General features: G+C 37.4%; 5 protein-coding genes, 1 long non-coding RNA gene and 2 pseudogenes across 7 annotated transcripts; all 8 read right to left on the bottom strand.

Moving 5' to 3' along the window:
• Positions 1-597: 597 nt before the first annotated feature.
• Positions 598-1,254, bottom strand: LOC136220804 (uncharacterized). The gene is made up of 2 exons (XM_066008610.1): positions 1,078-1,254; positions 598-979 (listed from the first exon to the last, which is right to left on the bottom strand). The coding sequence occupies exons 1-2, from the start codon at positions 1,181-1,183 to the stop codon at positions 792-794; spliced, it is 294 nt and encodes a 97-aa protein (XP_065864682.1). The 5' UTR covers positions 1,184-1,254; the 3' UTR covers positions 598-791.
• A 5,366-nt stretch (positions 1,255-6,620) lies between these two features.
• LOC136220802 (probable serine/threonine-protein kinase PIX13) lies at positions 6,621-7,782 on the bottom strand (annotated as a pseudogene).
• A 2,501-nt stretch (positions 7,783-10,283) lies between these two features.
• On the bottom strand, positions 10,284-11,150 carry LOC136220801 (uncharacterized). Its single transcript, XM_066008609.1, has 2 exons — positions 10,893-11,150; positions 10,284-10,717 (listed from the first exon to the last, which is right to left on the bottom strand). Exons 1-2 carry the CDS (start codon positions 10,990-10,992, stop codon positions 10,398-10,400), a joined length of 420 nt encoding a protein of 139 aa, XP_065864681.1. The 5' UTR covers positions 10,993-11,150; the 3' UTR covers positions 10,284-10,397.
• A 2,636-nt stretch (positions 11,151-13,786) lies between these two features.
• LOC136217309 (mitogen-activated protein kinase 9-like) lies at positions 13,787-18,139 on the bottom strand (annotated as a pseudogene).
• A 4,366-nt stretch (positions 18,140-22,505) lies between these two features.
• Positions 22,506-23,223, bottom strand: LOC136220799 (uncharacterized). Its single transcript, XM_066008605.1, has 2 exons — positions 22,996-23,223; positions 22,506-22,832 (listed from the first exon to the last, which is right to left on the bottom strand). Exons 1-2 carry the CDS (start codon positions 23,093-23,095, stop codon positions 22,558-22,560), a joined length of 375 nt encoding a protein of 124 aa, XP_065864677.1. The 5' UTR covers positions 23,096-23,223; the 3' UTR covers positions 22,506-22,557.
• Positions 23,224-34,334: 11,111 nt separating this feature from the next.
• On the bottom strand, positions 34,335-35,053 carry LOC136220798 (uncharacterized). The gene is made up of 2 exons (XM_066008604.1): positions 34,826-35,053; positions 34,335-34,662 (listed from the first exon to the last, which is right to left on the bottom strand). The coding sequence occupies exons 1-2, from the start codon at positions 34,923-34,925 to the stop codon at positions 34,388-34,390; spliced, it is 375 nt and encodes a 124-aa protein (XP_065864676.1). The 5' UTR covers positions 34,926-35,053; the 3' UTR covers positions 34,335-34,387.
• Positions 35,054-37,818: 2,765 nt separating this feature from the next.
• Positions 37,819-64,464, bottom strand: LOC136220797 (uncharacterized). Of its 2 annotated transcripts, XR_010684717.1 has the most exons (4): positions 64,255-64,464; positions 50,759-50,856; positions 38,556-38,688; positions 37,819-38,310 (listed from the first exon to the last, which is right to left on the bottom strand). It is a non-coding gene; the product is annotated as an uncharacterized lncRNA (long non-coding RNA). The 2 variants fall into 2 exon arrangements; XR_010684718.1 differs by lacking the exon at positions 50,759-50,856.
• A 6,094-nt stretch (positions 64,465-70,558) lies between these two features.
• LOC136220795 (uncharacterized) lies at positions 70,559-71,396 on the bottom strand. Its single transcript, XM_066008603.1, has 2 exons — positions 71,143-71,396; positions 70,559-70,979 (listed from the first exon to the last, which is right to left on the bottom strand). Exons 1-2 carry the CDS (start codon positions 71,240-71,242, stop codon positions 70,705-70,707), a joined length of 375 nt encoding a protein of 124 aa, XP_065864675.1. The 5' UTR covers positions 71,243-71,396; the 3' UTR covers positions 70,559-70,704.
• Positions 71,397-72,089: the final 693 nt, after the last annotated feature.

Genomic DNA, 72,089 nt, shown 5'->3' with positions numbered 1-72,089 from the left:
AAAAAAATTAATTCCCCACTTACTGAAATATATTTTGCACCGAATTTGTAATTTCTCCATAATATAAGCAATAATACTTATAAAAAGTTGTAATTATATAAACAATTTCAAATAATAATAATAATAATAAGAAGTTTGTTTAGGGATGGAAAAAAGTATGTGAATGAGTCAATTCCGTCGCTAATGCTTACCCAGCATGTATCTAGATTATAGGTTTGGGACAAATATAGCTGCAACATCGTTAGGTATGTTGCAACGAACTTGTTGGGATTTCTACTGGTCACTAACCCAAAATATTCTGTCTCTACCACGATTTGGGGACAAAATAGCGACCAGAACTTGCAGTCTCTAACTGTTTTTTCTTTACTTTTCTTTTCTTTTTTTTATTTTATTTTATGGCAAGGTTCAAATTATTATCTATGAAACACATCATGTACTTCAATTCTCTCTTGACTTAAAGCGTATGTAACAAAAATGTCTTTGAGGTTTATGATTGTGATACTCGATAAAATTATCTTTAAGAGTTGGTAACATTAAGATTCTCTTAAATTTGACAGACAACACTCATTAAAAAGAGAAAACTTATACAAGCAAATGTTAATTAATAACCACCATTAAACTGTAACCGTATTATTCTTTCTTTTTTGTTTGTTGTTTTTTTTTTTCTATAATTTCAATTGGTGAAATTACAGTCTCTTATTTTCCATAAGTAGTTACAGATAGTATGCAGAAAATATTTATTCGTACATATGATATGTAAGAAAAAGGGTAATTAATTAAGTTCTGTTGATCTAATAATTCTTTCCATGGCCACCATAGCCATATCCTTTGTTACCATATGATCCTCCATAGCCATACCCTTTGTAACCATACGATCCACCATAGCTATGCCCCTTTTTCCCATATGATCCTCCATAGCTATAGCCATATCCTCCATGCCCTTTCCCCTTTCCATATCCATATCCATATTCATATCCATCTGACAAATTAAAGTTATAATTTTCAATAGGATGCGAATGTATGAATAGTGTTATAGAAAAATAATTTTAGAAAACAAATCATTCATATAATGCTCACCTGTTTTAGATGTAGTCTCACCAAGTTCACGAGCTGCTGTGAATGAGATCTCTGAGCAGATAAGAACAGCAACAATGAGAAGAATAAAAACCTTTGAGATACCCATTTGAATTTTTACGTCAAACAAAACAAAATCAACTAGTAATTTGCTCAAATGCAGCTGGATGATCAAGTTGAGATTTCAGCCCATCTATTTATAACATTTTAGTCTACCAACCATTCTTTTTTTTTTTTTTTTTTGGTTTTGGGTTTCTTACATATTTGTTTTTGTGAGCTGCAGATAGCGCCCAAGTAATAATAAGAGCTAACTTTTTTTTTATTTTTTCAATGTGATTGAATGTTCGGATGTATTGATTAAATTTCAACACATTGTACTATGAGTTTGTGTTGTGCATACTTGAAGGTTAGAGAGCAGTCACATAAAATGTTTGTCAAAAATAGAGAAATTCTACTATAATACGGGTGCAATACAGTCTTCCAATCAAATGATGCTAATTATACATGTTTATTTCTTAACACCAATCATCTCCTGTTAATGTGTAACAATCCTTCTTGTTCTTGTTATATAATAAAAAATTAATTGAGAAGTGAAAATTTAGTTTCACATGAAAATTTTATAAAGTACGTAAATAAGTTCAAGATTTTTTAAAAAGTGTCAATTTATTTCCAATATATAAAATATCAGCATCTTAATCTTATGTTTTGTAAAATGGAACCAACTTAGTAATGAGGTACCGAATTTGGCACCTCAATGTTTGTGAAACGATATCAATTTATCCTAAATAGTACCTTTTTTTTATCAGTTCTTAGATCATACATGCATATTTCTTATGTCAGCTTAATTTGGACTGATAGAGAAAGTGGATCCTCCTCATTTTGTAATTTTATTTGGAAATTGGAATATGGAAAATCTTACAAATGTAAAATAACTATATATTACTACCATTTAGTATAAAAAAAGGAAATTATTTATAAGTTCAGGCACATTTTTTTTATAGTTAATTAGCACCAAATATATATTTTCCACTTTCAAAAACCAAAAAGTCAAGTTCTTGGAAGTTTGTGAAGAATTTGTAGCTAATATAGCTTGAATTTAACTGATTTTGTACTTTATACAAATTAATATGTTTCTTTCTGGCTTTTCCTACTTCTATTTAAAAGCTGAACGTTTATGCATTGATAAAACTAATTTATAACAAGTGTTTGTTTATGTGAAATAAACAAATAAAAACTTGATACATTCAACTCAACTCAGCTTGTCCCCGTCAGATTCAACAATTGCTTACTATGATGATCACCAAAATAGTCACCTTTAATAAAAGGAAAAATGGACATCATCAATTCAATTTTTATTGATTACACTTTGATATTTTAAATTGACAGGTTAAATCTTTCGAGTAAGCAAAGAAGGGTAAAGTTGGTTAAGATTACTTATTTGTTAGTATTTTCTAGTCTGCGCATCTCGTTTGTGTTAAATGTCCACAACATTGGTTACTAGTTGATTATTGCGTACTTTGAGAGAAGAATAATCCATATAGTGTAAGATCTGAGTTGTTTAAAATGAAGTTGAATAGTGATATTATTTTGAAATGCTAATAGATAATAGATTTGACAAGAGATTATGAATCTGTTATTCACTGATAGAGAAACTTGGATATTGTTGTTGATTATGATGCATAAAAATATGGTCTTAATTATATGATTTAAGTTCATTGACTATAGATATTATGACATGCTAGATTCCGTCAAGTCTCACCAATCCTATAGAGAAATTGCAATTGGATGATGGTGAACAATTTTCACACACAACAATACATCGTAATATCATGGGTAGCCTCATAAACTTGACTTTTACTGGTCCGAACATTGCCTTTCAAGTTAATAAGGTGTCACAATTTATCCATACAACAGAAGTGAAGCGTATCCTCCAATATATATATATATAGATTATGATTGTGCAATCAAAATTGAAAATTATTCAGTAATATTAATATTATTATTATTGTAAGATATACATTTGGCTACATAAAACCCATTAAGTCCCAAATGTAACAACATCTCGCACCTAAAATATATCCTATAAATTGCAACGCTTGCATATTATTATGTTTTTTTTGTTTTATTAAAGGCTGGTTAACGAGAAAGCGCAAAAATCAGACATACCAACTATGCTGGCGCACCTCTGAAAATCACAGCAAACCCGAACCAATATTATTAAAAAAGGAAAGAAAAGTTACAAAGAACCAAATACAAAAGCTCAAAACAAAACCATGTCAAGAGAAGCAGTAAAAACCACGCCTCTCAAGATCATGCAAAAAAGTCCAACAACAAAAATCTGGAATCAAATCCCACCAATGTAAACTATCAATCATACGACCAAAAGATGCAAGAGAATCAGCAACCGCATTTCCTTCACGATAAATGTCAGAAATCATTGAATCATTTTTTGACAAACAATCATTCCAACTCTGTCGAACCACCCAAGGAACACTATACGACTTACTACACAATAACAAAAGCTGTATGAATGGCATGAATGACACCTTTCAACTCAGCTAAAAATGCAAAAGAAACATCAAACGTAAAAGCAAAACCATCAAGAAACGTACCATTTGAGGATCGATAATTAACATCTTGAAGAGACCACATGCTCGCGACGTAAATGATTCGCTTTCAGTAAATTTTCTATCAGATTTTCTGATTGTGGTAAATTATTGAAAATAATTAAAAAAAGAATTGAATGAACCTCTATAATTAGCACAAACAAAAATTGAAATATTATTAATAATTACAAATCAAAATATATATTAATAATTACAAAAATAACTTAATCAAAAAATATATCAATAATTACAGAATGCAAAAATAATATGTGATTATCACCTTCTTTCCTTAACGGAATAGCTTAGCTACTCACTTCTCATCATTTGTGTTGGAAAATGAATGAGATGATTTGATAACAACACAATTTGCTGTGGAAAGTATGTTTACTATTGATCTGATACTCAGTTTAAATACAGAAGAAACACAGTTACAGAATAACTGTGCAATAACTACTTCCTACAAATCAGTGATTTAATAACCAGTGCAACTGACTAAAATCATACAGATAAAAAATACAGGATAAGATAGCAGTTACTAAAGCATAAATTCAACACTTTGACTCAAATTCTTCTTCCACTACAAGAGAACTGCTAGTTAGCTACCACAATTTTGGTAGCTGATGCGGTAGCTAAAGTAGTTTACCGACTGAAATTAGCGGTTTACCGACCAAAATCATTCGATCGGTAAGTCACTAGAGAAACGCCGACTATTTCTGGCAATAGTCGCCGACTTTACTGACTGTTCGATTTAGTCGCTGAGTGGTCGCAACTTTTACCGACTACATTTGCGACTAAAAAGCAGTCGCTAATTGGCTAGATCGACCCATTATCTGATCGGTTTACCGACGGAACATTTGTCGGTAATTTAGAAACATTTTGCTACTGATTTTATTGGTTGGATGGCAAATCTCGTCGTAATGTGCTAGACAATTTATTTATTTAATTGTAATTTATAAATTTTATATATGATAGTAATTATAATTACAATTAGGATTATTAAATACAATTATAAATATATTTTAACCTTCACAATAAATTAACAGCAACATACAACAATAAACCATATTCATGAAAACTAGAAATATATTTACAAAGAATTAATATATGATGCTTAAATGTATCAAAATATATAATATAACTTACAAGATATCATAATCTAGATTAACCTAATATGTGAGGTCAAAATTCTATATCATAAAAAGGTTAACCTATAAAGTTATGTCAAAATATATCGAAGAGCTACATTAACTTGTCTGTATAATCACTCTTGTATCTCCAACTTCTGTCAATCGCTCGTCCTTCACTTTCTAGGATACCAGTCATCATAATTCTGACAGCAGCTAATAAATTGGTTCTGTCCGCATTGAACTGATCGCAATAAGAGAAACAAGCAGCAACAATGACAACAGCCCTAATAAACAACAAGGAACCACATAATTATGAGCTTATAAAGCTTTATAAAGCCACAGTTGAACACACAAAAATTCATAATAATAATTCACACAGTTGAAATCGTCAATTTTTCTAAAGCACGGACAATCTGTTATCTGATCTCCGAATAAAAACAATAAGCAACCAAAATTGGAACATGATAAATGACTATGAATCCCAGTATCAACATAACACAAAAAGCGTGAAAACTGACCAGAATGTGTTGAAATAGAAGCTTTTAAGACCAATTAACGAGTATAAAATTCAAAGAAACAGAGCAATGCTTAAATAGCAACCTCAACTACATTTGACAACTCCGATAATGTTTGAACTTAGATGTAAAGGTAAACTAACCCACATAAATAACTCCCCTACTCACTAGAAGTTAAACATATCTTTCTACTGAAAGAACACCAGAAAGCATACGAAATTTTGTAAAGATTTGCATACGAAATTTATGATATGTTATAGGCATCATTGGATTGATAAAGGGAGTGAACATGTTGAAATCTACAACACGGTGGAGTTTGTCTTAAAGGAAATCATGCAAGGTAAAAGCCCTAGCAGATAGATCAAATTGTTTCCTGAAAGGACAGATTGCTCTTTCTAAAGCACTTTTCAAAGCATATCTCAAGTAGAAAACTAGTAACTTACAATTATCCCGCAGGTTCGGAATGATATTTGAGACTCTTCGAGAGATTCCATCAGCTACATCTACAGATCCAGCAACATTTTTTTCAAACCAGTCCTCCATAAATTATCCCCACTTAACAAAGAGTTCGTGCGACTCATTGAAGTTCCATGAGTAGTAAGCCAATTAAAGCTACCAACAGGACCCCACTCATCATCAACAAACTTCAATAGGGCCATTTCTTTGTCAACATCATACTTGTATTTCCTGCGTTCTTCTGCAGGATTATTCAGATATGCACTAGGACTGCCATATATTTACCTGTCGCCACATACTCCGGGGCAGCATAGCCGTATGTTCCCATCGCCCTTGTTGTTACATGAGATAGACTCTCTGAAGGCCCCAATTTTGCCAAACCAAAATCAGAAACTTTTGCTGTGTATGACTGCAACAAGTCACAAATTACAGGTTAAAATGACATTTTTGTGTCAATTGCCATCATCCAAAACACAAGCATAGACTCACATTATATGTTGCACCAGAATGGAAACTGAAAACGGGAACGGCCACAGGGAAACATGTTTGTAAAGCATAGCTAGGAAATGGATATGAAACATGGAAACATTACGGAAGAGGAGTTTCCGTGCAACATACATCAAATAGGATAAAAGAGAAAGAAGAATGTAAGAAAATTTAGAAAATAATAAGTTAAATTAGTGTAGGCAGCCACCCCATGAAGCCGTAGGTTTGAGGCCTTAAAATCTCTATAAATAACTTGCTTGTCTGATGTGTGTAAGAAAGCCAGGCCTCGGGCTGCTCCTATAGCAACTTTGATCCGTGTTTCCAATGGAAGTGGCTGAACGGTTGAACCCCCTGAATCGATTGAAATGCGTAGTAATGCATAATCAGAATGTATATCTATAGGAAGTTGCAGAAGAGAATATATTAATCGGGTTCTTACTTCCAAATAGATGGTTTTCCAAACTTCCCTTTTGCATGAATTCATAAACAAGGAGAAGCTCCTTTTCCTCGCAACAGTATCCTATCAGCCTTACAAGGTTCGGATGAGAAAGCCTTCCCAGGAAATTGATCTCCGACTGCAATAAACCACCAGATTTGAAATTAAAGATGTATAAAATAATCTCAAATGTGATTATGATAACCCAAAAGTCCTGACCTGATTGAAGATACACACATTTCAATGACTTGCTATTCTAATTTCCCTATTTTCCTAACAAATGTAGCCAATAATGAAAGTCCTTTGGAGTTAGAGTTACCTGCCATTCTTCAAAGCCTTGCAAGCTCTCAAAATTTAACTTCTTAACAGCAATTACAGTTCCAGTTCCAGTTCCAGGCCTTCCAGTGGTCTTGTCATCGAGCCAACCCTTGAAGACTTTACCGAAACCTCCCTCGCCAAGCATAGTATCGGACCTGAAATTCCTGGTGGCAGCTCTGAGTTCTACAAAGGAGAAAATTCTCAAGTTGGGAGTGGGTAAGATCTAGCCATTTGAAAAGGGAGAGTGATCATCCCCACTTCCCCCGGAAAAAAAGGCTGTTTCCAGAGATGTTGCTACCCTGAGAAGTTCCTGTTTTGCTGCTTCTTGAAGATGTTGTTGTTTGAGATATTCCTGCATATAGTTTACATCATTCAGAGTTTGATTACTAGTAGAGAGAGAGAGAGGCACTCATCAAGGTTGTTTGATAGCAACATTCTTCTCAGTGTAAAGATCCCCATACCAGCCATATATTTCACATAATGTAATTTCACAAAGCTGTCCTTGATAAATAATAAATCCACACCTCTAAGGCTGGCGAGGCAGAGGCTGAGGCTAGAGAGAAGACAAATCAGCAGACAACACACTCTGGTCAACATTTTTCTCTGCTTTTTTACTTCTCTTGAAACCTCTAGTGGGTCTCATTGAAAACAAGTATAAGAAATCTAACAAGGATGATTATGGTTTTTGCAAGCAATCCAATGAGAGAGAGTTTAAAGGAGGAAACCAGACAAGTAGAAAGAAATTGAATTCGGAGTAACACACACAGAAAGTTACACTTTAGAGGCGGCGATTATCTGGTTTGTGTCAAACGAGTCAACATTAACTCAATTTAAAAAAAATTACTGTCATAATAAAGTCAATCTAATTGGATTAGTGACTATTTTGTGTCATATTTTCCGGATAACTCCAATTTTTCTCTTCTCTACTTCTGTCCATCAGATAGCTAAATTCAATGTCACCAACCATGGTATCTAGTCCCTGCATACAAATTTCTTAAGGTCAAAATGAACAAAATAATATCTCTTATGCCTTATGTTAAGGCATATTGGCAACAATAACTTTAGGAATTTAGAAAAGGCTAATTCGAACCAGACGCAGTTTATCAATGAAATTAGCAGCATTAGTTTTATCAATGAAATTAGCGGCATTAGTGAATATAATTAAGTACCTATTTCATGGGTAAAGGAAAGGATTAACATAACAACGTCAAGTTCAAAAGTTCAATATTCCCAAGATAAAACCACAATTACGTTGAAACTAGGAAATCATTTCAGAGACAAAAGGCACACACAAATACAATTAATTAGCAAATCATTAAAATCCACAATGATTAACATCCTAATAAGTATCTGTAATCATACAAAATGAAGACTAAAATTTCTAGGACACTAGTGCCTAAGGCTTTGATTGGATGGGAGGTTTGAGAGGGTAAATAAAGGAATGGAAGGGAACGGAGAGGAAGGGGGAGGAAGGGGAAGTGAAGCACTAACCTTACCCTTGTTTGGTTGGATGGTAAGGGTTTATAAAGGTTTGTACCTTTACCTTGTTTGGAATGAAGGGTTTGTAAGGAAATGAAATATTATAAAAGGACTAAAATGTCCCACTCAATTAATTATGTATATTAGGTACTTTCCATGTAATTAAATCATATTACTTACAATTGTTTTTAATTACATATCTAAATCAATTATCCATGGGTTTATTACTTTTATTATCTCGGGTTATGGTGGTTTTTTAATCTTGTAGCAACTGTAACTCAAATTAGCTAAGAGGATGCTTCAATAATCGAACTTCGAAATCTCATGTTTTTTGTTATATAAACATGCCCAAATCTGCAACAAAATTTGAGACTTTAATCTTGAACATGAGATAGAAGCAGAATAATGATATGCAGCAGATGATCTAATGGATGCTACTGATTAAACCATTTAATATAACACAAATTGAACATAATTCTTCTCATCTCGATACAAATAATGCATTTAGACACAGTAATAAGAATTTTATGAAGTATTAGTTTCTTGAGACATTGACTTCACTTCACTAAATAAAGCAAATGTTTAATTTGGTATTAGTTAACTTTAACAAGGGTAATAATGGAAATAAAAATTGTAACCCTTCTAAACCCTCCAAATTGGTGGGTTTGAAAATTGAAACAAAACTACACAAATCAAACCCTTCCAAACCCTTGCCAAACCCTTCAAAACCCTTACCCTCCTAAATTTATTTCCTCCAAACAAGGGTTTCCACAAACCCTCCCAAACCCTTCCCTTACTAACCCTCCCAAACCCCTCATCCAATCAAGGCCTAAAGGATTGCTACCTTAATAAAAAGAAGGCTAGAGCTAATAGCCTTCTGCTTCTCGTTCTTCCTTCCTCTGGTATCTTTTCAAACTCCTCCAATTTCAGCCCTTCAATTTTAGGTACAAACTCCAGCATACAGAAAAAAATGCCGCATGCTCCACGATGCTCAGTTAGAGTTAATCGGAGAAGGAAGCCGTAAAGAAGGGAGATGGATCAGGTCAGTTGTCTGAAAGGAGAAATATTAGGTCGAACAAGAAGAAAGGAGAGTGGCTTAGGTTGGAGAGCAGAGCAGAGAGAAGAGGGGGCTTAGGTCGAGTTCAGAGCGCAAAGAAGAGAGGAGAGGGGCTAGGTCGAGAATAGAAAGAATTTAGGGTTTTCTTTTTTTTAATGTCTTATTTATATTTATTTTTTCTTTTTTAGTTTTTCTTTAATTTATATTTTAGTTTTTTTTTAATTAATTTATATCTTAGGTCGAGTGCAGTGCTAAATGAAAATACACGTGGTAACATGGGCATTAAGTGATCCGCTACTTTTTGCGACTATATAAAGAAACTAGCGACTACCGCAGTCGCAATTTAGCGACTGAATTTCATGTGGTCGCTAAGTAGCTGTTTTCTTGTAGTGTTCAGTCACTTGCTTTCCTTCTTTTTTTTTTTTTTTTTGGGATCTAATAGTCTGACCAATCCTATAAAAAAATTGCAATTGATAATGGTGAACCATTTTCGGACACAACAATATATCATATTATGGTTGGTGGCCACCAATACCTGACTTTTACTGGTTTAAACATTGGCTTTCTAGTTAATAAGGAGTCACAATTTTTCCACGCAACTACAGATATCCAGTAGTAGAAGTGAAGTCTATCCTCCAAAATATATAAAAATATATATAGAGATAGAGATTATGATTGTGAAATTCAAATTGAAAATTAATCAGTAATATTATTATTATTGTAAGATAAATACTGTTTTTATTGGGTATAATTTCAAAAGGTGAAATTACAGTTGATATGTTATTTTGCAGTATCTATCTAGTACATAACAATTGTCACCGAAAAGTGAATTAAATCATTGATCTAATTCTTCTTTCCATCATGCCCATAACCATACCCCTTGTGGTCATATCGTCCATAGTCATGCCCTTTGTTGCCATATGAATCTCCATAGCTATGACCTTTTTTCCCATAGGAATCTCCATATGAATCTCCATAACCATGCCCTTTTTTCCCATATGAATCTCCATATGAATCTCCATAATCATGCCCTTTTTTCCCATATGAATCTCCATAGCATGACCCTTTTTTCTTCCCATATGAATCTCCATAACCATGCCCCTTATATCCATAATCACCATCGCCTTTCCCCTTTCCATATCCATCTCCATATGCATATCCATCTGCAACAGTATTAACTACATAAGTACTTTTCCTCTAAAATAATACTAAAATAAACCTAAATTACACTGAAAAATTTATACAGTAACATAGTTTAAAAAACTCTCCAACTGATTTAGTTGATTTCGTTTAACTCATTAAATTATAACAAAAATTTAAACTCTATGTAATACTCACCTGTCATACCAGTAGTCTCACCAAGTTCACGAGATGCTGAGATCTCCGAACAGATAACAACAAAAACAGCAAGCACAACACAAATCTTTGAGATAGCCATTTCAGAATTTCTTTTTTTCTACCAACACAAAATTTAATGAAGTTATACGAATTTGCTGGATGATGAAGTTGAGATATGGGATCTTCTATTTATAAGGTTTTCGACAGAGAGATAGAGATCAGGGATTGACATACACATATTTCTTGTGCCAGCTTAATTAATTTGGGATTGATAGAGAAAAATGCATCCTCCATATTTTGTAATTTGGTTTAGAAATAGGAATATGGAAAATCTTATTAATGTAAAATAACTCTAATACTATTTAATAAAAAAAAGTAATTATTTGTCAGTTCAGACACATTTCTTATAAAGTTAATTAGTACCAATATTTTCCACCTTCAAAAACAAAAATGTCATGTTGTTGGAAGTTTGTGGAGAATTTGTAACTAATATAGCATGAATTTAAATGGTTTTGTACTTTATACAAATTAATATGTTTCTTTTTCGATTTTCATACTTCCATTTAAAAGCTGAATCTTGATGCCTGGATAAATCTAATTGTCAAGTCTATTTCATCCTAAACAACATCTTCAAGTTATAAATTCACTATCAAACTCCTAAAATTATCAACTAGGTCCCTATAACCTCTAAGAAAATCCCAAATTAGCACACCTTGGAACTAACAATCAATGGGAATGCATCATCTATGGGTCCCGCAATAAAATAAGTGGCGTCTTTATTACTAAAATGTGTTTTGGGATGCACACGACCACGACCCACAAATAGTAAATCCACATTAGTTTTTAGTTTCAAGTAGGATGCCTACTTAAAACAATGAAAGCGCTCTATATTTTCTCAGTTCGTTCTCCTCTACTCCTTAAGTCCATGTGCTAATTTTTTGTTGCGTGATGCACACACTTGTTATTGTATTCTGCATATTGTTAAGAACCCTAGTCCTAGAAAGTTAACTATAAGTTCATCACATGAATAATTTGGAACACTAAGAGAAACAAGAATAAATATATAAACCACAAGTTTACCATTTTTTAATTTTATTAACAAGTGTTTAATTAATGAAAAGTAACTAAAGTAATTTCTCACCTAATTAATTAAATTTAATGAATTAATTAATTTTAATTAATTGAATGATTATGGTTGATTAAGTTGGTTAATACCTGCCGACATTCAAAACCGTATTGAGCTTGTCCATCGGGTACTCAACATGGACGATGTCTGTGTTTGGGAGCCGAGCAAGAAAGGCCGCCTCACTGTGAAAGAGTTATATTCTTCTATTATCGGCTCGGTTCAGGTGATAGTTTGGACGCGGTTTATTTGGGGGCAAAAAATTCCGCCGTCCCGTTCAGTGACTTGTTGGCGGGTTTTACAGGGCGGTATCTCTACCCTTGACTGTATTCAGCGTCGCGGGGTTCATCTCACTTCGCGATGTGTTTTGTGCAACTCGGCTTCGGAAAACGTTAATCACCTATTCGTGTGCTGTCCATTTACAGCCGAGCTTTGGCATAAGCTGTGCGGCTTGTTCCGGAAACCGGTGCCTAACAGTGTGGATATTCATAATGTTTTCTCTAACCTCTGTGATTACAAATTTTGGTTCGCAGGGTAAAAGTCTTTGGCGTGCTGCTTTGGTCAACTGTATTTGGCTTGTCTGGCGTACAAGACACATGGCCATTTTCGATTCGGAGCTCCCTTCAATCCATAGTTCCTTATTTCGCTTCGGATATCCATTCGGGAATCCAACAGCGGCATCTCCGGGTTCTGCAGCCATGGGACGGACCAGCTCATCCTAGATCAGCTCCACGTCGCCCCCAGGCATCCGCCAGCGCCAAATATTGTGGTTGTTCGCTGGAGATCCCCGCCTTACGATTGGTTAAAAGTAAATGCGGATGGCTCAGCGTTAGGAAATCCAAGACCTGCCGGTGCACGGGGCATCTTTCGCATGCACAGGGGATTCGCCAGAGGATGTTTTGCCTTCTCTATCCCGAATTCTTTTGCTTACTTGGCGGAGCTAAGGGCAATCATTTTTGCCGTCAACGTTGCGTGGGAGAAGGGGTGGTACTGCCTATGGATTGAATCTGACTCAACATACGCTGTCAGCCTACTGAGGTCCCGTTCAATCTGTCCCATGGAACATCTGCCAAGATTGGCTAGAGTGCATGTCTCAATGCTCGGGAATGACAATTTCAGTGACTCACATCTTTAGAGAACGTAAGCGGGTGGCAGACGCCTTGGCTAAGTTTGGTATCACTGCAACTGGCATCTCCTGGTGGCCCGTGGCGCCGAGTTTTTGAAAATCTTTCATTCTTGATGACATTCGCAATGTTTGTCAGTTTCGTGTTTCTTAGATCAGCTTTTATTCTTTATTTCCTTTTTCTTGTATACACTCTCTATTTTTTATTTTTTTTTCATTCGGGTTTGCTTGGTTAGAGGCTGGGGTGCCAACCTAGTTGGGATGTCAGCCTTAACCAGATATCGTCCCTACCTTTATTAAAAAAAAGTTGGTTAATACTAATTAATTAACTAATTAAAGGTAGTGCTCAGTTACATGAAATTGGAGAAAGAGAAGTTATTTCATGAAAACATGAAGTCTCAGTGATAAAATTAATTAATTCCTCTACCGGTGATGGGTACCTTAGATGAATCTCCAAATACAACATTACCACTAATAGATTTATCGAGCTCCAAGAACATCTTCTTATCACCACACATATGTCAAAGTACCATATGTTATTCTCATAACTTTCTTCTCGTTCATAGGTAACTAACATCGTGCCTCATACTTCTTCATCATGAATATTATTGGCTATCTCCAGTATTTCCTTGGGAGAATTCCAACATTCTAATGCGTACTGACAGTACTTTGAGCAATTATAACATTGAACATTGGACTTGTCACGCGGTTCATTCGGCCTCCAGTTTCATCTTTCGCGTCCACGTCCACATCCTTGGCCTCTGCCTTTTGTGGACTGAGTGCTTTCATTGTTGTTGTAACTATTGTCACCTCTTCGTGGTTTCTTCCACTTCTTGTTCCATTTCCTCCTCGACCTCTGCCACCACCTCTTCCAGATTGGATTCTGTCTCGACTGCTTTCATTTTCTTTAAACGAAATCTTTGTTGCCAAGACTTGTTCTATTGATTCTTCTCTACGCTTCTCAAACTGTTCTTCACGTGCTTGTAATGACCCTATAAGTCAATGTGCTGATGTCTCTAGATTCTTCCATTTCCACCACTACATAATCAAATGTTGGTAGTTCTGATGCAAAATTTTCTCAACAATTCTGGACTCTTCAATTTTATCACCATATTGTCGCATTTGATTCACAAAAAATTTCCTCGAGATGAGTAATCCAATAACACTCTCCGTCTACTTCATCCTCATCGTCTCAAATTCTCCTCTCAGCATTTGCAAATGAACCTTTTAAACTTTTTATTCACCTTGAAGAAACACTCATAGAATTTCCCATGCTTGTTTGGAGGTGGAAGCTTCGGCTACCTTCTCGAACATGATTTCATCCAAACCTTGATGAATGAGAGTAAGCGCCTTTTGATCTGTTCTACGATTTTTCTGTAGACTATCTTTTTCAGCATGAGATAGTCGTGGCTCGTCTTCTGGAACTATGTAGCCTTTTTTTTTACGATGTCCCAAACATCTTGAGACCCGAGTAATACCTTCCTTTAAATATACCAACTTGCATAATTAATTTTTGTAAACTTAGGGTACGTAGTGGGAGGAGATGTTGTTGGAATTGCGTGCCATTTTTATAAGGTCTCTCAAACATTCAATTAAGAAAAATATATTTTTTTTGTTGAAGAATAAACTCTTTCAACCACGTCTCTTATACCACTTTGTTGAAAAGAAAAAGACCCAAAAATATAATACAAAACTTTATTTTACTAAAAGAAATTACAACAATTATAACTCAAAAAAAAAAAAGACACAAGAGCAACAGTAGCCTTTTGATTTTTTTCGTTGGCTTTCTTTGGACTCACTTCATACACAATTGATTAAGCCCTCACTCTTCTTGATATAATGCAAAATTCCAACCTGCATTTTTCTCCTTCTCTTTCTCAAAATTGCAACCTGCATTTACCTCTCTCGGTTCATGCTACTAGGAGCTTACCCAAAAATTGTAGTAGCTGAAATCTGTAATCAGCCGAGTCATGTTTCCGCATGTACTTTTAAGCCAACTAAAATTTAATGTTTAACGACGCTTTTTGGTGTCTCTAAATGCTTACTCATGTATGCGTGGTCACAAGAATTATTAAATTACGTGTCATTAATTTTAACGACGCATAAAGCGTTGTGGGGAAAATTAGCCTCACGACATACTGCATACACCGTCTGTCATCACTCCAAGAAAAAACGCTATCTCCGACGGAAATTTCTGTTGGTGATCGTCTAAATTGTGTCGGTGATCATCATCACCGACGGAAGTCCGACAGATTCTTGTGTGTCGGCGATAGCCTCCTAGGTAAGCACCTGCGACAAATTTTTACCGACACAAAATATCACCGACACAATTTTCAGTAGGTCAATTGTGTCGGAAATACCGACTACTTTGTAGTCGGGAAATTCCATCGGACATTCGGACAACATCACCGACCCATATGTGTCGGTGATCTATTTATCAAAATATGTATTTAAATAATTTACCGATAAAAATTGCGTCTGAAATTGCGTCGGTTTTTGTAAATTATTTCCCGAATTATTTTTGTATTTTAATTTTATTCAATATTTGGATTGAAGGGAACTCATATCAATAATTTTTTAGCTTTGTTTAAACAATTATCATTTAATTGAAAAATAATAATGGTTAAACAAAGCTAAAAAAAATACTTAATAAAAAACATTAAGATAAACATACTAACTAGTAAATTATCTCCAAACGAGAACTCAAATGAGCTAACAACAATATTTAATACATAATTAATTGAAGAAAATAAACAAATATAGTTTACTTGGCAAAAAAACAAAATAACTCATGTTTATTAATTAAACCAATATGCAAGTCTCTCGGTTTGATCCTTACTTAATTGGCCATTTCAGGTCTTCCAACACGAGACTTATGGTTTTGATTGCAAAAACATACAAAATTACAAATATTGAATCAAATTGCCACTTAAAATATTCAAGCCATGGAAAGAGTATCTGCATGGAAAGAGAACTCAAATATATAGTCTAACTAGCAGATTGCATAACATAAATAAAAGTTGAAGGCAATAGGCACTTACATTAAAGAAATTATCAAATGAAGAATCTTCAGGACCATCAGTGGCAGCATAGGCAGTTGAGGGCTCCAACAATGGGCATTCAATTATGGACATGCTTCAAGTTCCTCAAACTCACTACAATATAATACACTTGATAACATATTAATGGAGATTCACCGAGTCTGTCCCCATAAGTATTGGGGGCGAAATGAGAATGTATCCCCGCATCCCGCCCCATTGTCACCCCTAGTGTCGAGAGACCCAACAAGCCTAGGCATTATCAGTGAACAATTGTGTCAATAAGACTTTAACACAATTAACGTCCCTTAAAATTTCAACCTCAAATACTAAATGGAAGTTAAAATAAATAAAAATTAACATAAAAGGATGTTAATATAATATTGGCATTATCTGGATACTAAGTGGAAGTTAAAATATGGAAACTTATTTCTTTTCTGAAGCTAAATAGACTCACTAAGGGTTTCAACATATTGGTTAGCAGTAAATACAGGGTATACATGTTGATGACAGCATACAAAGAAAAGAACAGCACTGATCCTTGTAAGGAACTCGGGTGGAATAGTTCTAAATAAATCAATCGTGAGATCTATACTCCTAGGAAACAATGGTTTTCCTGTAAGCCTTTCAGCAAATATGCATCCTATACTCCATATATTAATTGCAGAAGTATACTGCAAAAGATGAAAAATAAAAAATTGTAATTTACATACCAATTAACCAGATAAGTTAACAGTCTAATATCGTCATGTCAGAAGAGTCAGTGAGAGCATCAAATGATCAAGAATGAAGAATATGTATATTTGAACTGAGAACTATAAAAAGAATCATGCTTCCTATAATCAAGTGACTGTTTAGGAAAGACATTATCTATATAAAAATAGGCTCTCAAACAATGTTACAATATCATATAAAAACCGGCTCTCAAACAATTTTATCTTTAATAACTTAAGCCACCTCAAACACTGAAAACATAAAATACGAGATAAAAAAAAGGCAATAGTATCAAATCTAAAAAGTAACTTACTTCAGAGAAAAAAGAGCCACGGAGTTCAGGTGCACGATACTACCTAGTCGCTACATAGTCCATAAAATCGAAAATCTGAAAATAGGCAAGTGATTTTAGTTAGAATTTTATGCTTACAAGTGTTGCCTCAAACTAGTAAGGAATTATAATAAAGAAAAAAACTGAGAAATGGAAGGCAACAAGTGCCATGGCTTTCATGACAAGATAACATACAGTTCGTAAAATAGATGATGATGCAGCATCATTAAAAGATACGCGAGCAAGACCAAAATCACATATCTCCAATTTGCAATCAGAATATTTTTCGGCTTCAAATCTCAATGGAATACACTGGCTGCAAGAAGTGAAGAAAACTGAATCAACCATCATTTGGCTTGAAAAAGCTAAAAGACACTAAACAACCAATATGTATGAATATATTTCAGACCATAAAGAAGCTGATACAAGAAAAAATGATAATGTTCATGAGTAACATCATCATTTGCCTTAATTACTTGACCAATATCAGATTCCATCAACTAAAAAACAACATAGATATCCATGAATCCTCTATGGGAAGGAGGAAGCATGATATGCTTGATTTCTACAATGCAGGGATGACACGGAAGAAGCTTAATTTTTCTCAAAATGTGTGTGGCATCAGAAACATGCTCAAGTACATCATTCATCTTCTTAACTGGAACTCTTTCTCCAGTGTGAGAGTCAATTGTAGAGGCAACATCATCGTGACTGCCTTCCTAATGACTTCTAGTTAGAAAAAGGTAAAGCTACGTCCTTTATTCAGAATCTGATGCATTATGAGAAAGTGAATCCCCAAATATGTATCATATATTTTAAAAATGGTGAGAATGTGAAAGAGATCATTAATTGTTCTACCCATAAACAAAATGGGTAAAAAAACATTAGGAATGAGCTACCCTGTAACTCTGATTTCATTCACACGCCATCCCTTTTAAGTCAACAAATAAAATTGGCACCCACTAGTGCCCCATTAATTGATGATAAATAAAAATTGACCCTCTATTTTTTGTGTGTTAAGAATGACACTAATTAAAGAAAATGTTAAAGAATAACTAGCTCATATCCAAATAGAATTGAGGCTTTGAAGTTTGAACTAGTATTACAACAAGATTTTGCATTCATTCCAATATCGTAGTTTTTATAGAACATAAAAGAAACTCATGACACATGTGAAAAACTTCTTCAACCATGGAAACAACTACAATTCTAGACTATTAACAATAGCAGAACATTTTGCTATCACAATTCTTCTCAAAAGATGCTTAAACATGCCTTCTGACCCCAGAACCAAAATTACTCTGTATTAAAGACCAAAAACAGAATAGTAATAAGAGAAAACAACAGTCTACTTGAGACCGATTCTCCTAATCACATTCTAAACAATGTTTGCTCTCTTCAACCCAAGCTGAACCCTCAACAATAAAAATTCATAAATGGATACCAAATAACAATTAATACCAACAGAAACAATTAATTTACGAATTAAGTCATTTAATTAAGTAAATATGACAGACAACCCAAAAGAAAGAGGAGATTAGCATAATAAGGTTAAAGGATTACCTGAACAGAGGAGATTAAGGAGAGCAGAGCCGCTTAGAAGCAGAGAAAGAGTATGAACTGAAAATACAAAGAAAACACATAAAATGGGGGGAAATAGTCATAAAAGGACATATGTGTTGAGAAAATTAACTATTAATTTAAAACAATTAAACGAAAAAGGAATTGTTGTGATATTCCAATTAATGAGGGATTATTTTTGTAATTTGTATTATTGAGGGATGATTTTTGTAATTTGTAATAAAAAAAAAAGATGGTCAAACAAGTTGTGCCATGATTTATGGGCACAAATCATGGCACATATGAAACCTTGACTTTCTCAACTAATTAGTTGAAAAAGTCTTCAAGAATATGGCTATATAAGGCCATAGATTTAGGGTGCCAATATAGAATTGTGGGAAAAAAATAAAAGAGAGATTGGAGAGTTGAGGAAGATGTAGTGAGAGGAGGCACAATTGTGCCTTATGAATTTTGAGGGTTTATTTTAGAGGGTAGTCTAATTATTTTGGGGAGAGATAAAAATAGTAAAGATAATTATTTTGGGTATTTTTGGGAAACACCCGATTGCTACTATTTTTGTTTTATCTCATTGTAACTTTAGAAAGTTTCTAGAGAACACCCTATTCTAAACCTCAAAAATTCAATAAAATTGTATTATCGCTTTCGCTAAATTGTCGCAATCTAGAAAAATTCCCAACAGTGGTATCAGAGCTATGGTTCAATGTAGCGTCACCCACCAAATCAATTGGGCGTGAGAAAATGGAGAAAATGAGCAAGCAGTTGAGGGAAGGACTGCTGACATGGGGAAGCCCAAATGTTTCATGTAAGAAGTTTGGGCGCGTGCAATGGAATTGCAGAAACAAGAGAAAAGAAAGTGTCAATGTGACAGACCATGTTGACGAAGAAGAATTTGCTTAATTTGGAGAGAAGTGCTCCAATAGTTGAAGGTTGATGAGAAGTGCATCAACAAATCGATTCGGTGAGAAGTGCACCGAGAAGTTGTTTGCGGAGAGAAGTGTTCCGGTGATGATTGGAAAGTACATCATTGATTCGGTGAGAAGTGCACCGAGAAGTTGTTTGCGGAGAGAAGTGCTCCGTTTACAAGGTGATGATGGGAAAGTACATCATATATATCAAAAAAAAAAAGGGGAAGATTGTTGAGAAAATTAACTATTAATTTAAAACAATTAAACGAAAAAGGAATTGTTGTGATATTCCAATTAATGAGGGATTATTTTTGTAATTTGTATTATTGAAGGATGGTTTTTGTAATTTGTAATTAAAAAAAAAAAGATGGTCAAACAAGTTGTGCCATGATTTATGGGCACAAATCATGGCACATATGAAACCTTGACTTTCTCAACTAATTAGTTGAAAAAGTCTTCAAGAATATGGCTATATAAGGCCATAGATTTAGGGTGCCAATATAGAATTGTGAGAAAAAAATAAAAGAGAGATTGGAGAGTTGAGGAAGATGTAGTGAGAGGAGGCACAATTGTGCCTTATGAATTTTGAGGGTTTATTTTAGAGGGTAGTCTAATTATTTTGGGGAGAGATAAAAATAGTAAAGATAATTATTTTGGGTATTTTTGGGAAACACCCGATTGCTACTATTTTTGTTTTATCTCATTGTAACTTTAGAAAGTTTCTAGAGAACACCCTCTTCTAAACCTCAAAAATTCAATAAAATTGTATTATCGCTTCCGCTAAATTGTTGCAATCTAGAAAAATTCCCAACAATATGATCCCTCTCCGCCATTGCAGTAGTAGCCCAAAGGAGAGAAACTTAAAACTTACCTAGAGAGTAGATCGAGACTGGTAGGGGTGAAATAATAGTCGGAATCATGAAGGTAAGAGTGAGCGAAGCAGAATATAGCAACGAGGAGGAGATTTGGGTGTGGGGGGTGATAACTGTGGTAAAAGGGAGATGAGATTAGGGTTGAGAAGTAATAAATATAAACAACTATATATACTCTCTTTTTTTCATTTTCTATTTTGTTAAAAAAGTTATTTTTTTAATATAATTTTGCCTCCTACATTTTAATTTGTAGGTGATTAATTCCACATGTTGGTGACATCACCGACAATACAAATCACCTACTAAATGTGTTGGTAATTGGGGCAAAAATAATTCCACCAAATATGTCCTACACATTTCAAAAATGCGTAGGTGGATGTGTAGGTGAATTCCGACATTTATTTTCCGTCGGGATTCCGTCGTTCAATCGGTCCATTCCGTTGGTTATAGCCTTTTTTCTTGTAGTGCATGTTTCCAATGTTTACACTTTTAATGTCATGATTTTTTTATATTATTTATTTTTAATTTCAGAAATTGCCACTACATTTTAGTAAAAGCGTCGGAAATTGAACAACATATAATATTTGTTATGTTGTTGTTTCGCTTCAGAAAATATTAATAACGACCTTTTATAGCATCTCCAAATTAACGACGTTTAAAAACATCTACATTTGGCTACATAAAAATTCATTACGTCCCAAATACAACGACATCTCGCAACTAAAATATCTCCTCTAAATTGTGGCGCTTGCATATTATTATGGCTTTACTATAATAATATTTTCATAAATAAACATCTTGAAGAGACCACATGCGGGCGACGGAAATGATTCACCTTCGGTAAATTCTTTGTCTGATTTTCTGACAGTCGTAAATTATTTAAAATAATTAAAAAAAAATTGAATGGACCTTTATAAATTTTTTTTTTTTGAAGAGGGACCTTTATAATTAGTATAAACAAAAATTGAAATATTATCAGTAATTACAAATCTAAAAATATATCAATAATTACAAAATAACTTAATTAATATTTATCATGTAGCCCATTACAAAATGCAAAAATAATATGTGATTATCACCTTCTTTGCTTAACTGAATAGCAACTAGTAACGAATATAGGATTACTCGGTTGGGGACCGATTTTACACGTGCCTTGGTAAAAAAAAATTTCCTAAATCGAACTTGCTCAATTTTTTTTGTATATATATGCGTGTTATAATTTGAATGATCAAGAACCAATTTTTAAGTATTAATGTACAATTTCTCTAAATTAAGCTAGATTTCGTTTAAGAGCCTTAACATGTAAAAAAATTTGGATTTAGGGAGGGCCGAACAGGTAAAAAATTTAATTTTTTGGATTTGAGAGGGTCTAACAACCCAAAAAGAATTAGATATTTGAATTTAGGTAGACCTAACAAGCAAAAACAAATTAGAAATTTTGATTTAGAGATACCTTACAGACCCCCTTTTTTTTAGACAGGGGCCGAAACTACCCGAGCAAGTGTTAGCTACTTGCTTCTCGTCTTTTATGATTCAAATTCTTCTTCAGTCACTTGCTTTCCTTCTCTTTTTTGGGATCTAATAGTCTGACCTATCCTATACAAAAATTGCAATTGATAATGGTGAACCATTTTCGGACACAACAATATATCATATTATGATGGGCAGCCCCCAATGCCTGACTTTTACTGGTTCAAACATTGGCTTTCTAGTTAATAAGGTGTCACAATATCCAGTAGTAGAAGTGAATTGTATCCTCCAAAATATATAAAAATATATATATATTGAGAGAGATTATGATTGTGAAATTCAAATTGAAAATTAATCAGTAATATTATTATTATTGTAAGATAAATACTGTTTTTATTGGGTATAATTTCAAAAGGTGAAATTACAGTTGATATGTTATTTTGCAGTATCTATCTAGTACATAACAATTGTGACCCATATATAAGCAAAAGTGAATTAAATCATTGATCTAATTCTTCTTTCCATCATGCCCATAGCCATACCCCTTGTGGTCATATCCTCCATAGCCATGCCCTTTGTTGCCATATGAATCTCCATAGCTATGCCCTTTTTTCCCATAGGAATCTCCATATGAATCTCCATAACCATGCCCTTTTTTCCCATATGAATCTCCATAGCATGACCCTTTTTTCTTCCCATATGAATCTCCATAACCATGCCCCTTATATCCATAATCGCCATCGCCTTTCCCCTTTCCATATCCATCTCCATATGCATATCCATCTGCAACAGTATTAACTACATAAGTACTTTTCCTCTAAAATAAACCTAAATTAGCCTGACAAATTTATATAGTAACATATTTTAAAAACTCTCCAAGTGATTTAGTTGATTTCGTTTAACTCATTAAATTATAACAAAAATTTAAACTCTGTGTAATACTCACCTGTCATACCAGTAGTCTCACCAAGTTCACGAGATGCTGAGATCTCCGAACAGATAACAACAAAAACAGCAAGCACAACACAAATCTTTGAGATAGCCATTTCAGAATTTCTTTTTTTCTACCAACACAAAATTTAATTAAGTTATACGAATTTGCTGGATGATGAAGTTGAGATATGGGCTCTTCTATTTATAAGGTTTTCGACAGAGAGATAGAGATCGGGATTGGCTCACCTTTCTGTCGTTTTTTTGATCATAGATACACATATTTCTTGTGCCAGCTTAATTTGGATTGATAGAGAAAAATGCATCCTCCATATTTTGTAATTTCGTTTAGAAATAGGAATATGGAAAATCTTATTAATGTAAAATAACTCTAATACTATTTAATAAAAAAAAGTAATTATTTGTCAGTTCAAACACATTTCTTATAAAGTTAATTAGTACCAATATTTTCCACCTTCAAAAACAAAAATGTCATGTTGTTGGAAGTTTGTGGAGAATTTGTAACTAATATGTCATGAATTTAAATGGTTTTGTACTTTGTACAAATTAATATGTTTCCTTTTCGATTTTCATACTTCCATTTAAAAGCTGAATCTTGATGCCTGGATAAATCTAATTGTCAAGTCTATTTCATCTTAAAAAACATCTTCAAGTTATAAATTCACTATCAAACTCCTAAAATTATCAACTAGGTCCCTATAGCCTCTAAGAAAATCCCAAATTAGCACACCTTGGAACTAACAATCAATGGGAATGCATCATCTATGGGTCCATCAAAAATAAGTGGGGTCTTTATTACTAAAATGTTTTTTGGGATGCACACTACCACGACCCACAAATAGTAAATCCACATTAGTTTTTAGTTTCAAATAGGATGCCTACTTAAAACAATGAAAGCACTCTATATTTTCTCAGTTCGGGTAGGATGCCTAGTTAACCTAAACTTTTCCTCTTCTCCTTAAGTACATATGCTAATTTGTTGTTGCGTGATGCACACACTTGTTATTGTGTTCTGCATATTGTTAAGAACCCTAGTCCTAGAAAGTTAACTATAAGTTCATCACATGAATAATACCATTTTTTAATTTTATTAACAAGTGTTTAATTAATGAAAAGTAACTAAAGTAATTTCTCACCTAATTAATTGAATTTCATGAATTAATTAATTTTAATTAATTGAATAATTATGGTTAATTAAGTTGGTTAATACCTGCCGACATTCAAAACCGTATTGAGCTTGTCCATCGGGGACTCGACGTGGACGATGTCTGTGTTTGGGAGCCGAGCAAGAAAGGGCGCCTCACTGTGAAAGAGTTATATTCTTCTATTATCGGCTCGGTTCAGGTGATAGTTTGGACGCGGATTATTTGGGGGAAAAAAATTCTGCTGTCCCGTTCAGTGACTTGTTGGCGGGTTTTACAGGGCCGTATCTCTACCCTTAACTGTATTCAGCGTCGCGTGGTTCATCTCAATTCACGATGTGTTTTGTGCAACTCGGCTTCGGAAACCCTGATCACCTATTCGTGTGCTGTCCATTTACAGCTAAGCTTTGGCATAAGCTGTGCTACTTGTTCCGAAAACCGGTGCCTAACAGTGTGGATATTCATAATGTTTTCTCTAACCTATGTGATTACAATTTTGGTTCGCAGCTTAAAAGTCTTTGGCGTGCTGCTTTGGTCAGCTGTATTTGGCTTGTCTAGCGTACAAGACACATGGCCATTTTCGATTCGGAGCTCCCTTCAATCAATAGTTCCTTATTTCGCTTCGGATATCCATTCGGGAATCCAACAGCGGCATCTTCGGGTACTGCAGCCATGGGATGGACCAGCTCATCCTAGATCAGCTCCACGTCGCCCCCAGGCATCCGCCAGCGCCAAATATTGTGGTTGTTCGTTGGAGATCCCTGCCTTACGACTGGTTAAAAGTAAATACGGATGGCTCAGTGCTAGGAAATCTAAGACCTGCCGGCGCACGGGGCATCTTTCGCACGCACAGGGGATTCGCTAGAGGATGTTGTTGTTAGGAATAATTGAAATTACGATAAACGAAAATAAGCAAACACACAAGAATTGTTTACCCGGTTCGCCACTCAATATGAATGACTACGTCTGGGGGCACTACCAAGCCAGGATATTTACTATAATGAATAAGATACGGATTACAGAGAAAGAGGTTACATTTATACTCCTGAAACCCTAACCGTCTGAAACCCTAATCGCCCAACAAAAGTTGGATCGCTGCAGTTGGGCCCATCGCTTCAGTTGGGCCTATATATATTAGTCTCCATAAGCCCAACAATCTCCCACCTGGAGACTAAATCCGTCCTCTGATGGTAGTGCCATGCCTTTAACTTAATTACCAAGGCCAGCTGAAGCCATACATAGCTTCAGCTTCTCTAAGGTTACAACCTTAGTCAACATGTTTGCAGGATTCTCTGTGCCTGGAATCTTCATCAACTGCAATATCTTCCTGTCCAAGAGATGTCGTATGTAGTGATACTTCAACTCTATCAGAGCGAGGGTAATTACGATGGGAGACGGAAAAACCCTAATATGACAATCACTCAATTAAGTTATGTAGATATATATTAATTTCGACGAAGAGGTATTAGCCTTAATTATGTTATCTTCTTTACCAGAGAGTTGGAGCGGCACGGTTACTGCCCTAAGTGCTTCAGCAGGGAAAGAAAAACTTAGGTTTGATGATGTCAGAGACTTGATTATAAGCGAGGAGATTCGCAGGAAAGAGTCAGGTTCCACATCAGGATCAGCCTTGAATGCAGAGAATCGGGGCAGGTCAGATCGCAGGTCAAAGCAGAATCGTGGCAGGTCTAAGTCCAAAAGGAGAGGGAAACCTGTGAAGGACAAGAGCCACATCAAGTGCTGGAATTGTAATGAGAATGGTCATTACAAGAGTGAATGTAAGGCACCGCAGAAGGAGAAGTCAGTGAATTCAACCAGCGAGGATTTTGGTGATGCGTTGATTCTGAGTAATTCAACTGCAGAAACAGCAGCAGAAGCCCTGGTATTGAGTGTAAGAAGTCCTCTGGAGTCTTGGGTATTAGACTCAGGAGCTTCGTTTCATTCATGTAGTAGTGCAGATTTGATGGAAAACTATACCCCTGGGAAATTCGGAAAGGTTTATCTTGCTGATGATGAGCCTTTGGAGATTGTAGGGAAGGGAGATGTTTCGATCAAATCCTCGAATGGATCTGTGATAAAGCTGTCTGGAGTAAAGCATGTTCCTGGCCTAAAGAGAAATCTGTTGTCAATCGGGCAAATGGATGATGAAGGTTATTGTGTAATCTTTGCAGGTGGTGCTTGGAAAATGACCAAAGGAGCCATGGTGGTTGCCCGTGGTGAGAAGGTTGGATCGTTGTACTTAACAGACAACGTTTTCAATAGCATTGATGTCGTGAGGGAGAATGTCAATGCAGATTTGTGGCACTGTCGTCTTGGTCACATGAGTGAAAAGGGGATGAAAGTGCTGTATTCAAAGGGTCTGTTGCCGGGTCTGAAATCTGTTGATCTTGGGCTGTGTGAGGATTGCATCTTTGGGAAGCAGAAAAGGGTCAGTTTCTCTAAGGGTGGCAGAACTTTGAAGAAAGAGAAGTTGGAGTTAGTTCACAGCGATCTATGGGGTCCTGCACCTGTGAAATCTCTTGGTGGAGCTTTGTATTACATGACCCTCATTGACGACTCCACCAGGAAAGTGTGGATCTATTTTCTGAGAAAGAAATCTGATGCTTTTGATTCCTTTCGAAAATGGAAGGCCATGGTTGAGAATGAGACATGTTTGAAGGCAAAGTGCTTGAGGTCTGACAATGGTGGAGAGTATGAGCTTAGGGAATTCAAGGAATTTTGTGCTGAGAATGGAATTCGCATGGAGAAGACTCTAAAAGGAACTCCTCAGGAGAAAAGAGTTGCAGAACGAATGAACAGAACTCTGTGTGAGCGTGCTAGAAGCATGAGGCTGAAGTGCAGACTTCTGAAGACGTTCTGGGCAGAAGCAGTTAACACTGCATCATTCTTGATCAACAGAGGGCCTTCGAGTCCCTTGGAGAGTGGCATTCCTGAAGAGGCTTGGAGTGGCAAACAGGTAAATCTATCCTTTCTACGAGTATTTGGATGTGATTCATATGTTCATATTGCTCCCCTTGAGAGAAGTAAGTTAGATGCAAAGTCTATTAAGTGCACGTTTATTGGATACGGTGGTGATGATTTCGGATATCGGTTCTGGGACAGTTAGAACAGGAAGATTATTCGCAGTCGGGATGTTGTTTTCAACGAGCAGATAATGTACAAGGATAGTCTGGGCGCATCTGATACTGGTGATGCAGGACCAGAGGTCGTGGAACTAGACATCACGAATTCTGGTGGGAGCAAGGAGGTAGTTGTGGAGGAGACAGTTGTGGAGGAGGTAGAAGAACCCCAAACTCCATCGGTTACACTGCGCAGATCCACTAGAGAGCGTAGAGCACATGACAGGTACACGCCTACAAGCAACTACATCCTGTTGACAGATAGTGGTGAACCAGAAAGCTACTTGGAAGCATCTCGTGGAGAGGATGCGAGCAAGTGGAGGCTTGCAATAGATGATGAGATGGATTCCTTGATGACCAATGGCACCTGGGAACTTGTTGAGCTTCCAAAGGGTAAGAAGGCTCTACAAAACAGGTGGATTTTCATAATCAAAGAAGAGGCTGATGGTAGCAAACGCTACAAGGCAAGGCTGGTCGTGAAAGGCTTTCAGCAAAGGTATGGCATAGATTATACTGACGTTTTTACTCCATTGGTAAAGCTGACTACTATTCATTTAGTGTTGAGTATGGTAGCTGCAGAAGATTTGGAGCTGCAACAAATGGATGTAAAAACGGCATTTCTTCATGGGGACTTAGATGAAGACATCTTTATGAAGCAACCTCAGGGCTATGAGTCTGATAACGCTGAGCTTGTGTGCAAGTTGAACAAGAGCTTGTATGGTCTGAAACAAGCTCCAAGACAGTGGTACAAGAAATTTGATGGATTCATGCACGAAATTGAGTTCGTGAGGAGTGAAGCTGATCATTGTTGTTACTTCAGGAAATTGAATGAAGGCTACATAATTTTACTGTTATATGTTGATGATATGCTGATTGCAGGGTCGAGTGCTCGAGAAGTGAGAAAACTGAAGAAGCAGTTATCTGAGCGGTTTGCTATGAAAGATCTCGGAGAAGCTAAGCAGATTCTGGGCATGAGGATTGAAAGAGATAGGACGGCTGGAAAGTTGTATCTCTCACAAGCTGAGTATATCAAGAAGGTATTGGTTAGATTCGGCATGCAAGATGCCAAGCCAGCTACGGTTCCTTTGGGTAGCCATTTCAAGCTATCTAAACATGACTCGCCCAAGAGCAGAGAAGAGCGAGTCCAGATGGAGAGAACTCCATATGCCTCAGCAATTGGCAGCTTGATGTATGCAATAGTGTGCACAAGGTCGGATATTGCACATGCTGTGGGAGTTGTTAGTCGTTTCATGGGAGACCCTGGTAAGAAGCATTGGGAAGCAGTAAAGTGGATTTTGAGATACCTGAAGGGAACCACTGAACAGGCCCTATGTTTTGAGGGCAAGAAAGTTATGTTGACAAGATATGTGGATGCAGATTTGGCATCTAGTGACCTTGACAAGAGAAGAAGTACAACCGGATATGTCTTCACATTGGGTGGTATTGCTGTCTCTTGGGCTTCAAAGCTGCATAAGGTGGTGGCTTTGTCTACTGCAGAAGCTGAGTACGTTGCAGTGACTGAGGCTAGTAAGGAGATGGTATGGTTGCAGAATTTCTTGCGTGAGTTGGGAATGGAGCAGAAGGATCCTATTCTGTACAGCGACAGTCAGAGTGCCATTCATTTGGCAAAGAATCCCGCCTTTCACTCAAGAACAAAGCACATAGAGTTGAAGTATCACTACATACGGCATCTCTTGGACAGGAAGATATTGCAGTTGATGAAGATTCCAGGCACAGAGAATCATGCAGACATGTTGACTAAGGTTGTAACCTTAGAGAAGCTGAAGCTATGTATGGCTTCAGCTGGCCTTGGTAATTAAGTTAAAGGCATGACACTACCATCAGAGGACGGATTTAGTCTCCAGGTGGGAGATTGTTGGGCTTATGGAGACTAATATATATAGGCCCAACTGAAGCGATGGGCCCAACTGCAGCGATCCAACTTTTGTTGGGCGATTAGGGTTTCAGACGGTTAGGGTTTCAGGAGTATAAATGTAACCTCTTTCTCTGTAATCCATATCTTATTCATTATAGTAAATATCCTGGCTTGGTAGTGCCCCCAGACATAGTCATTCATATTGAGTGGCGAACTGGGTAAACAATTCTTGTGTGTTTGCTTATTTTCGTTTATCATAATTTCAATTATTCCTAACAACTGGTATCAGAGCGAGGGTAATTACGATGGGAGATGGAAAAACCCCTGTGGAGAAATTCGATGGTTCGGATTTCGGTTTTTGGAAGATGCAGATCGAGGATTACCTGTACGGTAAAGATCTATACCAGCCTTTGGGTGAGCAGCCGGAGGATATGTATGATGAAGAGTGGAAGTTGTTGGACAGAAAAGCGATGAGCGTTATTCGTCTGTCGCTGTCCAGAAACGTGGCGCATCACACGGTGAAGGCAAAGATCACGAAGGAGATGTTGGAGATCTTGAGTTCGTTGTACGAGAAGCCTTCCGCGGTAAACAAAATCATTCAGGTGCGTCGCCACTGCTATATTCTCCGTCATCTGCAGATTAAACAGTCGACGCATCAGATGAACTTTGTTTGCCACGGAAGGCTTCTCGTACAACGAACTCAAGATCTCCAACATCTCCTTCGTGGTCTTTGCCTTCACCGTGTGATGCGTCACGTTTCTGGACAGCGACAGGCGAATAATGCTCATCGCTTTTCTGTCCAACAGCTTCCACTCTTCATCATATATATCCTCCAGCTGCTCACCCAGAGGTTGGTACAGATCTTTACCGTACAGGTAATCCTCGATCTGCATCTTCTAGAAACCGAAATCCGAACCATCGAATTTCTCCACAGGGGTTTTTCCGTCTCCCATCGTAATTACCCTCGCTCTGATACCAGTTGTTAGGAATAATTGAAATTAGGATAAACGAAAATAAGCAAAGACACAAGAATTGTTTACCCAGTTCGCCACTGAATATGAATGACTACGTCTGGGGGCACTACCAAGCCAGGATATTTACTATAATGAATAAGATACGGATTACAGAGAAAGAGGTTACATTTATACTCCTGAAACCCTAACCGTCTGAAACCCTAATCGCCCAACAAAAGTTGGATCGCTGCAGTTGGATCGCTGCAGTTGGGCCCATCGCTTCAGTTGGGCCTATATATATTAGTCTCCATAAGCCCAACAGTTTTGCCTTCTCTATCCCGAATTCTTTTGCTTACTTGGCGGAGCTAAGGGCAATCATTTTTGCCGTCAACGTTGCGTGGGAGAAGGGGTGGCACTGCCTATGGATTGAATCTGACTCAACATACGCTGTCAACCTACTGAGGTCCCTTTCAACATCTGTCCCATGGAACATCTGCCAAGATTGGCTAGAGTGCTTGTCTCAATGCTCGGGAATGACAATTTCAGTGACTCACATCTTTAGAGAAGGTAAACGGGTGGCGGACGCCTTGGCTAAGTTCGGTATCACTGCTACTGGCATCTCCTGGTGGCCCATGGCGCCGGGTTTTTATAAATCTTTCATTCTTGATGACATTCGCAATGTTTGTCAGTTTCGTGTTTCTTAGATCAGCTTTATTCTTTATTTCCTCTTTCTTGTATACACTCTCTATTTTTTATTTTTTTATTCATTTGGGTTTGCTTGGTTAGAGGCTGGGGTCCCAACCTAGTTGGGATGTCAGCCTTAACCAGGTATCATCCCTACCTTTATTTAAAAAAAAATTGGTTAATACTAATTAATTAAGTTGATAGGAATTAATTAATTAATTAACTAATTAAAGGTAGTGCTCAGTTACATGAAATTGGAGAAAGAGAAGTTATTTCATGAAAACATGAAGTCTCAGTCGTGGATAAAATTAATTAATTCCTCTACCGGTGATGGGTACCTTAGATGAATCTCCAAATACAACATTACCAGTAATAGATTTATCGAGCTCCAAGAACATCTTCTTACCACCACACATATGTCAAAGTACCATATGTTATTCTCATAACTTTCTTCTCGTTCATAGGTAAGTAACATGTGCCTCCTACTTCTTCATCATAAACATTATTGGCTATCTCCACTATTTCCTTGGGAGAATTCCAACATTCTGATGCGTATTGACAGTACTTTGAGCAATTATAACATTGAACATTGGACTTGTCAAGCGGTTCATTCGGCCTCTAGTTTCATCTTTCGCGTCCACGTCCACATCCTTGGCCTCTGCCTTTTGTGGACTGAGTGCTTTCATTGTTGTTGTAACTATTGTCACCTCTTCGTGGTTTCTTCCACTTCTTGTTCCATTTCCTCCTCGACCTCTGCCACCACCTCTTCCAGATTGGATTCTGTCTCAACTGCTTTCATTTTCTTTAAACGAAGTCTTTGTTGCCAAGACTTGTTCTGTTGATTCTTCTCTACGCTTCTCAAACTGTTCTACACGTGCTTGTAATGACCCTATAACTTCATCCATAGTCATTGTGCTGATGTCTCTAGATTCTTCCATTGCCACCACTACATAATCAAATGTTGGTAGTTCTAATGCAAAATTTTCTCAACAATTCTGGTCTCTTCAATTTTATCACCATATTGCCGCATTTGATTCACAAAAAAATTTCCTCGAGATGATGAGTAATCAATAACACTCTCCGTCTACTTCATCCTCATCGTCTCAAATTCTCCTCTCAGCATTTGCAAATGAACCTTTTAAACTTTTTATTCACCTTGAAAAAACACTCATAGAATTTTCCATGCTTGTTTGGAGGTGGTAGCTTCAGCTACCTTCTCGAACATGATTTCATCCAAACCTTGATGAATGAGAGTAAGCGCCTTTTGATCTGTTCTACGATTTTTCTATAGACTATCTTTTTCAGCATGAGATAGTCGTGGCTCGTCTTCTGGAACTATGTAGCTTTTTTTGACGATGCCCCAAACATCTTGAGATCCGAGTAATACCTTCCTTTAAAAATACCAACTTGCATAATTAATTTTTGTAAACTGAGGGTAGTGGGAGGAGATGTTTTTGGAATTGCGTGCCATTTTTATAGGGTCACTCAAACGCTCAATTAAGAAAAATATATTTTTTGTTGAAGAATAAACTCTTTCAACCACGTCTCTTATAGCACTTTGTTGAAGAGAAAAAGACTAAAAAATATAATACAAAACTTTATTTTACTAAAAGAAATTACAACAATTATAACTCCAAAAAAAAAAGACACAAGATCAACAGTAGCCTTTTGATTTTTTTCGTTGGCTTTCTTTGGACTCACTTCATACACAATTGATTAAGCTCCTCACTCTTCTTGATATAATGCAAAATTCCAACCTACATTTTTCTCCTTCTCTTTGTTATGTTGTTGTTTTCGTTGACTTTCCTTTCATTTTTTTTTTATTAATTTTTAGTCCTTTTTTTTCATCTCATGTACAACTTCTTGTCCCCTATGAAAACTTCTCTTGGTTCATGCTACTAGGAGGTTACCCAAAAATTGTAGTAGCTGAAATCTGTAATGAGTCGAGTCATGTTTGCGCATGTACTTTTAAGCCAACTAAAATTTAATGTTTAACGACGCTTTTTTGTGTCCCTAAATGCTTACCCATGTATGTGTGGTCACAAGAATCATTAAATTGCGTGTCATTAATTTTAACGACGCATAAAGCATTGTGGGGAAAATTAGTCTCACGACATACTGCATACACGCGTCTGTCATGTTTCCAATGCTTACACTTTTAATGTAATGATTTTTTTATCTTATTTATTTTTAATTTCAGAAATTGCCACTACATTTTAGTAAAGCGTCAGAAATTGAACAACATATAATATTTGTTATGTTGTTGTTTCGCTTCAGAAAATATTAATAACGACGTTTTATAGCATCTCCAAATTAACGACGTTTAAAAACATCTACATTGGCTACATAAAAATCCATTACGTCCCAAATACAACACATCTCACAGCTAAAATATCTCCTCTAAATTGCGGCGCTTGCATATTATTATGGCTTTACTATAACAATATTTTCATAAATAAACATCTTGAAGAGACCACATGCTGACGACGGAAATGATTTGCTTTCGGTAAATTTTCTGTCTGATTTTCTGACAGTCGTAAATTATTTAAAATAATTAAAAAAAAATTGAATGGACCTTTATAATCAGTATAAACAAAAATTAAAATATTATCAATAATTACAAATCTAAAAATATATCAATAATTACAAAATAACTTAATTAATATTTATCATGTAGCCATTACAAAATGCAAAAATAATATGTGATTATCACCTTCTTTGCTTAACTGAATAGCAACCAGTAACGAATATAGGATTACTCGGTTGGGGGACCGATTTTACACGTGCCTTGGTAAATTTTTGTTTTCCTAAATCGAACTTGCTCATTTTTTTTTTGTATATATGCATGTTATAATTTGAATGATCAAGAACCAATTTTTAAGTATTAATGTAAAATTTCTCAAAATTAAGCTAGATTTCGTTTAAGAGCCTTAACATGTAAAAAAATTTGGATTTAGGGAGGGCCGAACAAGTAAAAAATTTAATTTTTTGGATTTGAGAGGGTCTAACAGCCCAAAAAAAAATTAGATATTTGAATTTAGGTAGACCTAACAAGCAAAAACAAATTAGAAATTTGGATTTAGAGATACCTTACAGACCCCCTTTTTTTTAAACAGGGGGCCGAAACTACCCGAGCAAGTGTTAGCTATTTGCTTCTCGTCTTTTATGATTCAAAATCTTCTTCAGTCACTTGCTTTCCTTCTCTTTTTTGGGATCTAATAGTCTGACCAATCCTATACAAAAATTGCAATTGATAATAGTGAACCATTTTCGGACACAACAATATATCATATTATGATGGGCAGCCCCCAATGCCTGACTTTTACTGGTTCAAACATTGGCTTTCTAGTTAATAAGGTGTCACAATATCCAGTAGTAGAAGTGAATTGTATCCTCCAAAATATATAAAAATATATATATTGAGAGAGATTATGATTGTGAAATTCAAATTGAAAATTAATCAGTAATATTATTATTATTGTAAGATAAATACTGTTTTTATTGGGTATAATTTCAAAAGGTGAAATTACAGTTGATATGTTATTTTGCAGTATCTATCTAGTACATAACAATTGTGACCCATATATAAGCAAAAGTGAATTAAATCATTGATCTAATTCTTCTTTCCATCATGCCCATAGCCATACCCCTTGTGGTCATATCCTCCATAGCCATGCCCTTTGTTGCCATATGAATCTCCATAGCTATGCCCTTTTTTCCCATAGGAATCTCCATATGAATCTCCATAACCATGCCCTTTTTTCCCATATGAATCTCCATAGCATGACCCTTTTTTCTTCCCATATGAATCTCCATAACCATGCCCCTTATATCCATAATCGCCATCGCCTTTCCCCTTTCCATATCCATCTCCATATGCATATCCATCTGCAACAGTATTAACTACATAAGTACTTTTCCTCTAAAATAAACCTAAATTAGCCTGACAAATTTATATAGTAACATATTTTAAAAACTCTCCAAGTGATTTAGTTGATTTCGTTTAACTCATTAAATTATAACAAAAATTTAAACTCTGTGTAATACTCACCTGTCATACCAGTAGTCTCACCAAGTTCACGAGATGCTGAGATCTCCGAACAGATAACAACAAAAACAGCAAGCACAACACAAATCTTTGAGATAGCCATTTCAGAATTTCTTTTTTTCTACCAACACAAAATTTAATTAAGTTATACGAATTTGCTGGATGATGAAGTTGAGATATGGGCTCTTCTATTTATAAGGTTTTCGACAGAGAGATAGAGATCGGGATTGGCTCACCTTTCTGTCGTTTTTTTGATCATAGATACACATATTTCTTGTGCCAGCTTAATTTGGATTGATAGAGAAAAATGCATCCTCCATATTTTGTAATTTCGTTTAGAAATAGGAATATGGAAAATCTTATTAATGTAAAATAACTCTAATACTATTTAATAAAAAAAAGTAATTATTTGTCAGTTCAAACACATTTCTTATAAAGTTAATTAGTACCAATATTTTCCACCTTCAAAAACAAAAATGTCATGTTGTTGGAAGTTTGTGGAGAATTTGTAACTAATATGTCATGAATTTAAATGGTTTTGTACTTTGTACAAATTAATATGTTTCCTTTTCGATTTTCAGACTTCCATTTAAAAGCTGAATCTTGATGCCTGGATAAATCTAATTGTCAAGTCTATTTCATCCTAAAAAACATCTTCAAGTTATAAATTCACTATCAAACTCCTAAAATTATCAACTAGGTCCCTATAGCCTCTAAGAAAATCCCAAATTAGCACACCTTGGAACTAACAATCAATGGGAATGCATCATCTATGGGTCCATCAAAAATAAGTGGGGTCTTTATTACTGAAATGTTTTTTGGGATGCACACTACCACGACCCACAAATAGTAAATCCACATTAGTTTTTAGTTTCAAATAGGATGCCTACTTAAAACAATGAAAGCACTCTATATTTTCTCAGTTCGGGTAGGATGCCTAGTTAACCTAAACTTTTCCTCTTCTCCTTAAGTACATATGCTAATTTGTTGTTGCGTGATGCACACACTTGTTATTGTGTTCTGCATATTGTTAAGAACCCTAGTCCTAGAAAGTTAACTATAAGTTCATCACATGAATAATACCATTTTTTAATTTTATTAACAAGTGTTTAATTAATGAAAAGTAACTAAAGTAATTTCTCACCTAATTAATTGAATTTCATGAATTAATTAATTTTAATTAATTGAATAATTATAGTTAATTAAGTTGGTTAATACCTGCCGACATTCAAAACCGTATTGAGCTTGTCCATCGGGGACTCGACCTGGACGATGTCTGTGTTTGGGAGCCGATCAAGAAAGGCCGCCTCACTGTGAAAGAGTTATATTCTTCTATTATCGGCTCGGTTCAGGTGATAGTTTGGACGCGGTTTATTTGGGGGGAAAAAATTCTGCTGTCCCGTTCAGTGACTTGTTGGCGGGTTTTACAGGGCCGTATCTCTACCCTTGACTGTATTCAGCATCGCGGGGTTCATCTCACTTCGCGATGTGTTTTGTGCAACTCGGCTTCGGAAACCGCTGATCACCTATTCGTGTGCTGTCCATTTACAGCTGAGCTTTGGCATAAGCTGTGCGCCTTGTTCCGGAAACCGGTGCCTAACAGTGTGGATACTCATAATGTTTTCTCTAACCTCTGTGGTTACAATTTTGGTTCGCAGCTTAAAAGTCTTTGGCGTGCTGCTTTGGTCAGCTGTATTTGGCTTGTCTGGCGTACAAGACACAGGGCCATTTTCGATTCCACTACAAGAAAAAGGGGATTTAATGACAGGTAATACCATCACTAAAAGTCTAATTCCACTCATTAAATGTTTTTAATGAGTGGAATATTCCCCTTGAGGAAGCCCTTCTTACTAAAAGTATTAATGAGCGGAATAATTCCGCTCATTATTAACTTATAATGAGTGGACATTTACCCTTACCAAAAGTATGTATAATGATAAAAAAAAATACACTCATTAAAAGTATTTATAATGATTAAAAATACACTCATTAGAAGTATTTATAATAAATAAAAATACACTCATTAGAAATATTTACAATGATTTAAAATCCACTCATTAAAAATATTTATAATAATTAAAAAACCTCTTATTAAAATTATTTATAATGATTAAAAATCTGATTTGGATTGAAGGGAGCTACTCTAAATTAGGTAATTCAACTCTCAAATAAATTAAAATAACTTAAATAATTCCAAAACACGGTTAAAAAAGAAGTACATATATGACTATATTATATAAACATTGATAAAATTGAATCAGTATGCAAACAAATAGCCATGAGATATCACTTATTTCAAGATCTGAAACCCTGTAAGTGATCTCTTGTTTTAAGATTTGAAACCCTGTAAAAACCCCCTGATAGCAGAGACATAGAATTACCTATTACAGAAATCAATGCCAACGTACACAAATCATGCATTCCACCCAAAAAGTTTTAGAGAAACAATTAAAAAACACAAAAGGAGGGAAGGAAAATAGGAAGAAAATGAAGGCTATGAACGACCAAAATCTCTAAATATTTTTGTAATTATCCATCCTGAAAGGGGGTAGCATGGAGAGTATATACCAGCACTGCAGTAGGTGTAGCTAGTCCCAGTGCACATGGACAAGCAATAACCTGCAATGATATTCATCAGTGTCAAACAGATCGGATAATGAGGTGACCAACAATATTTCAATTTCAAGATCTCAACATTGAGCAGCTTTCTGCAGAAGCAACATCACCAGATGACTAGAGAATTAGATATTACTGAGTGCCATACCAAAACGCTGCAAGAGAGCTGCAGAGCCAGTGAAATGGGATTCCCATGGTGAAATGGATTACGAGAACCAAGCAGGGCAAATTCCATGAATACATCACTACTAATAACATGTTTTCATGTGAACACTCTTCTCATTCATTTGCACTTTGGGTACCAAATCAGAGACTTTAAATGGAAAAATAATCAGTAAAAAAAAGATGAAAGAGGGAAATATTAAGAAAACAAGCCCATAATTGAATGACACTGCCAAAATGAACACAAATAATCTATACATCAAAACCTAAAATATCAAAGACATTATGTAATGAGATATATCAGTTCAGGTTGGGAACCTATCACTGCCTAAGAGAAAAGCATCCTAAACTCAGGAAAAGGCAAAGAAAAGATGCAACTATGCATCAATGATCCTAAGGTAAAATAATGTCAATTATTGTACCTGTGCATCACAGCAACTAGAAGATAGAAATGTGGAAATAACTTAGCAAAATCAATAAAATGATACAAAAAATCTACCACCCTAGAAACTTTGATAGTCACAACAGAAAAATAATATCAGAACTATGGAGAAAAGGACATTGTCTGCTAGCCGTTGCACAGGAGCTTCTATGCTTTGCGGTTCTTCTACCAAACGAACAATGTCTCTGATGTCAGTCTCGCCACCCGGTCTCTGCACTTCAACTGTTAGAGTTCCATTAAGGTTTATGCTTCCAGCTGCTACTTGACTCTAGCACAAGAATAATTCAAGCATGATTAGAAAATTTGCAGAAAGGTATGGAGTGGAGTGAAAATTAGTTGCAGGCTGAAAATTCATGCCTTTAAGTAAAAACCAAAACAACTAAAGCAGTTCCAGTTTTCAATAGTCAACAATATAATGCAAACTACAGGCTGATTGAGGGGCCATGAACGTCTAACATTTGAGTAGAAATGAATATGAAATTGACAGTCAAATTCTTTAAGCTTTGAATGTACCTCTGGACTTTGCAAATTGACAGCCTGAGCAGCTTTTACTATAGCTTTTTCAACAGGATGAATAGTATTGGATTCCACACCAGCAGCTAAAGTTAGAACATCAGCTTCCAACCATCCCTCGCTAGAAGTTAGTCTGCATCAAAGCATATTATCCCCAACTCAGTATATGATATGCAGGCATATCTATCAGAATATGTATCTTTTGAGAATTAGGGACACTTCTGTTCGTCCCTTATAACGTTACAAGTATAGTTCCAAGGGGATTAGGAACTATTTAAACTTTTTTAATTTAGGGCAGACTTCTTTTCTTAAGAGAAAAGGTTTTTAACAGCGGCGCTGAGTAAACAGCAAGATACTGGCTTAGTCAATTGGTGACTAGATCAGTTTCTTAACTTGAGTCAGGATATAGCACTTAGAGTCTATTCCTGAGCTCAGATGTACGATGCGCACAACTCAGCTTGACCTCTTTACTTGGTCAGTTTTTGGTTATTTAAGCAAGCAATATATATAAGGAGTTTAAGGTAAGAAATACGTTACTCAGCAGATTTATCCAGGTTCGGCTTCTAAGCCTACGTCCTGTCCCTGGAACACGTTCCGAGCTTTCGAATCCTCTACTGAGCTCTTTAAAGGTAGAGCCTCAAACCTTTTACAATCTTAGCAACTGAGTATAACAAGAGTACCTTCCTCTATACCTCTACTCAATCCTAATCTCTCGCTGAGTACTATAACCGAGTACTCAGCCTCTCCTTTCTAATCTCTAGAAATGATAAGTGTTTGTCCTAAACAATGATTGCTAAGACACCTTAGATGATTGAATAATCACTCTAGACTTTTACACAAAAGATATGAAATTTAGTGTAAGATTGCTTTGCTTTTTGCTTGCAGAACTTGCATAGAAATTTGGTCAGCGTAATGGCTTGATCAAGTTCTATGTTGAATGAAGCTTCTGATGGCACTATTTATAGAGACGTCTTGAGGCATCGGTCATTTCGAATTTCGAAATAACCGTTGGAGGGAAACGGCTTCCTGTCGTTGTCATCCTGACTTGCTCAGAGCTCTCGGCCAATCAGATTTGAGTATCTTCTGTCCTCGGTCAGCTTTTGGTCAGCTCGGCAGAGTGTCTCTCCATTTATGGTAATGTCAACTAGACAGCATACTGTGTCGTCTGAACTTTACCCAAAGTGGAAACACTTTGTCTGGAAGTTTTCCTTAGCCAGCTGCTGTCTTGTACGCTTTGTCGAATCAACTCAGCAGCTTCGTTCCGAAGTTGTTCCCTGAAGGTCTTCTAGATCCTTCTTCCGCTGAGTTGCGTTTTGTCCATAACGACAACGTTTTGACATACGCGGACCGAGTTGTCTTGAATCTTTTGACTTGGGCTTTGACTCTTGTATTGGGCTTGGACCTTTTAATCCTTATGTCTTATAAGCAATTTTTAACTCAACATTGAACAAACACATTAGTAGAATAAATCAAAGCATTTAAACTTAGTGTGTTTAGAATATTATACTTAAACAATTTTGTCAAATCGAAATTATGTGGAAAGGTGTTTCAACAAACTCCCCCATTTTGATGTTGGTAAAACTATTCAGCGAAGAACTCAGTATTGAGCTCCCCCATGATAGTTGACCTAATATTTTTAGCAAACTCCCCCGTAAGGGTTGAGCTACTGACTTAGTTTTACTCTAAACATTTAAAGGTTTAATTGAGTAAGTCTAAGGTCAGTTTTTCAGATATAGGTCAGCTCATGGAACATATTCTATTTTACTCAGTGTTAAGCGGAAGGTTTTAACATTCAGAGGGCGCTGAGTAATTTGTTGTTCAATGAGTTTTATAAGACAATGTTACAAGTCAATGTCAAACATGTTATCAGCATTGGGTTCAATCAATAAATTTTATAAGCATTAAACATAGCTGATTCAATTGAAGATACATAATGACATAATACACAGCATCGTATAAAAATAATTCATAACTCAGGGTTTGAACAGAAGATGCAAGTATTGATATTTAATATAGGTAGTCAGTGTTTACAAATAAAAGTTGAAGACAGACATAGAGACTACATACTTAGCCTATACTGAGCTAGCCTATATCTATTTCTTTCTCTTCTGTTTGGACTGACTAGACTCATGCTGTGTTCTCGCTTGTTCTTTCTCCCCCATTTTGTCAGCATCGGGAGGAGGAATCCTAAAGGCGTCGGTTAAGACGGCTCTGGTCAGTTCTGTGGACAGCGCTTTAAGTCTATCGGCGCTTTCATTGACACCATCAAAGATAGCCACTCCATTATCTGAGACCTCAGAGGGTATATTAAGCTCAGCAGCGCTGATCATGCTGACTATGAAAGCTTGAGATTTACCTACCCAAGTAAGTGCATCAGTCAGACCAGCAACGACTTGATGGAATGTCTTGAGTAAGGAGGTGTCATAGTATTGATGCTGAATATTGCTGTGACGTATGTGATTAAAGGTTTGTCTGGTGATAGACAGCATTTCATTTTGCTTCATAGCGTCAGTATCCATCTCTTGCTTGTTCAGATTCAGCAATCGAACGGCCTCACCAATTTGCTCCACTGAGCACTGAGAATAGGAGACCATTTGCTCGTTGGTTTTGATTTGCTCGGTGTGAAGCTGAGCAAAGAGCATTTTAACTTCATCAGAAGTAGCATAGCGTGTGTTCACAGCTGACAAAGTCTGAACTTGTTCTTAAAGAGCGTTGAGATGTTGAACTGTTGTCAGCTGGATCTCAGCCAGCTTTGCGATGGAATCATGTTTAGCTTGCTGTGCTTGAAAGGTAATGATGACATTCAGCAAATCCTTGAATCCCTTAACTTCGTTTAGAAGCTGAGTGACTTGGGAAAGCTGAGTTGTCTCAATAGTGGAAGACCCATCAGCAGGAGGAGTAGTTTGTTGAAGGTCTTTGATCAATGCTTGCACTGAGTCGATTATTCTTTTGCCAGACTCAGTGGCATTTAAGTAGTTTCGAGAGCCTTTATTAAGTTGTCCAATGACATCAGTATGACCGGTTGGAAGAGGAGTGAGAGGAATGACATGGTCAGTGACTGGAGTTGTGTTTTCAATCTGCACTTGGTTAGATTGGGAAAGAGTTTGATCGGCAGAGATGTTGAGTGGAGAGGAAGTAATCCGGATGCTGTCGGTGCTAACTGAGGTAGGAAAGTTCTGAGTCAGCACAATGCTTGGATTGACAGCATCAACGGGAATGGATTCCACTTGACTCGTAGAATTTGCGGAAGCATTCAAGTCGGCATGTTCCTTTAGTGAAGAAATAGAGGCTTGCTTTTCTAGAGAGGTCGGTGGAGTAGAGGATGGTTGCTTTCTGAAAAATTTCAGCTTAAGTGCAGAAGGGTCCTTGGTTGGCTTCTGAATAACAAAGTCAGGAAAGGTTGGTTGTTGAACAAGAATGTCACTGACTGTGTTCTGACTTGCCTTAACCAATCTTCTTCTGCGAGGAGGAGGGTCAGCTTGAATAGACTCTCCTGAGTGAGATGGAGAGGTTTCTTCTTGATCAGCTTCTTGATCAGCATTAAGCTGGTCAGCTTGTTTTTGTACTTGATCAACATTGTGTTGGTCATGTTCTTGTTCTTCTCCAACAGCCAACTCAGTATTGGCTTGCTCAGCTTCAACCTCACTGGTTGTCTCCTCATTGTCCTCAGCGTCATCCCTACTGCTGGCCTCTTCTTCTTCTTCATCTTCTGAACTGTCACCATCTAACTCTTCCTCAACTTGTGCAATGAACTGATCGTCCAGATGCACCTCATCTTCTTGATGCTCAGCTACAGTTCCTAGACACTGTGTGTAGTGAGAGTCACCAGGAATAATGATGTCAGTAGGGATTGCGTCAATTGGAGTCAGTGAAGAAGACTTCTGCTTCTTTTGAGGTTGCTCATCAGCATCTGGTCTTTCCTCAATTTTAGGCTCATCTTGCCTGCTTCTTTTCTCAGCTGACTTAGGTCTCTGCTGACCTGGTTCAGCAACTGACTTAGGCTTCTTTGCCTTAGGCTCATCCTTCTTTGAAGGAGTCTCAACAACTTTTCTTTTACGGGCAGCTGGAGCCTTGGTCCTTCTTCTTTGCTTGGGAGCTGTTCCCTCAGCTTGTTGTTCACCAGCAGCAGCAGCTTTTGCTTTCTTTAGGGGCTGATTGAACTTTAAAGCCCTTAGCGAAGCAGCTGTGATTTCAGATCCTCTAGCTTTAACTTCATCAGTCAGGTCTATTTGATGATCAATGAGGATCCTGGTGATGAGCGAGCCCAGTCTGAGAGTTCCAGTGCTCCTCAGGAACCTAGCAATTAGGAATACTGGCATGTTGATCGGCTTGTATGTCAGCATATGCCATATGAAGCATTGCTCAAAATTTGTTGCTGAGGTGGTGCAGTTGATCTTAGGATAAATGAAGTAGGTCAGCAGATAGTGAGCCATCTTTTGGTGCTGACCCATAGAGGAACTGGAGACTTCTCCTGAGTGGCCTTCAGGTTTACAGAAGGTGACTTCGTACCCAGTACCGTCATGATCTCCAGATCTTCTCAGCTTTGCTCCTTCATTTTTCAACTTCAGCAAATTCGCCAAATAGGTGGGATTGATGAAAATCATTTTCCCCCTTACTACTGTTGCCAGATAGTCCTGGTTATCATCAGTAACTTGGAGGTTCTTGTAGAACTCCCTTACTAGGTCAGGATAGGTGTGATCCCTAATAGAGAACAGCTCGGTCCATCCATTTTGCAATATCCATTCGCAGAAGGGTTGCTCGGAAGTCACGAAGTTCTCAGAGACCCATCGTGAGAAGTCCACCTTCCATTCGCTAATGTTATCAAAAACCTTGGTATAGGTTCTAATTTTGGTCGTTTTTCCTTTGGAGGAGGTAGCTTGCCCAGTTTTTCCTTTACTCGGCGTAGTGACCTTGGTAGTTTCAGGCACAAAAGTTTGCCTGGAGGGTTCATCGGAGCTGGTCTTAGGGTGACCGGCACCGGAGATGTTGACGGAAACTTTAGTCATAGTTTCAGAACAAGTTTGGGAAGCTTTGAGAGTTTTTAGAGAGAAAGCTTTGCCTTAGAATTCGATAGGTGTAAAGAAAATAAAGAATGGGGATTTACCCATTATTTATAGCGGTGAAGAGTGGATCTTATCGAATCCATGTGTCAGTTTTGCCTTGGGATTGTCAACTGACAAAGATCCTGGCTTTTATGACACATTCGGCGCATACGTCATCCTAGGTGGCTATACGCGTGCTTTTTCATTTAATGCAACGGATCTAACACTCAGCGTTTAGAATACTAAGCGTTTTGGATTCTGAGTGGTCAGTAGTATATGAAAGGATGATTTCTCAGTTTAAGATTACTACTCGGTGTGCATATTGACTCAGTATTGATGTGTATTTTGTGTTAAGTACTCAGCATAACAATCACTCAGCATGCATTTGCATAAATCATTCAGCATAGTAATTTACTCAGCATAAATTTACATTTTAGAACAGGAATTTACTGAAGAGGATTAAACATACCAATGGCTTCTCTCAGTATGCTGAACTATTCACGAGCCAGTGGCTTTGTGAAGATATCCACAAGCTGCTCATCCGTTGGGACGTAGGTCAGCTTTATCTCACCTTTGAGTACATGGTCTCTAATGAAGTGATGCCTTATGCTGACATGCTTCATTCTGCTGTGTTGAATTGGGTTCTTTGATAGATCAATTGCACTTTTGTTGTCACATTTGACCTCAATTGTCTTTGTTTGAACACCATAGTCTTCAAGCTGTTGCTTAATCCATAGGACTTGAGCAACACAATGACCAGCAGCAATGTACTCAGCTTCAGTGGTAGACAAGGCTACTGATGCCTGTTTCTAACTGAACCAAGATACAAGACAGCTTCCTAAGAAATGACATCCTCCAGAGGTGCTTTTCCGTTCTAGCTTGTCTCGACCATAGTCGGCGTCAGTGTATCCAACGAGTGTAAAGCCATGAGTGTTGGGATACCACAAACCTGCGTGCACTGAGCTTTGCAAGTATCTAAGGATTCTTTTTACAGCTATGTAATAAGATTCCTTAGGGTTAGATTGATATCTAGCACAGTAGCATACTGAGAACTGAATGTCCGGTCTACTGGCTGTTAAGTAAAGTAGAGAGCCTATCATACCTCGATACAATTTGCTGTCTACTGACTTACCATTCTCGTCAACGCAGAGGACAGTGTCAGTGCCCATAGGAGTGGATATTGGCTTGCAATTTTCCAAGTCATATTTCTTTAATATTTCCTTGGCATATTTAGCTTGACTGATGAAGATGCCATTCTTTCCTTGTTTTATTTGAAGTCCGAGGAAGAAGTTGAGTTCTCCCATCATCGACATTTCAAACTCAGTCTGCATTTGTTTGCTAAATTCCTTGCACATTGATTCGTTAGTTGCACCAAATATTATATCATCAACATAAATTTGAGCCAGCAGGGTATCTTTACCCTTTCTCTTAATGAATAAGGTTGTATCAGCTTTGCCTCTGACATAATTTCTATTCAGCAGGAAACTGGTCAGCCTCTCATACCAAGCACGTGGTGCTTGCTTGAGACCGTACAGAGCCTTTTTGAGTTTATAAACGTGGTTTGGGAATTTTGGATCCTCAAACCCTGGAGGTTGATTAACATAAACTTCCTCGTTTATAACTCCATTAAGAAATGCACCCTTAACATCCATTTGGAATAATTTAAAGTTCATGTAAGATGCATATGCACATAAGATCCTAATAGCTTCTAGCCTTGCCACTGGGGCAAAGGTCTCACCGTAGTCAATACCTTCTTGCTGACTGTAGCCCTGAGCTACAAGCCTTGCTTTGTTCCTGACTACATTTCCTTGCTCATCCAGTTTGTTGCGGAAGACCCATCTTGTTCCAATGGTCTTCTGACTCCTTGGATGTGGCACTAGCTCCCATACATCGTTTCTTCTGAATTGGTCGAGTTCCTCTTGCATTGCGCTCATCCAGAATTCATCTTCCTCAGCATCAGCGAAGTTCTTAGGTTCCTAAACTGAGACGAAGGCTACATTGTTGAGGTACCTCCTGAGTTGATTCCTCGTCATCAGGGTATTCCCAGCAGAATCAAGGATTGCACTCTCTGAGTGCCCTTTTGGAATCCTTATCTCTTTAGGTAGATTTATGTCTTGTGCTGTCTGTGTTTCAACAATCTCTGCAGACGTAGACTGGTCAGTGAAAACAATCTTAGGTTCACTCTTACTCTTGGTCAGCCTTTTAGTAAATGACTCAGCAGCTGGTTCTTGGTCAGCGGTTACTGAGTGTGGATCATCCTCGGTCAGTGGCTGGTATCTACCTGCAGGGTTAGTCTCGTCGAACTCAACATGTACTGACTCTTCTAAAGTTTGAGTTCGTTTATTGAAAACTCTGTATGCTTTGCTGTTTGTTGAGTAGCCTAAAAAGATAGCCTCATCAGCTTTTGAGTCAAACTTCGCTAAGCTATCTTTGGTATTCAAAATAAAACATTTACAGCCAAAGGCACGAAAGTATCCAATGTTGGGCTTTCGTCCTTTCCAAAGTTCATAGGGGGTTTTCTTTAATATAGGTCTAACTAGAGCCCTATTAAGAATATAGCACGCTGTGTTAACAGCCTCTCCCCAAAAGTACTTTGGAAGCCTATGCTCATCCAGCATTGTCCTGGCTATTTCAACCAGAGTTCTGTTCTTCCTTTCAACAACCCCATTTTGTTGAGGTGTTCTAGGAGCAGAGAAATTGTGGTCAATGCCGCTGGCTTCACAGAATTCAACAAACTTTTGGTTTTTGAATTCTCCACCATTATCACTTCGGATGTGAGCCAATTTTAGGTCTTTATCATTTTCAATTTTTCTAACCAAATTTGAAAATGTCTCAAAGGTCTCATCCTTGCTACTCAGCAAGATGACCCAAGTGTACCGAGAGAAGTCATCTACAATGACCAAGGAAAATCTTCTTCCACCCAGACTCAGCGGCTGGACTGGACCGAAGAGATCCAAGTGTAGTAACTCTAACGGATGCTTAGTTGAGACAATGTTTTTGCTGTGAAAAGATTGTTTGGTTTGTTTTCCAGCTTGGCAAGCGTGGCATAATTGATCTTTTTCAAATTTAAGTTCAGGCAGTCCCTCAACCAATTTCTTTCTTACTAATTTGGCCAGGAGGTCCATGCTTACATGACCAAGTCTCCTGTGCCATAGCCAGGAATTTTCTTCCTTTGATACTAAGCATACAGTTTTTGAAAACTTTTTCTCTAAGTCTAGCATAAAGAAATTATCTATGCGAGGGGCAGTTAAAATTAACTCATTTGATTTACCCTCGTATATTTTACATCCAGTATCATCAAATATAACTTTTCTCCCATTGTCACATAGCTGAGCTACGCTGAGTAAGTTATATTTGAGTCCGCTGACTAGGGAGACTGACTCAATAGTAGGATTACCTCCGATGGTTCCTGACCCTACTATCTTACCCTTCTTGTTGTCTCCAAAACTTACGCTTCCTCCTCGTTTACGCTCAAACGTGATGAATTGAGTTTCATCACCAGTCATATGCCTCGAGCATGCGCTGTCAATATACCACATCTTTGACTTCTCAGCACACCTCAGGCTTACCTGCATTGTAACTAGTTACTTTTAGGTACCCAATTCTTTTTGGATCCTTGCTTGTTAGGTGCAACAGGTAAAGCATCATATTTTATTTTATGGCGACATACTTGGACAGTATGGCCATTCTTTCCACAGAAGTCACAGCTGACCTTCTGTTTAGGTTGTCTCACTTACTAGTCAGCACCCCAGTACTGAGCATGCCAGCACACCTTTGTGGTGTGACCTTTCTTCCCACAGAAGTCACACTGGACATTCCGCTGGGGATTCCATCTCTGCTGAGTACCTTGGTACTGAGTTCTCAGAGGAATGTTTCTTTTATTTGGAACCTTTAATTGGTTCTGGATAGTTGTGACGTCCTTTCTCAGTTTCTTTGAAACTGATTGGACTTCAGAGACAGACTCATGTATGATCTTCATGTTATCATGCAAAGTTGAGTTGTCATGAAGAAGGTATCTGAGATCACTCAGCTTGATCTCTTCAACCTCGTCACAGCGCCTGCTGAGTGCTCTAATTTTCTTATTACACTTTTTCACAAGTGTATAGAGATCACTCAGGGCATTACCCATTTCGTTTCTGAGCTGGGAAAGTGATATTACCTCATTTGATTGCTCCTCGTCGTCAGATGCAACGGAGAGGTCAGCATGCTCAGAGACGCTTGACTCAGCAAGTTCGTCAGCCATGAAGCATATCTTCACTGACTCAGTGGCCTCAGCTTCTGTTGATGAAGACTCATCACTGTCGCTCCATGTAGCCACCATTGCCTTTTTGCCGTTCTTCTTATCTTTCCTCAGCGTGGGGCAGCTTGACTTTATATGGCCAGTTTGATGACATTCAAAGCATGTAATGGGCTTTGAGTTGTCTTTCTTGTATTTGCTGTCGATGGACTCAGCTTTATACTTATCAAACTTTCTGTAAGGCTTCTTAGAATATTTGTCATTTTTCCTGAATAGCCTTTTCATCTTTCTTGTGAACATAGCCATCTCTTCATCATCTGTTGAGCTCCCATCAGTGGAGTCAGCTTTCATGACAAGAGATTTCTACTTCTTGTCTTCAGACTTTTCCTTCACCTCGAAGTTTTTCATCGATATCTCATGGGTCAGCAACAAGCTGATGAGTTCATCATATTTGTAGGTGGTTAAGTCCTGAGCTTCCTCAACAGCGGTCTTCTTTGCTTGCCAGTCTTTAGGAAGACTCCTGAGTGTCTTTTTGACTTGTTCTTCCTCAGTGAAGATCTTCCCAAGTCTCTTGAGCTCATTTATGATGTTGGTAAACCTTGCATTCATGTCAGATATGCCCTCATCATTGTTCATCTCGAACAGCTCGTACAGTCTCGTCTGCTGGTTCACCTTGGACTCCTTTACTTTATTGGTTCCTTCGTAGGTGACCTCCAGCTTCTTCCAGATCTCTTGCGCCGACTCACAACCTGAAATTTTATTATATTCTGCAGCATCGAGCGCACAGTGAAGCATATTAATAGCCGAAGTGTGATTTTGAAGCTTCTTGAGATCATCCTCTGTCCATTTGGCCTCAGCTTTTACAACTGTTTGGCCAGCCACAACTTCGACAGGTACAAATGGGCCTTGCACTATAGATAGCCAGACACTCATATTTGTAGCCGGAATGAAATTTTTCATCCTATTCTTCCAGAAGGTATAGTTAGACCCGAAGAATAGGGGAGGCCGAGTAATGGACAGCCCCTCAGGTAAGATCTGAGTTGTTTGGTTTCCTGGGAGAAACCGAGTGCTGTTTTTGCCCATAGTGGGGATCAGCTCAAGGTGGTTAAACCTTTTACAGTGAGCTTTTAAGCTCTGATACCACTTGTTGGTCCCTTATAACGTTACAAGTATAGTTCCAAGGGGGGGTTAGGAACTATTTAAATTTTTTTAATTTAGGGCAGACTTCTTTTCTTAAGAGAAAAGGTTTTTAACAGCGGCGCTGAGTAAACAGCAAGATACTGGCTTAGTCAACTGGTGACTAGGTCAGTTTCTTAACTTGAGTCAGGATATAACACTTAGAGTCTATTCCTGAGCTCAGATGTTCGATGCGCACAACTCAGCTTGACCTCTTTACTTGGTCAGTTTTTTGTTATTTAAGCAAGCAATATATATAAGGAGTTTAAGGTAAGAAATACGTTACTCAGCAGATTTATCCAGGTTCGGCTTCTAAGCCTACGTCCTGTCCCCGAAACACGTTCCGAGCTTTCGAATCCTCTACTGAGCTCTTTAAAGGTAGAGCCTCAAACCTTTTACAATCTTAGCAACTGAGTATAATAAGAGTACCTTCCTCTATACCTCTACTCAATCCTAATCTCTCGCTGAGTACTATAACCGAGTACTCAGCCTCTCCTTTCTAATCTCTAGAAATGATAAGTGTTTGTCCTAAACAATGATTGCTAAGACACCTTAGATGATTGAATAATCACTCTAGACTTTTACACAAAAGATATGAAATTTAGTGTAAGATTGCTTTGCTTTTTGCTTGCAGAACTTGCATAGAAATTTGGTCAGCGTAATGGCTTGATCAAGTTCTGTGTTGAATGAAGCTTCTGATGGCACTATTTATAGGGACGTCTTGAGGCATCGGTCATTTCGAATTTCGAAATAACCGTTGGAGGGAAACGGCTTCCTGTCATTGTCATCCTGACTTGCTTAGAGCTCTCGGCCAATCAGATTTGAGTATCTTCTGTCCTCGGTCAGCTTTTGGTCAGCTCGGCAGAGTGTCTCTCCATTTATGGTAATGTCAACTAGACAGTATACTGTGTCGTCTGAACTTTACCCAAAGTGGAAACACTTTGTCTGGAAGTTTTCCTTAGCCAGCTGCTGTCTTGTACGCTTTGTCGAATCAACTCAGCAGCTTCGTTCCGAAGTTGTTCCCTGAAGGTCTTCTAGATCCTTCTTCCGCTGAGTTGCGTTTTGTCCATAACGACAACGTTTTGACATACGCAGGCCGAGTTGTCTTGAATCGTTTGACTTGGGCTTTGACTCTTGTATTGGGCTTGGGCCTTTTAATCCTTATGTCTTATAAGCAATTTTTAACTCAACATTGAACAAACACATTAGTAGAATAAATCAAAGCATTTAAACTTAGTGTGTTTAGAATATTATACTTAAACAATTTTGTCAAATCAAAATTATGTGGAAAGGTGTTTCAACAACTTCAAATGTCTCATCTTTCACAGAATTTCCCAAATAGACACTTATCCCATACTGAGTTGGTCTAAGAGGCTTTGATACCATACAAAGAAGGACCTAACTCACCCCAAAAGAACCTCAAAAGAGGAGGATTGTTTGACATATATAGGAGCCATATAGCTCATCAATTAAGCATGTGGGGTATTTAACATGTCCAACAACCATATGACCCAAAAGCTAAAGCTGACATGTCCAACAAGTCAAGGGGAAATAATACGATAATCAATGACTTATATAAAGCATAAAGTAGAATAATATGATATTATGTTGCTAGGCATTTCAAAAGCAGCACAGGAAATCTTAGGTGTTGCAAGAGCAATCAGGTGTTTGCCAACAAATTTGAATTCCTCCAAGATACAGTTACATGGAACATGCATATGTGTGCAAGAAGAGAATATGTAAAATACCTCTGGACCCAATCTAGTGTTCCAACAGACACTCTCTTGTTATCAATTAAGGCTACTGCACCAGACCCTAGTTCCTCCAAGAATGTTCCATCTGCCACCTGCAGTATCAAGATAAAAAAGAAAACGCGGATTCAAGCTGCAAGTAAAAGAACTTCCATCATACCTAACAGTCTTGATCTTTGATCCCCTTTAAACTTATTCAACATCAGTCCGAATCATTCTTTTATTGACAGCAAGCTATAGAATAGCAATTATTTATGGATGATGTCTTAGAACATGGTTTCACAGGCCAAATTTGGAAAACTAGAGTAAATCTTCGACATGTTCATAAATATTACTTATTAACATCTCCAAACGGTCTCATAACCCACGGCTAAGATTAGCCCCCCAAATCTAAATCCCTAGCTCCGCCATTGATTGAAACTATAAATTTAAGTATGGCTTTAATACCTGACCCCAACACTGGAAATAGATATCCCCTTGCCTTCTTCAGCTCTCATTGTGAACTGCAGATGCAGACTATCCCTTCTCAAAACAGAGGCAGTCATATCAATATGTGGAGGATCATTGAAATTTCCCAAGCCTGGAACAAGATGCACACAGACCCTCTCATCTCGGTACAACCTATGAAGATATACCTTCCAACCACCATCCCAAAGTTCAAAAGGAAATCCAGGCGGGATAAGAGGGAGGCGTCTGTTGAAACACCTTTCCACATAATTTTGATTTGACAAAATTGTTTAAGTATAATTGAAATACATATTCTAAACACACTAAGTTTAAATGCTTTGATTTATTCTACTAATGTGTTTGTTCAATGTTGAGTTAAAATTGTTTATAAGACACAAGAATTAAAAGGCCCAAGCCCAATACGGAAGTTAAGGCCCAAGTCAAACAACTCAGTACAACTCGGCCTGCGTTTGTTAAAACGTTGTCGCTTTGGACAAAACGCAACTCAGCAAGAGAAGGATCTAGAAGACCTTCGGGAACAACTTCAAGATGAAGCTGCTGAGTAGTCTCGACAAAGCGTACAAGACAGCAGCTGGCTAATGAAAACTTCCAGACAAAGTATTTCTACTTTGGGTAAAGTTCAGACGACACAGTATGCTGTCTAGTTGACTTTACCATAAAAGGAGAGACAGTCTGCTGAGCTGACCGATGACAGAAGATACACAAATCTGATTGGCCGAGAGCTCTGAGCAAGTTAGGATGACAACGACAGGAAGCCGTTTCCCTCCAACGGTTATTTCGAAATTCAAAATGACCGATGCCCAGACGTCTCTATAAATAGTGCCATCAGAAGCTTCATTCTACATAGAACTTGATCAAGCCATTACGCTGACCAAATTTCTACACAAGTTCTGCAAGCAAGAAGCAAAGCAAATCTTACACTACAATTCATACATTTGTATAAAAGTCTAGAGTGATTATTTCAATCGTCTAAAGTGTCTTAGCAAATCATTGTATAGGACAAAACACTTATCATTTCTAGAGATAGAAAGGAGAGGCTGAGTACTCGGTTATAGTACTCAGCGAGAGATTAGGATTCAGTAGAGGTATAGACGAAGGTACTCTTGTTATACTCAGTTGCTAAGATTGTAAAAGGTTTGAGGCTCTACCTTTAAAGAGCTCAGTAGAGGATTTGAAATCTCGGAACGTGTTCCGGGGACAGGACGTAGGCTTAGAAGAAGCCGAACCTGGATAAATCTGCTGAGTAAAGTATTTCTTACCTTTAACTCCTTATATATATTGCTTGCTTGAAATAACCAAAAACTGACCAAGTAAAGAGGTCAAGCTGAGTTGTGCGTGTTGAACATCTGAGCTCAGGAATAGACTCTAACTGCTATCTCCTGACTCAAGCTAAGAAACTGACCTAGTCACCAGTTGACTAAGCCAGTATCTTGCTGTTTACTCAGCGCCGCTGTTAAAACCTTTTTCCTTAGAAAAAGAAGTCTTCCCTAATTGCGAAAAAGTTTAAATAGTTCCTAACCCCCCCTTGGAACTATACTTGCAACCTTATAAGGGACCAACAAGTGGTATCAGAGCCCTAAAAGCTCACTGTAAAAGGTCTAACAACCTTGAGCTGATCCCTACCATGGGCGAAAACAGCACTCGGTTTCTCCCTGGAAACCAAACAACTCAGATATTGCCTGAGGGGCTGTCCATTACTAGGCCTCCCCTATTCTTCGGGTCAAACTATACCTTCTGGAAGAATAGGATGAAAAACTTCATTCAGGCTACAAACATGAGTGCCTGGCTATCTATAGTCCAAGGCCCATTTGTACCTGTCGAAGTTGTGGCTGGCCAAACAGTTGTAAAAGCTGAGGCCAAATGGAGAGAGGATGATCTTAAGAAGCTCCAAAATCATGCTTTGGCTATCAATATGCTTCACTGTGCGCTCGATGCTACAGAATATAATAAAATCTCAAGTTGTGAGTCGGCGCAAGAGATCTGGAAAAAGCTGGAAGTCACCTATGAGGGAACCAATAAAGTAAAGGAGTCCAAGGTGAATCAGCAGATGAGACTGTACGAGCTGTTCGAGATGAACAATGATGAGGGCATTTCAGACATGAATGCAAGGTTTACCAACATCATTAATGAGCTCAAGAGACTTGGGAAAATCTTCACTGAGGAAGAACAAGTCAAAAAGATTCTCAGGAGTCTTCCTAAAGGCTGGCAAGCAAAGAAGACAGCTGTTGAGGAAGCTCAGGATTTAACCACCTACAAATATGACGAACTCATCGGCTCGTTGCTGACCCATGAGATATCTATGAAGAACTTCGAGGTGAAGGAAAAATCTGAAGACAAGAAGCAGAAATCCCTTGTCATGAAAGTTGACTCCACTGATGGGAGCTCAACTGATGATGAGGAGATGGCTATGTTCACAAGGAAGATGAAAAGGCTATTCAGGAAAAATGACAAATATTCTAAGAAGCCTTACAGAAAGTTTGATAAGTATAAAGCTGACTTAAGCGACAGCAAATACAAAAAGGACAGCTCAAAGCCCATTACATGCTTTGAGTGCCATCAAACCGGCCATATTAAGTCAAGCTGCCCCACACTGAGGAAAGATAAGAAGAACGGCAAAAAGGCAATGGTGGCTACATGGAGCGACAGTGATGAGTCTTCATCTACAGAAACTGAGGCCACCGAGTCAGCGAAGATATGCTTCATGGCTGACGAACTTGCTGAGCCATGCGTCTCTGAGCATGCTGACCTATCCGTCGCATCAGATGACGAAGAACAATCAAATGAGGTAATTAATCTTCCCCAGCTCAGAAATGATATGGTTAATGCCCTGAGTGATCTCTACACACTTATCAAGAAGTGTAATAAGAAAGTTAGAGCACTCAGCAGGCGCTGTGACGAAGTGGAAGAGGTCAAACTGAGTGACCTCAGATTCCTTCTTCAGGACAATTCAACTCTGCATGATAACATGAAGATCATACATGAGTCTGTCTCTGAAGTCCAATCAGTTTCATTGAAACTGAGAAAGGATGTCACAACTATCCAGAACCAACTAAAGGTTCCAAATAAAAGAAACATTCCTCTGAGAACTCAGTACCAAGGTACTCAACAGAGATGGAATCCCTAGCGAAAAGTCCAGTGTGACTTTTGTGGGAAGAAAGGACACACCACTAAGGTGTGCTGGCACGCTCAGCACTGGGGTGCTGACAAGTCAGTGAAACATCCTAAACAGAAGGTCAGTTGTGACTTCTGTGGAAAGAATGGCCATACTGTCCATGTATGCCGCCATAAGATAAAATATGATGCTTTACCTGTTGCACCTAACAAGCAAGGACCCAAAAAGAATTGGGTACCTAAAAGTAACTAGTTACAATGCAGGTAAGCCTGAGATGTGCTGAGAAGTCAAAGATGTGGTATGTTGACAGCGCATGCTCAAGGCATATGACGGGTGATGAAACTCAGTTCATCACGTTTGAGCGTAAACGAGGAGGGAGCGTAAGTTTTGGAGACAACAAGAAGGGTAAGATAGTAGGGTCAGGAACCATTGGAGGTAATCCTACTATTGAATCTGTCTCCCTAGTTAGCGGACTCAAATATAACTTACTCAGCGTAGCTCAGCTATGTGACAATGGGAGAAAAGTTATATTTGATGCTACTGGATGTAAAATATACGAGGGTAAAACAAATGAGTTAATCTTAACTGCCCCTCGCATAGATAATGTCTTTATGCTAGACTTAGAGAAAAAGTTTTCAAAAACTGTGTGCTTAGTATCAAAGGAAGAGAATTCATGGCTATGGCACAGGAGACTTGGTCATGTAAGCATGGACCTCCTGGCCAAACTAGCAAGAAAGCAATTGGTTGAGGGACTGCCTGAACTTAAATTTGAAAAAGATCAATTATGCCACGCTTGCCAAGCTGGAAAACAAACCAAACAATCTTTTCACAGCAAAAATATTGTCTCAACTAAGCGTCCGTTAGAGTTACTACACTTGGATCTCTTCGGTCCAGTCCAGCCGCTGAGTCTGGGTGGAAGAAGATTTTCCTTGGTCATTGTAGATGACTTCTCTCGGTACACGTGGGTCATCTTGCTGACCAGCAAGGATGAGACCTTTGAGACATTTTCAAATTTGGTTAGAAAAATTGAAAATGATAAAGACCTAAAATTAGCTCACATCCGTAGCGATAATGGTGGAGAATTCAAAAACCAAAAGTTTGTTGAATTCTGTGAAGCCAGCGGCATTGACCACAATTTTTCTGCTCCTAGAACACCTCAACAAAATGGGGTTGTTGAAAGGAAGAACATAACTCTGGTTGAAATAGCCAGGACAATGCTGGATGAGCATAGGCTTCTAAAGTATTTTTGGGGAGAGGCTGTTAACACAGCGTGCTATATTCTTAATAGGGCTCTAGTTAGACTATACTCAAGAAAACCCCCTATGAACTTTGGAAAGGACGAAAGCCCAATATTGGATACTTTCGTGCCTTTGGCTGTAAATGTTTTATTTTAAATACCAAAGATAGCTTAGCAAAGTTTGACTCAAAAGCTGATGAGGCTATCTTTTTGGGCTACTCAACAAACAGCAAAGCATACAGAGTTTTTAATAAGCGAACTCAAGTTTTAGAAGAGTCAGTACATGTAGAGTTCGATGAAACTAACCCTGCAGGTAGATACCAGCCGCTGACCGAAGATGATCCACACTCAGTGACCACCGCTGACCAAGAACCAGCTACTGAGTCACTCATTAAAAGGCTGACCAAGAGTAAGAGTGAACCTAAGATTACTTTTACTGACCCATCTACTTCTGCAGAGATTGTTGAAACACAGACAGCACAAGACATGAATCTACCTAAAGAGATAAGGATTCCAAGAGGGCACTCAGAAAGTGCAATCCTTGATTCTGTTGGGAATACCCTGATGACGAGGAATCAACTCAGGAAGTACCTCAACAATGTTGCTTTCGTCTCAGTTCAAGAACCGAAGAATTTCGCTAAGGCTGAGTACGATGAATTCTGGATGAACGCAATGCAAGAGGAGCTCGATCAATTCAGAAGAAACGATGTATGGGAGCTAGTGCCTCATCCAAAGAGTCAAAAGACCATTGGAACAAGATGGGTCTTCAGGAACAAGATGGATGAACAAGGGAATGTAGTCAAGAACAAAGCAAGGCTTGTAGCTCAGGGCTACAGTCAGCAAGAAGGTATTGACTACGGTGAGACCTTTGCCCCAGTGGCAAGGCTAGAGGCAATTAGAATTCTATGTGCATATGCATCTTACATGAACTTTAAATTATTCCAAATGGATGTCAAAAGTGCATTTCTTAATGGAGTTATAAACGAGGAGGTTTATGTTAATCAACCTCCTGGCTTTGAGGACCCTAAATTCCCAAACCATGTTTACAAACTCAAAAAGGCTCTGTACGGCCTCAAGCAAGCACCACGTGCTTGGTATGAGAGGCTGATCAGTTTCCTGCTGACTAGAAATTACGTCAGAGGCAAAGCTGATACAACCTTATTCATTAAGAAAAAGGGTAAAGATACCCTGCTGGCCCAAATTTATGTTGATGATATAATATTTGGTGCAACTAACGAATCAATGTGCAAGGAGTTTAGCAAACAAATGCAGACTGAGTTTGAAATGTCCATGATGGGAGAACTCAACTTCTTCCTCGGTCTTCAAATTAAACAAGGAAAGAATGGCATCTTCATCAGTCAAGCCAAATATGCCAAGGAGATATTAAAGAAATATGACTTGGAGAATTGCAAGCCAATATCCACTCCTATGGGCACTGACACTGTCCTCTGCGCTGACGAGAATGGTAAGTCAGTAGACAGCAAATTATATCGAGGTATGATAGGCTCTCTACTTTACTTAACAGCCAGTAGACCGGACATTCAGTTTTCAGTATGCTACTGTGCTAGATATCAATCTAACCCTAAGGAATCTCATTACATTGCTGTAAAAAGAATCCTTAGATATTTGCAAAGCTCAGTGAATGCAGGTTTATGGTATCCCAATGCTCATGATTTCACACTCATCGGATACACTGACGCTGACTATGGACGGGATAAGCTGGAACGTAAAAGCACCTCTGGAGGATGTCACTTCTTAGGAAGCTGTCTTGTATCATGGTTCAGCAAAAAGCAGGCGTCAGTAGCCTTGTCTACCACTGAAGCTGAGTACATTGCTGCTGGTCATTGTGTTGCTCAAGTCCTATGGATTAAGCAACAGCTTGAAGACTATGGTGTTCAAACGAAGACAATTGAAGTCAAATGTGACAACAAAAGTGCAATTGATCTTTCAAAGTACCCAATTCAACACAGCAGAATGAAGCATGTCAGCATCAGACATCACTTCATTAGAGACCATGTACTCAAAGGTGAGATCAAGCTGACCTTTGTCCCAACGGATGAGCAGCTTGCGGATATCTTCACGAAGCCACTGGCCCATGAGCAGTTCAGCATACTGAGAGAAGCTATTGGTATGTTTAATCCTCTTCAGTAAATTCCTGAACTAAATGAATATGCATGCTGAGTGAATTACTATGCTGAATGATTGTTTTTGCTGTGTACTCATTGAAAACAATTAAACAGCAAATACTGAGTAAACTTGCACACTGAGTTAGTTAGTCTTAAAACTTAGAAATCATCCCTTTATGCAATACTGACCACTCAGAATATCAAACGCTTGGCATTCTAAACGCTGAGTGTTAGATCCGTTAGAATAATTGCAAAAGCACGCGTATAGCCACCTAGGATGACGTACGCGCCGAATGTGTCATAAATGCCAGGATTATTGTCGGTTCATAATCCCGAGGCAAAACTGACACATGGATTCGATAAGATCCATTTCTCACCTCTATAAATAATGGGTAATTCTCCATTTTTATTCTTTACGCTTATCGAACTCTCTGGCAAAGAAATTCTTTCTCTCTAAAAACCCCTCTAAGTTCTCAAATCTTCAACAATGACTAGGATTTCTCTCAACATCTCCGGCGCTGGTCACTCTAAACCTAGCTCCGATGAACCTACAAAAAATCCTCCAACACCCAGCAAAGGAAAAGCTGGTCAGGAAAAGCCTGTAAAAGTCAGAACCTACTCAAAGGTTTTCGAAAACGTCCGCGAATGGAAAGTTGAGCCCTCAAGATGGGTATCTGAAGACTTCGTACAAAACGAACAACCCTTCTGTGAGTGGATTTCACAGAATGGATGGACCGAGTTGTTCTCGATTAGGGATGACACCTACCCTGACCTGGTAAGGGAGTTTTACCACAACCTCTGCGTTGCAAATGACAATACTGACTATCTGTGTACAGTGGTGAAAGAGAAAACCATCTTCATCAACCCTCTCTACTTAGGAAATCTGCTCAAATTAAAAACTGAGGGAGCAAGGCTGAGGAGATCTGGAGATCAGGATGGTACTGGGTACGAGGTCAACTTCTGCAAACCTGAGGGTCACTCAAGAGAAGTCTCAGCTTCGTCTATGGGTCAACACCAGAAGATGGCTCATTATCTACTGACCTATTTCATCTACCCAAAGATCAACTGCACTACCTCAGCAATGAACTTCGAACAATGCTTCATCTGGCATATGCTGACGTATAAACCAATCAATATGCCAGTTTTTCTTATCGCTGGCTTCCTACGCAGCTCTGGTACGCTGAGGCTAGGATCGATCATCACCAGAATCCTAATTGACCACAAAGTTGATCTCGAAGGTGAGGAGAAGACTCGAGGATCTGAGATCACAGCGGCTTCGCTGAGAGCATTAAAATTCGGACAGCCTTTGAAGAAAGGTAAAGCTGCTGCTGCTGAACAGCAAGCTGAGGGAACTGTTGTGCCAAAGAAAGGGAGAAGGACTAAGGCCCCAGCTTCCCGAAAAAGAAAAACTGCTGAGACTCCTTCCAAAAATGTTGAGTCTCCAGCTAAAAGGCAGAAGTCAGCTAGTAAGTCAACGGAGAAATGAAGCAGGCAAGGTGAGCCTGGAACTGAGGAAACTACTGAGCAACCTCAGAAGAAGCAGAAACCTTCTACACTGACTCCCCTCAACGCCATACCTACTGACTTTGTTGTACCTGGTGACTCTCACTTCACCCAGTGTCAAAGTACAGTAGCTGAGCATGACGAACATGAGGTACAACTGGATGATCATTTCATCTCACAAGTTGAGGACGAACTCGATGGTGACAGTACATAAGAAGAAGAAGAAGAGGCCAGTGGTCAGGATGATGCTGAGGACTCTGAGGAGATAGCCAGCGAACATGAGACTGAGCATGCTGCTGGAGAAGAGCAAGTACTTGACCAACACAATGTTGATCAAGTCCAAGTGCAAGCTGACCAGCCTCATGATGAGCAATAAGAATCTTCTCCTTCTCACTCAGGAGATCCTAGTCAAACTGTCACTCCACCTCGTAGAAGAAGAAAGTTGGTCAAGGCCAGTGAGAAGCCTGTCAGTGAACCTCCTGTGCCACCACCAACTCTTCCTGACTTTGTTATTTCAAAGCCAACTAAGGACCCCTCTACTGTTAAGCTGAAATTTTTCAAATGCCAACAAACCTCTACTGCTTCAGCGTCCTTAGAAAAGCAAGCCTCTGTTTCTTCTCAACAGGAACATGCCGACCAAAATTCCTCTGCCACCTCAACAAGTCAGGTTGAGCCGATTACTGTTAATGCTATTACTCCAAGCATGGTGCTGACTCCAAACATTTCCGCCCCCGTCAGCACAGACAGTATTCGTATTACTACTTCCCCAACTCATCTATCTGCCGATCAATCAACTATACCTAAAACTCAAGTGCAGATTGAAAATGCTATTCCAGTCACTGACCAGGTCACTCCTTTCACTCCTCTTCCTTCCGGTCACACTGATGTCCCTGAAGGCTCTCAAAGCTATCTGAATGCCACTAAGTACGGCAAAAAGCTCATTGACTCAGTGCAAACGTTGATCAGAGACCTTCAACATTCCACTCCTTCTGCTCCTGGGTCTTCATCTATTGAGACTAATCAGCTCTCCCAGGTCACTCAGCTTCTCAATGAAGTTAAGGGACTCAAGGACTTGCTGAACGTCATCATTTCTTTTCAAGCACAGCAAGCTAAGCAGGATTCAATCGCCAAGCTGGCTGAGATCCAGCTGACAACTGTGCAACACTTGAACTCTTTACAACAACAAGTTCAGAAATTGTCAGCTGTGAACACCGACTATGCCACTTCATCTGAAGTCAAGATGCTCTTTGCTCAGCTTCACACCGAGCAACTCAAGACAAATGAGCAAATGGTTTCTTACAATCAGTGCTCAGTGGAGCAAATTGGTGAGGCTATTCGCTTGATAAATCTGAATAAGCAAGAGATGGATACTGACGCAATGAAACAGAATGAGATGCTGTCTATCACACGCCAAACCTTCAACCACATTCGTCAATGTCAGTATTACGACACAGCCCTTTTAAAGACCTTTCACCAAGTCTTTGCTGGTCTTACTGAAGCACTCATCTGGCAAGGCAAAGCTCAGGCGTTTAACGTCAACATGATCAGTGCCGCTGAACTCAACATACTCGAAGAGGTATCCACTGATGGAGTTGCAATTTTTGACGGCGTTAATGAAAGCGCTGAGAAACTTAAGGCGCTGTCCCAAGAACTGACTCGAGCTGTCTTAACTGATGCCTTCAGACTTCCTCCTCCTAATGCTGACAAAACGGGGGAGAAAGAACAAGCAGCTAGAGCTCAGCATGAGCGAAGTCAGTCTCAACACAAGAAAAAGAAATAGATAGGCTAGCTCAGTATAGACTAAGTCAGATGTAATCTATATGCCTTATCTATAAGTCTTGTTGTGTAAACACTGACTACTATCAATATATCATATCTGCATCTTTAATTCTATTCCTTAGTTATGATATACGTTACTGTGTACTGAGTCATTATGTATCTTCAATTAAATCAGCTATGTTTAATACTTATAAAACTTATTGACTAAATCAAATGCTGATAACATGTTTGACATTGACGTATGTGTTTATAAAACATTGTCTGTTAAGAACTCATTGAACAACAAATTACTCAGCGCACTCTATATGATTAAACCTTCCGCTTAATACTGAGTAAATAGAATATGTTGAATAAGCTGACCTATATCTGAAAACTGACCTTAGACTTACTCGATTAAACCCTTAAATGTTTTAGAGTAAAACTAAGTCAGTAGCTCAACCCTTACGGGGGAGTTTGCTAAATTATACTAGGTCAACTATCATGGGGGAGCTCAATACTGAGTTCCTCGCTGAATAGTTTTGCCAACATCAAAATGGGGGAGTTTGTTGAAACACCTTTCCACATAATTTTGATTTGACAAAATTGTTTAAGTATAATTGAAAAACATATTCTAAACACACTAAGTTTAAATGCTTTGATTTATTCTACTAATGTGTTTGTTCAATGTTGAGTTAAAATTGTTTATAAGACACAAGAATTAAAAGGCCCAAGCCCAATACGGAAGTCAAGGCCCAAGTCAAACAACTCAGTACAACTCGGCCTGCGTTTGTTAAAACGTTGTCGCTTTGGACAAAACGCAACTCAGCAAGAGAAGGATCTAAAAGACCTTCGGGAACAACTTCAAGATGAAGCTGCTGAGTAGTCTCGACAAAGCGTACAAGACAGCAGCTGGCTAATGAAAACTTCCAGACAAAGTATTTCTACTTTGGGTAAAGTTCAGACGACACAGTATGCTGTCTAGTTGACTTTACCATAAAAGGAGAGACAGTCTGCTGAGCTGACCGAGGACAGAAGATACACAAATCTGATTGGCCGAGAGCTCTGAGCAAGTCAGGATGACAACGACAGGAAGCCGTTTCCCTCCAACGGTTATTTCGAAATTCGAAATGACCGATGCCCAGACGTCTCTATAAATAGTGCCATCAGAAGCTTCATTCTACACAGAACTTGATCAAGCCATTACGCTGACCAAATTTCTACACAAGTTCTGCAAGCAAGAAGCAAAGCAAATCTTACACTACAATTCATACATTTGTGTAAAAGTCTAGAGTGATTATTTCAATCGTCTAAATTGTCTTAGCAAATCATTGTATAGGACAAAACACTTATCATTTCTAGAGATAGAAAGGAGAGGCTGAGTACTCGGTTATAGTACTCAGCGAGAGATTAGGATTGAGTAGAGGTATAGAGGAAGGTACTCTTGTTATACTCAGTTGCTAAGATTGTAAAAGGTTTGAGGATCTACCTTTAAAGAGCTCAGTAGAGGATTTGAAATCTCGGAACGTGTTCCGGGGACAGGACGTAGGCTTAGAAGAAGCCGAACCTGGATAAATCTGCTGAGTAAAATATTTCTTACCTTTAACTCCTTATATATATTGCTTGCTTGAAATAACCAAAAACTGACCAAGTAAAGAGGTCAAGCTGAGTTGTGCGTGTTGAACATCTGAGCTCAGGAATAGACTCTAAGTGCTATCTCCTGACTCAAGCTAAGAAACTGACCTAGTCACCAGTTGACTAAGCAAGTATCTTACTGTTTACTCAGCGCCGCTGTTAAAACCTTTTTCCTTAGAAAAAGAAGTCTGCCTTAATTGCAAAAAAGTTTAAATAGTTCCTAACCCCCCCATTGGAACTATATTTGCAACCTTATAAGGGACCAACAACGTCTCAATTTCTGTTCAGGGATCATTGAAAATAAAAGGATCAAGGACACACATATAAACTATGACTTCCATATTAAACAATGCAACGACAACAATTTTTTTGTGATGAAGAAACTTATAAAGCCACTTCAAGCAGTACATAAGATGCTCATGGCCGGCTTTACTAAAGAAAAGCCTAAACAAATATAAAGCTTGTGGATGAAACTTATGAATTTCCCTGCAATGAATCAACATAAACACAAATTCTCTCACTTCTGGACATCCTTCAATGAGATATGCCCCCAACCAGCATCCTCAATTTCAAAAGAAAATCTATCCAGGACGAAGACGGTGGGTTACAATTTCTGTTCAGGGATCATAAAAAACAAAAGGCTCAAGGACACACAAATCATCTATGACTTCCATATTAAACAATTCAATGACAAAAAAAATTTGTGATGAAGGAACTTATAAAGCCAATTCAAGCCTCATAGAATGATATAGACAATGGGGATGGCCAGCTTTACTGAAGAAAAGCCTAAACAAATATAAAGCTTGTGGATGACACTTATTTGAATTTCCTTGCAATGCATCAACATAAACACGAATTCTCTCACTTCCGGACATCCCTCGAAGAGATACGCCCCAACCAGCATCCTCAATTTCAAAAGGAAATCCATCCAGGACAAAGACAATGAGTTTCAATTTGTGTTCAGGGATCATAAAAAAACAAAAGGCTCAATGATGAAACTTATGAATTTCCTTGCAATGAATCAACATAAACATGAATTCTTTCACTTCCGGACATCCTTCAATGAGATACGCCCCAACCAACATCCTCAATTTCAAAAGAAAATATATCCAGGACAAAGACGGTAGGTTACAATTTCTGTTCAGGGATCATAAAAAACAAAAGGCTCAAGGACACACAAATCATATATGACTTCCATATTAAACAATTCAATGACAATAATTTTTTGTGATGAAGGAACTTATAGAGCCACTTCAAGCCTCATGGAATGATATAGACAATGGGGACTGCCGGCTTTAGTGAAGAAAAGCCTAAACAAAAATAGAGCTGGTGGATGAAACTTATCAATTTCCATGCAATGAATCAACATAAACACGAATTCTCTCACTTCAGGACATCCCTCGAAGAGGTACGCCCCAACCAGCATCCTCAATTTCAAAAGGAAATCCATCCCGAATATAGACGGTGGATTTCATGTTCTGTTCAGGAATCATCACATATCATCCATAAAATCCCCAAATTTCAATAGAATCTACAATTAGTAGAAAATGTGATGTCTTGCTAAATAATGATTAGGGTGAAATCTAAGATAATGGAAAGGTAAAAATATGTTTAAGGAGGAACAGAAGAAGAAAAGAAGGGTGTTAGAAAAGCATACCAAGTTTCTTCATCTCTCAGCCGCAACGAGTCTGAGAACTGCCCTAGAAGGTGGACCAGAGATCCTTATACCAATAATATACTGCTAGTATAAGATGAATTCGAGGCTGAAGCGGAGGCAAAGGCAGAAGCAGAGCCGAGGTGGAGGTGGAGGCGGAGGCGGAGGCGGAGGCGGAGGCGGAAGCAGAGTCCAAAGTAGTCTGTGTAAAGGGGCTTTCTCTTTATGAGATAGGGAGAGAGAAACGATGTGCTTTTAGGGTTTTATTTGTTTTTTATTTATTATCACTTATTTTTGTTTTATTTTGGTGGGAACTTTGCCTCCATAAATTTTGGAAATGATAATAATGAGCGGAATTTTGTCTAAGTTGGTGAAAAATGCAATATTTGATCACTAAAGGTATTCCGATCATTAAAATTATAAAAACTAATGCTTTTAATGATGGTTTATTATACACTCATTAAATTTTGGTCATTATTACTTGTTTTTCTTGTAGTGTTCGGAGCTCCCTTCAATCCATAGTTCCTTATTTCGCTTCAGATATCCATTCGGGAATCCAACATTGGCATCTCCGGGTTCTGCAGCCATGGGACGGACCAACTCATCCTAAATCAGCTCCACGTTGCCCCGAGGCATCCGCCAGCGCCAAATACTATGGTTGTTCGTTGGAGATCCCCGCCTTACGCCTGGTTAAAAGTAAATACGGATGGCTCAGCGCTAGGAAATCCAAGACCTGTCGGCGCACGGGGCATCTTTCGCACGCACAAGGGATTCTCCAGAGGATGTTTTGCCTTCTCTATCCCGAATTCTTTTGCTTACTCGATGGAGCTAAGGGCAATCATTTTTGCCGTCAACGTTGCATGGGAGAAGGGGTGGCACTGCCTACGGATTGAATCTGACTCAACATACACTGTCAACCTACTGAGGTCCCTTTCAACATCTGTCCTATGGAACATCCGCCAAGATTGGCTAGAGTGCCTGTCTCAATGCTCGGGAATGACAATTTCAGTGACTCACATCTTTTGAGAAGGTAACCGGGTGGCGGACGCCTTGGCTAAGTTCGGTATCACTGCTACTGGCATCTCCTGGTGGCCCGTGGTGCCGGGTTTTTGTAAATCTTTCATTCTTGATGACATTCACAATGTTTGTCAGTTTCGTGTTTCTTAGATCAGCTTTTATTCTTTATTTCCTCTTTCTTGTATACACTCTCTATTTTTTATTTTTTTATTCATTTGGGTTTGCTTGGTTAGAGGGTGGGGTCCCAACCTAGTTGGGATGTCAGCCTTAACCAGGTATCGTCCCTACCTTTATTAAAAAAAGTTGGTTAATACTAATTAATTAAGTTGATAGGAATTAATTAATTAATTAACTAATTAAATGTAGTGCTCAGTTACATGAAATTGGAGAAAGAGAAGTTATTTCATGAAAACATAAAGTCTCAGTCGTGGATAAAATTAATTAATTCCTCTACCGGTGATGGGTACGTTAGATGAATCTCCAAATACAACATTACCACTAATAGATTTATCGAGCTCCAAGAACATCTTCTTATTACCACACATATGTCAAAGTACCATATGTTATTCTAATTATTCATCATGATTCATAGGTAAGTAACATCGTGCCTCCTACTTCTTCATCATGAATATTATTGGCTATCTCCACTATTTCCTTGGGAGAATTCCAACATTCTGATGTGTACTGAAAGTACTTTGAGCAATTATAACATTGAACATTGGACTTGTCACGCGGTTCATTCGGCCTCCAGTTTCATCTTTCGCGTCCACGTCCACATCCTTGGCCTCTGCCTTTTGTGGACTGAGTGCTTTCATTGTTGTTGTAACTATTGTCACCTCTTCGTGGTTTCTTCCACTTCTTGTTCCCATTCCTCCTCGACCTCTGCCACCACCTCTTCCAGATTGGATTCTGTCTCGACTGCTTTCATTTTCTTTAAACGAAGTCTTTGTTGCCAAGACTTGTTCTGTTGATTCTTCTCTACGCTTCTCAAACTGTTCTTCACGTGCTTATAATGACCCTATAACTTCATCCACAGTCATTGTGCTGATGTCTCTAGATTCTTCCATTGCCACCACTACATAATCAAATGTTGGTAGTTCTGATGCAAAATTTTCTCAACAATTCTCGACTCTTCAATTTTATCACCATATTGTCGCATTTGATTCACAAAAAAGTTTCCTCGAGATGAGTAATCAATAACACCCTCCGTCTACTTCATCCTCATCGTCTCAAATTCTCCTCTCAGCATTTGCAAATGAACCTTTTAAACTTTTTATTCACCTTGAAGAAACACTCATAGAATTTTCCATGCTTGTTTGGAGGTGGTAGCTTCGGCTACCTTCTCGAACATGATTTCATCCAAACCTTGATGAATGAGAGTAAGCGCCTTTTGATCTATTCTACGATTTTTCTGTAGACTAACTTTTTCAGCATGAGATAGTCGTGGCTCGTCTTCTGGAACTATGTAGCCTTTTTTGACGATGTCTTAAGCATTTTGAGATCCGAGTAATACATTCATTAGAATATACCAACTTGCATAATTAATTTTTGTAAGCCGAGGGTACGTAGTGGGAGGAGATGTTGTTTGAATTGCGTGTCATTTGTATAGGGTCCCTCAAACACTCAATTAAGAAAATATAGTTTTTGTTGAAGAATAAACTCTTTCAACCATGTCTCTTATACTACTTTGTTGAAGAGAAAAAGACTAAAAAATATAATACAAAACATTATTTTACTAAAAGAAATTACTACCATTATAACTCCAAAAAAAAAAGACACAAGAGCAACAGTAGCCTTTTGATTTTTTTTTCGTTGGCTTTCTTTGCACTCACTTCATACACAATTGATTAAGATCCTTACTCTTCTTGATATAATGCAAAATTGCAACCTGCATTTTTCTCCTTCTCTTTGTCAAAGTATATCATCCTGCTTTTATATCCTGTCTTTTTTCTTGGAGGTCTTGATTTCCTGAATAATTCAGCAGCTCAAGTCGACATTGTGACTCCAAATGTCCATCCTAGAAAACGTTAAGGCTCTTTTGACTTTCATTTCATTTTTTTTATTAATTTTTGGTCCTTTTTTTCATCTGTCATGTACAACTTCTTGTCTCACCCAAAAATTGTAGTAGCTGAAATCTGTAATGAGCCAAGTCATGTTTGCACGTGTACTTTTAAGCCAACTAAAATTTAATGTTTAACGACGCTTTTTGGTGTCTCTAAATGCTTACCCATGTACGCATGGTCACAAGCATCATTAAATTGCGTATCATTAATTTTAACGACGCATAAAGCTATGTGGGGAAAATTAATCTCACGAGATACTGCATACACGCGTTTGTCATGTTTCCAATGCTTACACTTTTAATTTCATGATTTTTTAAATTATTTATTTTTAATTTCAGAAATTGCCACTACATTTTAGTAAAGCATCGGAAATTGAACAATAGATAATATTTGTTATGTTGTTGTTTCGCTTCAGAAAATATTAATAACGACGTTTTATAGCATCTCCAAATTAACGACGTTTAAAAACATCTACATTTGGCTACATAAAAATCCATTACGTCCCAAATACAACGACATCTCGCAGCTAAAATATCTCCTCTAAATTGCAGCGCTTGCATATTAATATGGCTTTACTATAACAATATTTTCATAAATAAACATCTTGAAGAGACCACATACTGGCGATGGAAATGATTCGCTTTCGGTAAATTTTATGTCTGATTTTGTGACAGCCGTAAATTATTTAAAATAATTAAAAAAAATTGAATGGACCTTTATAATCAGTATAAACAAAAATTGAAATATTATCAATAATTACAAATCCAAAAATATATCAATAATTACAAAATAATATGTGATTATCACCTTCTTTGCTTAACTGAATAGCAAGCAGTGTTTTATTGAAAAAAAAATAGCAAGCGAATACAGGATTACTCGGTTGCGGGACCGATTTTACACGTGCCTTTGTAATTTTTTTTCCTAAATCGAACTTGCTCAATTTTTTTTTTTGTATATATGTGTGTTATAATTTGAATGATCAAGAACCAATTTTTAACTATTAATGTACAATTTCTGAAAATTAAACTAGATTTCGTTTAAAAGCCGTAACATGTAAAAAAATTTGGATTTAGGGAGGGCGAATAGGTAAAAAGATTATATTTTTTTGAATTGAGAGGGTCTAACAGCCCAAAAAAAATTAGATATTTCAATTTAGGTAGGCCTAACAAGAAAAAAATTAGAAATTTAGATTTAGAGATACCTAACAGACCCCTTTTTTTAAACAGGGGCCGAAACTACCAGAGCAAGTGTTAGCTACTTGCTTCTTGTCTTTTATGATTCAAATTCTTCTTCAGTCACTTGTTTTCCTTCTCTTTCTTGGGATCTAATAGTCTGACAAATCCTATACAAAAATTGCAATTGATAATGGTCAGGGCCGGCCCTGGGTCTAGGCCAGGAGTGCGCCGGCCTAGGGCCCAAGGCTGTAAGGGGCCCAAAAATTTTATCAGTTATGTATGCATATATAAGCTGTAGAACACAATTTTTCATTCAAATTTAGTTAAGTGGCTTAGTGGTAAAGCTTGCATTCCCCCGCCCCAAGGATCCATTGTTCGATCCCTCACAAATGCATGCTTTTTTAGATATCCTCAAAATAATGATCCTCTGTGCTCGATTATGGAGAAAGCAAAATTTCCAAAATTGTTTTTTCTTTTTTTATTCAAATTCTCTTTTAAAAACTCATTTACAAATATTTATTTTAAGACTCTAAGATATATTTATTAAATTTATAAATTTATATTAAATGATACTTTAAGTTATGTCAAAGGTTTGTAAATTGATAATCTTGGATATATTTATTAAAGTTTAGAATTTATGAATGACAAAAAGTATCATTAGGTCCATGATTTTTCTTTTTTTGGTTCATTAAGCCATTGGTCTTTTATTTGGATACATTAAACCCCTGATCATTTATTTTAGTCTAATTAAGTCCCTAATGACCAAATTAGTAAGTTGTGAACATTTAATTCTGTTAAAAATATGTTATTAACTTCATCTGTATTTGAAATTATTAAAAAAATATTTTTTACAGTTTGAATTAAGGTTTGTACAGTTTTCCTATAGCATATTACACATCCAAAATTGCTTTCAAACAGTTAAAAAAATACAAAATTTGAATGCATGTACATTGAATAACATTCTTTTAACATAATTAAATATTCACAACTTACTAATTTGGTCACCAGAGGCTTAATGAGACAAAAAAAATAAATGATAAGGGGCTTAATGTATCCAAATAAAAGATCAAAGCCTAATGAACCAAAAAATGAAAGATTAGAAGCCTAATGATTCTTTTTGCCTTTATGAATTGAGGTCTAAATTTTTTAAATTAGAGTATTAAATCATATTTTATTTCTTATATATCAAAAATAATGACATTGAAAAGTAATTTTGATGATATGATTTAATTGTACTTTTTGTAACCTATTGTGATATTTATGTAAAAAGCTCTAAAAATTATTTAGTTTTTTTTTATTCAAATAAATTAAATTTCTCTTATGAAAATACTATAAGAGGTAAATATTATCAAACAATACCACATTAGCCAAATACTAAAATTTTAGATACCACATGGGTTAAATAGGAGTTTAATCCATAATTTAAAGAAATTATGAAACATCTAATACTTTTTTTTATCATGTATTGAAATACATTTTAAATTTTGTTACGTATAATATTTTTTTTATTAAAGGGCCTTTATTATTATTCCGCCTAGGGCCCAATCCTTACATGAAAATCACATATGTTAAGAATATTATTGTTTTATTAATATTGGAGATTTAATTATTTTTTTATAAAAAATATGAGTTTTTATTTTGCAAATGTCAAGTAATTAGTTTAAATTATAAACTGGCGGTGAGAAAATATAGGGAAATGGCTTGTAACTGCCATAGTATTTTCTAGAGTGATATAATTCAAAAAAGCCATTGACAAAATTATAGATTTTTTTTAAATTTGAAGTTCCATGTAAATTTCCCTAGATTATCAGGACCGGCCCTGATAATGGTAAACCATTTTCGGACACAACAATATATCATATTATGGTGGGCAGCCACCAATACCTGACTTTTACTGGTTCAAACATTGGCTTTCTAGTTAATAAGATGTCACAATTTTTTCCACGCAACTACACATATCCAGTAGTAGAAGTGAAGTGTATCCTCCAATATATATATATATATATAAAGAGATTATGATTGTGAAATTCAAATTAAAAATTAATCCGTAATATTATTATTATTGTAAGATAAATACTCTTTTTATTTTATTGGGTATAATTTCAAAAGGTGAAATTACAGTTGATATGTTATGTTGCAGTATCTAGTACACAACAATTGTGACCCATATATAAGCAAAAGTGAATTAAATCATTGATCTAATTCTTCTTTCCATCATGCCCATAGCCATACCCCTTGTGGTCATATCCTCCATAGCCATGCCCTTTGTTGCCATATGAATCTCCATAGCTATGCCCTTTTTTCCCATAGGAATCTCCATATGAATCTCCATAACCATGCCCTTTTTTCCCATATGAATCTCCATAGCATGACCCTTTTTTCTTCCCATATGAATCTCCATAACCATGCCCCTTATATCCATAATCGCCATCGCCTTTCCCCTTTCCATATCCATCTCCATATGCATATCCATCTGCAACAGTATTAACTACATAAGTACTTTTCCTCTAAAATAAACCTAAATTAGCCTGACAAATTTATATAGTAACATATTTTAAAAACTCTCCAAGTGATTTAGTTGATTTCGTTTAACTCATTAAATTATAACAAAAATTTAAACTCTGTGTAATACTCACCTGTCATACCAGTAGTCTCACCAAGTTCACGAGATGCTGAGATCTCCGAACAGATAACAACAAAAACAGCAAGCACAACACAAATCTTTGAGATAGCCATTTCAGAATTTCTTTTTTTCTACCAACACAAAATTTAATTAAGTTATACGAATTTGCTGGATGATGAAGTTGAGATATGGGCTCTTCTATTTATAAGGTTTTCGACAGAGAGATAGAGATCGGGATTGGCTCACCTTTTTGTCGTTTTTTTGATCATACATACACATATTTCTTGTGCCAGCTTAATTTGGGATTTATAGAGAAAAATGCATCCTCCATATTTTATAATTTTGTTTGGAAATAGGAATATGGAAAATCTTACTAATGTTAAATAAGTCTAATACTATTTAATAGAAAAAGTAATTATTTGTAAGTTCAGACACATTTCTTATAAAGTTAATCAGTACCAATATTTTCCACCTTCAAAAACGAAAATGTCAAGTTCTTGGAAGTTTGTGGCGAATTTGTAGCTTGAATTTAAATGATTTTGTACTTTATGCAAATTAATATGTTTCTTTTTCGTTTTTCTTACTTCCATTTAAAAGCTGAATCTTGATGCCTTAGATAAAACTAATTGTCCAGCCTATTTCATCCTAAACAACATCTTCAAATTATAAATTGACTATCAAACTCCTAAAATTATCGACTAGGTCCCTAGCCTCTAAGAAAATCCCAAATTAGCACACCCACAAAATCAACTAATTGCTATCTTAATTGGAACTAACAATCAATGGGAATGTATCATCTATGGATCCCGCAATAAAATAAGTGGCGTCCTTATCACTAAAATGTGTTTTGGGATGCACAAGACACGGCCCATAAATAGTACATCCATAGTAGTTTTTAGTTTCAAGTAGGATGCGTACTTTTTTTTTTTTTTAATGAAAGAATAAATTGAATTAATCAAA

This window comes from Euphorbia lathyris, chromosome 2 (genome assembly GCF_963576675.1).
Source record: "Euphorbia lathyris chromosome 2, ddEupLath1.1, whole genome shotgun sequence".
Classification (NCBI taxonomy): Eukaryota; Viridiplantae; Streptophyta; class Magnoliopsida; order Malpighiales; family Euphorbiaceae; genus Euphorbia; species Euphorbia lathyris.
The sequence above is the reverse complement of the archived record's forward strand: the minus strand, read 5'-3'. Positions and strand labels throughout refer to the sequence as shown.

Coding starts and splice junctions, on each gene's coding strand:
- LOC136220804 (XM_066008610.1), bottom strand. CDS start 1,183: ATGGGTATCTCAAAGGTTTTTATTCTTCTCATTGTTGCTGTTCTTATC. Junction 980..1,077: donor TGAGACTACATCTAAAACAG/GTGAGCATTATA, acceptor TTAATTTGTCAG/ATGGATATGAATATGGATAT.
- LOC136220795 (XM_066008603.1), bottom strand. CDS start 71,242: ATGGCTATCTCAAAGATTTGTGTTGTGCTTGCTGTTTTTGTTGTTATC. Junction 70,980..71,142: donor TGAGACTACTGGTATGACAG/GTGAGTATTACA, acceptor ATACTGTTGCAG/ATGGATATGCATATGGAGAT.
- LOC136220799 (XM_066008605.1), bottom strand. CDS start 23,095: ATGGCTATCTCAAAGATTTGTGTTGTGCTTGCTGTTTTTGTTGTTATC. Junction 22,833..22,995: donor TGAGACTACTGGTATGACAG/GTGAGTATTACA, acceptor ATACTGTTGCAG/ATGGATATGCATATGGAGAT.
- LOC136220798 (XM_066008604.1), bottom strand. CDS start 34,925: ATGGCTATCTCAAAGATTTGTGTTGTGCTTGCTGTTTTTGTTGTTATC. Junction 34,663..34,825: donor TGAGACTACTGGTATGACAG/GTGAGTATTACA, acceptor ATACTGTTGCAG/ATGGATATGCATATGGAGAT.
- LOC136220801 (XM_066008609.1), bottom strand. CDS start 10,992: ATGGCTATCTCAAAGATTTGTGTTGTGCTTGCTGTTTTTGTTGTTATC. Junction 10,718..10,892: donor TGAGACTACTGGTATGACAG/GTGAGTATTACA, acceptor ATACTGTTGCAG/ATGGATATGCATATGGAGAT.